We start from the raw sequence: 72,089 nt of genomic DNA on the forward strand, positions 1-72,089 counted from the left end.
GGAGGATGGCTTTAATCCAGGCTTAAAGGTTTCTTCTGTCTATTAAAGCAAGACTTGGCAAGATCTTGGACGACACACCAGACCCTTTCCACGTGGTGACAGGAGAGGATACAGACCCTTCAGAAAGCCTTGCAGCCTAGAGGCTATCTGAAAATCAGGAGATACCCTGGAGAGGCTGGATGATCTACTCCAGTCCATGGTCAGTCAACAGGCTCACCCCAGGTCTGGCCAGCCTCCTGAGCCCAGAGAGCCCTTTAGCAGGTGAATGAATTTTGAGGTACCTTGAAAGTCAAAGTCACTGAAAGAGACCCAAGTGGACATTTCAGAGCCTTCTAAGTATACATGAAAGTCCTAATAATCTAGGACTCAACTAACCCACTTCTTGGGTCCTCTAAACCAGAGGATCCAAGATGGCAGCCCACTGTACCTGCTCATGGCTCTTTTATCCATCCCCTATAATATTAAAAACAAACTAAACTTAAAATCCTTGCAAACATAGAACAATCAGGAGATTTCACACAAAAACTTGGGTCCCAGCTTCTCTTCAGGAAAAAAAAAAAGTCTGAAAATACTGAAAATGCCAGGCCCTACATGGGACTTTACAGGTGACCCCCAAGTCTTCAGAAGCTGACCCTCAACATTTCTGAATGTGTCCTCCTTGTTTAAAACCACAGCCCCTCCTCTCCAGTCTGGGTTTACCAGGTGACCAAGTGAGCACATTCTTTGAAGACAAATGAGTTCCACCAACAAACTCTCTCCTGCTAATTACTCCGTGCTAGTGTTTGGTTCGGTGTGGAAGGTATCTTGGAAAAGAGAGACACAACAGGTACCACACAAAGGGGAAGACAGAGAACAGGGCAGTGTCAGGTGAGGAGTGGGGGGAGACAGAGCACTCCTGAGAATCAGAATTCTTTTTAATACTTACCCAGTTCTTTCAAGGCTGCAAGGCTTCAAGGCTTGAAGGAGCTGGGTAAGTATGAAAAGGGAAAGACATGAAAGGGGGAGGGGCAGGACAGAGGGGAGGAGCTAGAATGGAATGAACATCTTGGCAGGACCTGTGAGAGGGGTAAGGAGAGATTCCTCTCCTTTTCAAGGCTCATGGATAAATGTTTAAAAGAAAAACATTAATAGCCATGCACTTCTAAGTTTTATTGCTAATTAGAATGTCACATGCTTGGAAGTATTGAATGAGGTGTTAAGTGCAAAGTATGCTACCTTGGGCAGGGGTGAGCTTTTTCTAGCTCAAAACTAATGCCCCTACAAAAAAAATTAGGGCTAATGGAATGCTTCACCCAGATGGTTTGGCTCTTTGATATCTACAAACATTTTGAAAACACTTAAAATATTTGTGAACTTTTCTGTGCAGTTGCATTAGGTGATGACTGTTGGCTTACTTATTTCCTGTTTAGTTTTTCCTTTGCTCTCTCTCCAAACAACTTTTGGTTTGGAAGACTAGTCAGTTCACAAAATTGGACTTGTGGCATAAAAAAGTTCTGTAATAATGGAGACACATGAGTGCCAACAGGTGGCTTCATAATCTAAGGCCTTGTGGTAAGTTCTGTTACCCTGCTGCTTGGCACGAATTCTGAGCTTGATAATGGATATTTTGAGGTGTGCACATTAACCACATCAAGATGAGGCTCTCACTCCGCTAGGATGGGGTTTCACTGGGGCTCTGGCAGAGCCCCAAGGCTGTGCATGATTCCTGCACAAATGTAACCAGCTGGTTGGCCAAAAGCTGATAGAACAGTTAGACGAACATTTTAGTTTCTGGTGGAGTACAAAAAGGCCAGAAAAATCTGCCTTCTAGGGCTACCCTCGCTTTGCCCTTTACAATAAAAGAAACCTCCCTCCTCTAAAGGTCTTGATCACCAAGCACTGCCCTCAAGGACACACAAGCAGAAGCTGGTAGAGGTGAGTGCCAGGTCAAAGTATGCCCACCCCACTGCTGGGTACATGAGCGCTTTGTTTTCAGTTTTATGAAATCTAGCAGCATTCTCAAAAGAAATAATCATTTTGTCCTCTCAAGAGTTCAGCTGTCTGGTAAAAGTAACAGTGACTTACAGACACTTGAAAGTTTGACTCCTCATCACCCTGATAAGAGCTATAACCCAAGACTTTAACCTTGGAAGCTGTTGATGGTATAAAAACCTTTGATTTTCTTTATTTAGTTTAGCAACTCATTTCACATAACTATGCTTATTAATCCAAAGCTCTAACCCGAGATTTTCTCCTCTCACAAGCCCCTGCTATTTTATCCCACAATCGGGAGACTGTGGTGGGCAGGCCAGTAGATTTATTTAAAAATTTCAGCTAATACTGACTGACCACCTACTGTGTGTCAGATACTTCTCAAGGCATTTGGAAGATGACATGAATGAAAGAGATTGGATTTTAATAAAAGACCACAGGAACTGTCACTTTTGATTTTGTAATTCAAATCTGATCGTAGGTACACCACATCACCTGAAATTACTATATACACAGGAATCTTTCTAGCAATTTCACTTGGTTGTACAGCACACAGCTCACCACTGAGCACCCAGAGCATGCTACTTCCCCAGAGCAGAACTATGTTAAATGGACCTTTAATGGGATTATTAAAACTTCCTCCAAAGTGTTTCAACTTGTGCCTCCAAAAAGGCATATCTATCATGAAAGATCTATCAAGTGATCACTTGAAAAAAATCAGGTTGGGCTGTCAAGAAATACGTAAAAAAATTTTTCTTTTTGAGCTTGATTAACAAAATATATTTAAACTCGGAGAGGGGAGTGCTATTATCCCTTCAAAACAGATTTGCAAAGGGCAGTGTGTTCTGGAGTATCACAAGGAACTGTGCTGTGTGGAAAGACGGACATCCTTGAAAAAGGAAACAGTGTGTATTTCCATTTTCAGCCACAGGTATTTCCCTTCTTTGCTTTTATCAGAATTGCTCCTTATTTTTTTTCTTTCAATAAAAAGTCACTGAATTATTTCCAGCCCATGTTCAAAGCTGTAATATCATTTGCTTCCTTTTGTAGTTAGGACAGTCTAGAAATATCCAACTCATTGCTACTTCTGGAGGATTTAACAGAGGTGGTTATCAATAGACCATTTCTCTCACATAAAAGATAAAGCACATTTACTTTTAGTGCATTCATCAGCTAGGTAGTTAGGCTTAAGATTAAGCCCTATACACATCTGCTTTTTAAAAATAACTATTCTAAATAGGAAAGTCAAAGAATCGAGTCTCAGTCTGCAATTCTTACATAACAAATATTCTACCTGTACTTTATTACCTAACGTCTAGATTTCGTCAAGAAGCAACAATCAATAATGACATAATGCTCTACAGTTAAAAATGTTTACACACACCACCTTATAATTGAAAAAACTATAAAACATTGTCCAGTGGATATGATTACATGGGTGAGACAGTAGTTTGGCTGAGGTACTGGGTCTAATTATCTCTACTTAACAGATATGTAACCAGAGGCTTGACTACCTCAAGATAAAACATTTGTGAGGAGGCACAGAGGGGCCTCAAGAGGCCACTATGTAATTTTCTATGAGTTATAAAGGATTTTCGTACAAATGCATAGTGAGCCTGTGGCAAAGATTTACTTAACTCATGAATGAGGGGACGAGCAGAAGGACAAAGTTGGTTCAGAGAAAGACATGAGGAACTAACACACACACACACACACACACACACACACAGTGGAAAAAAGAATGCTGTAGGAAGACTGCAGAGATAAACATCAAACAGGAAAATGCCCTACAAGGCAAGAAACCATAACTCTCAGAGTTACCTTTCCTACCGCAAAGAAAACCTCTGCAACTTAACAAGCTTTTTGAAGTTACTTAACATCTAACTTTAGAAGGACTGGGTCCAGGTCAATAATAAGTACCAAGTCAAAGTTACCTCCCCTAGAGCATGGGTCAGCAAACTTTTTCTGTATAAGGCGAGACAGCAGATATGTTAGGCATTATGAGCCATTTGGTCTCCGTCACAACTACTCAACTCTGCTGTTGTCAAATGAAAGCAACCATAAGCAATAAGCTTGAGGTGGGCATGGCTGCAATTCCAATCAGGCTTATTGACATAAAACAGGTGGCGGGCTTGATCTGACCCATAGGACATAGTTTGCTAATGCCTCTATCTTAGAACATCAGGTGATCCTTGGGTGCCCAGGTAGACAGTCCTCTAAGTACCACCTCAAAGTGACCTGCAGGAATCTTTTTGCTTTATTTCCAAGTTTTAGATAATTTTTAAAACAGTACCCAGGTCTTCGAACACTAAGTCCCATGCTTTTCCCTCACTATCTTGCTATCTCTCTGAGGCTTACTCAGTCTTTGGAGTTCAGTTAAGAAACAAAAGACTCTACTAAAGAAAGGACATTAAAACAAAATTACCAATCCTTCTCAGTCTTTTGGTTTGCTTCGTTTCACTGCCCTGAGGAATTCTCCTTAGGACCAGTCAGAAGTCTAACGCTGATGAAAAATCACTGAAGCCTGCAGAAATACATGATGGCCGACACTTCCAAGATGGAGGAGCACCCATTTGGAGGCTTGGTCATGACAGTGTCATGTGACTCACGGGGCCAGAGACCATCTATCACCTTCAGGACCTCAGCACTATGTATTTGAAGAACAAAGACCGGCAGAGGGACCTAACTTCGGCTCATTCAAAAGCTGTTTCATTCAAGGTATGTTTAAAAAAGATGACAAGTTGAACACGGTCCTCTTTAATAGAGTAGAAATTATCGGATATCTTAGGAAAACAGTCCTGTGTGTCCTTATTTCTGTTAAGTTGGAGTTAGGAGGTAGGCTCAATACATGGGCTTATCCTGGGCTCATGCAGTCTCATCTGTAACAGACTACCACAGAGCAAGATGCTAGAAGCATATTTCTTATACGACCAGGTTTTGATTAACTCAGGTTTTATTGTATACTTATTGTGGGTAAATACCATGATAGACACTGCACTTACAAAGTTGAACACAACCCAGTACTGATTCTTAAAAAGCATAGTCTGTTAGGGAAGAAATGTAGTCAGTGCTCCATGTGATAAGCACTATATAAATGCTATAAAGGGCGGTCCGGGGCAAAGTACTTGGGCAGATGAGGGAGGGATGGAGACTACTGGGTAAATCAAGCTGAGCAGTCACGATTTTGTTAACGGCTAGCAGACGAAGTGGACCAGAAAGTCACAGAGGCTATGATTAATTTTATAACATCAAATCAAGTCTAAAAATTAAGGCAACTAATATTCCAGGTAGTAAGACAACAAGCAAATGGGAGTCATAAGGAAAGAGGAATAAAGGCATTGGTTAGAGAATGTATTACTGCCAGTTTCTGCAGAAGTAACACCTCTCACTACAGACATGTTTTCCGTCCACTTCTCTCCTCGATGGCCTCCAGTAGATTTCAATTATCTTATAACTCCTTGTTTCTGTTCTGAAATAGGAACTTTGTGTCTGCAAGTGGTCATGTCTTCCCCTTGCCAGCTGGTTTTCTAATTGTTAAGTTTCTAGAAACTTATAAACAAAAGAAAATCTGATAAAAACAACTTGATATCATGTGATGTGTTGACACATAAAAGGAATCCTGTTGTTGCTTAACCAAGACCATCTTTCTATTCTTAAATATTTCTCTAATGGGAAACAAAGTATGTGTGTAATGTTTGAATACCTTTGGATAGTTTACACTTAGAATAAAGTTTCATATACTATTTTTAGAAATATACATACAACACATTATTTCTATTTTTTAATTTATAGGGTGATAAGTTATCCTATAAATAAGAAATCCATCTAATAAATTCTGATCCATAATATGGTTTAACACAAAATTTCAGGGAGTTTAAGGGCAGGAAAAGCAATTACCAGAGTTGTAAAAAAAAAAAAAAAAAAAAAAAAAAAAAAAAGAAGAAGAAAAAGATGGGAAAATAAATAATGAATCTAAGTTCCCCTTAGAAAACATTTTTTTCAAGCAAAACGCAATTGCTCTAATGCTACATGACTATGATAGAAACCACACGGATCACCATGTGATACTTAAATATTATAAGGAAAATAAGAAAACTGTCCTTTAAGACAAAAATTAGACAATATTTTCACAATGAAAGTTAGGCAAAAGGTTCTCAAAATTCTTAGAATCGGTCACTTGAAAAACTAATTCAGCAGTTTTGAGTTACTTACATAATTATAGGTTGGTTTTATTTGTGAAAAGCAAATACAATATTAAGTATTAGCATGTACCCAACAATTACATAGACTATTATACCAAAGCAAGCTGCCTTTCTTGATGGAAAAATGCAGAAAAATGTAAACTAAAATTATACAACATTGAAAAAGAACCCACCATTATTCCCTCTGATTTTAACCGAATGTCAAGAAGAAAACTGTGGGAGTTATAGAATAAAACCAATGAACCATCATAAAAAAGAAGACACAAGAATCTTTCAAAATGCAATATAAGAACGAATCCAGCCCTTCTCAAAAAAGTTTGGAACACTGTTGGTTAAAGAGACAATTTTCATAGGCAATAATGTGCCTGCCAGTAAGCTAACCTGAAAATAATGGTTATTGTAGTGGCTTTAAGGCATGTCTGCAAATTCTCTGACACCCCTCTCTTCAAGCGATGGGCCTGACTTAGTGCCTCATTTCTAATGAAGAGAACAGGCAGAAATGATGCTGAGTGACTTCCATAACTGGGTCACTGAAAGGATACAGCATCTACCTGGCACAGGAGCTCACTCTTACAGCGCAGGCTCTCAGAAACCAGCACCGTGCTGTGAGGAAGTCCAGATACTTTTCAATGAATCAAAATTCTGAAGTATCATTTAGAAGGCAATAACTAGTTATCTTTGAAATGAAGCAGTTTACGGACTGCTTAGTTTTGTCCACTTAATTACTGATATAAACAAGATATTCATAACTTCTCTAGTTTCAATCTGAACATATATGTTGGGTAAGAAGATGTGGGTTCTAGTACATACCTTCTAATTTGGTCCATGGCCCTAGATAAGCCATCTAGGGGCTCTGTCTTTACCCACATCTAACAGGGAAAATATCTTTTTTTAACCTAACTTACAGGTAATTAAGGATAAAATTTATGTGAAAACATGTTGCTAAAGTTGCTAAACAAACCTAAGGTAAAATATGTAAGGTTTTATAATATTAACTATTTTTCTAATATTTGATTTGCTTTTTATAATTTAACCAAAATAAGGATTGCATACCTTTAGAACTACAAAATGCAGTAGTTATGTAAGGTCAATTAAAGTAGTAAAGCTAATCATCATAATAAACCCCTTCACCCATGTTCTCATTTCATTACATTAAGAAATAATAACTATAAAAATAGGTAGAATTTTGTGAAAATATTCCAATTTATTCTAGCTTAGGAGTTCTTGCCCACATCAATGGATTGCCTGGCATCGGCCACCACGTCAGGTACTCGAACGGTCATATTGTCCATAGACTTTGTCAAACAGATTTGGCAGCCCAACCGAGATCTGTGTAAGAGAGGGAGAGATGTGGTTTAGGGTCAAGTATAGATTATTCACAAGGCAGTGCAGCTGGTTGGATATTTTCTTACCCAAAGCAGTTAGAGATTCACTTACCTCTTAAATTCCCATTGCATCAAAAAGACATACCCAACCCTTTCAAAGCTAGAGGGTATAGAGGGTAGAACATAGGAGAAATGAAAAGCGAGGTGTTGCCAAAGCACTTTAATCTTCAGTTTCTGTCATCTACTACAACCACTGGTTTATGCTGAGAGGGCTGGCAAGCAGTGAAATGATCAGAAGGCACAACATTGGAGGAAAGAATAGAAGTTTCAGCAACACCAAGAGAACGACTGATCAATCCCCCGACAGTTAAAACCATATAGACTATAAAAGAAATGTACACTTTTTTTTAATGTTTAGTTATGCTTGAGAGAGAGAGAAAGAGAGAGAGACAGAGCATGAGCAGGGGAGGGGCAGAGAGAGCCGGGGGACACAGAATCCAAAGGAGGCTCAAGGCTCTGAGCTGTCAGCACAGAGACTGCTGCGGGGCTCGAACCCACGAACCGTTGAGATCATGACCTGAGCAGAAGTCAGACGCTTAAACGACTGAGCCACACAGGCACCCCAAAGCTATACTTTTTAAAACAAGAAATTTGAGATAATGCGTAGACTTAAGTCATCAATTATGAGATGCATATTTTTTGCCACATTTTTGACATCCCTGAAATTGAGATGCATCTTACCATCATAGCTGTGCCAGGAGCTGTGTCACATCACAGCTATGAACTCAGCGACGATGTTTTATAGGTGTCTCTTCAACTGAGTTGTGGGAAAGATGGTAATACTACATGTGTGAATTTAATTACCACTCAAAATGAGTTCAAATGGATTATAAAAGTTAAGAATACAGAAACATACACAGCAGGACATAAATTTGATATTAGTAAAGCAGATATGTGTCATCAGAAGAAGAACGGTAATTCCATTTTTTTTATTTTTTTTTTAACGTTTATTTATTTTTGAGACAGAGAGAGACAGAGCATGAATGGGGGAGGGTCAGAGAGAGGGAGACACAGAATCTGAAACAGGCTCCAGGCTCCGAGCTGTCAGCACAGAGCCCGATGTGGGGCTTGAACTCACGGACCGTGAGATCATGACCTGAGCCGAAGTCGGCCACTTAACCGACTGAGCCACCCAGGCGCCCCCGATAATTCCATTTTTTTTCAGGATTACTACCAATTTTATTTTATTTACATCTTACTTTTTTAACAGTGATGTACAAATCTATGCTTAGACAAATCTATGTCTAGCTCTTTTGAGATGCACAAAATGCTGTGATAACTGTGTACCGTATTTTAATCGGCAGTGCTTTTTGCTTTCTTAGAGGCACATAAAAATATTAGTCTTGCAGTCAGATTGTCTACAATTTGGTGGAATGTGGCATGCAGGTCTTTGTTTGGTTAACGCAGCCATCGAGCACTTAGTGAGCATCTGAAGGCACAGCACTAAATGTCAGTGAGTAAGCACAGAATAGCAACTCACTTCAATCTGTGTTGGACACTTTTACGTCCTAGGTACCAGGGCCGCAGTACAGAGGCAGCAGTGGGGTTAGAGCCAACCAACCAGTGGTCCAGGATCCAGCACTGAACGTGGCATGTTCACAGGCAACTTTCTTAACCCTGCCAGACATTAATTTCCTAGCCTAACCCTAAAGATGAATAATAAATGAGCTCCTCACAGGGCTGGTGTGGAAATGATTTACCAATACCAGTATTGAGGAATGTACTCTCAATCAAATAGAAGAGAGGAGACGCATTTGCAGATCATGAACATGGGAGATTGTGACCAATACCACAGAGAGAGAAAGCCAAAAATTCTGAGAAGGAAGCACTTACTTCTGGCCAGGGGAGACGGTGTTTAGAACAGGCTTTAAGGATGGGGAGGAGGTAACGTTTAATAAAAGATAAAGGAGAAAGGCATTTGAGGCAAAGGTAACCAGGATTCAAGGCACATCTGAAGTGATACGGGTTCTTAGCTTGGCTCGGCTGCTATGCAAGGAGGGAGATGGGTTGGAACGGCCACTAGGCCACAGACAGCTCTGAACACCAACAGAAGAGCTTAGGTTTTAACCAGTGAGCAATGAGGGACCACTGGGAAGTTTTTGAGTAAGGGAGTAAATATAACCACAGGAAATCTTGATTTCTGATAGAAAAAAAAATCCCCTTCTACCAATAATTCCTATTTGTTGACTGCAGACAGCCTTCGCGGTACTCAATTATGCATTTAGCTCTGTCTGCAAGAGAGAAAACGTGGCAAGCCATCTTAGACCAATTCCTCAGGGCTGTGGAGAGTCCTACCTAGAGAGACTGCTGGTGATTTCCCGCTGTTCATATAAAGAGAAGCTAATGTCAGTCTCCGGAGGCACTTTTAATTTAGTAAGAGAAACAGAGATGGAAAGAGCGGTCAGTGAAAAGGGGCAGAATACAGTAAGTGCCGTGGAAGTGCAGGAACAGGAAGTGTGTGTTACGGGAACCCAGAGAGGGTTGGCCCTGGAAGACCGGGCAGTGGGGGCCTGTGGCTGTTTTCTCACTCCCTCCTTTCTCTACCCCCTTGTTCTAGGTCTCCCCAGCCTAGAAAGTGTCTGGTACCTGCAGACAAGGACAGATAGCGAGGCAGCCTTGATTTCACTATTAGTTGCATAAAATTCTGACACTGTGCCAACCCTGAAGGTATTTTCTCCAGACACCTTTGCCATTTTTACCTGACAGTGCAAATACACTGGGGTATTGTATTTACTTTCCTCCTAAGGTTTGGTTTTCAATTCAGAGACGCAGCTTGAAACGGTGCAAGATCAAGGGCTTTGGGGCCCAACATAACGGATTCAAATCAAGGCTGTGTTATTCTCTAGCTGCGGGGCCTTAGGAAAATCTCTGATAATTAATTAAACCTTGTTTTCCCCTATGAAATGGTGACGATACTGTCTAACCCTGAAGGTTAGAAATCGCCTCTGTAAAGTACCGAGGCATTATAGTAAGTATCTGGCATATAAATTGGTATTTTTATCATTACAGTGCTAAAAGCTATTTAATGAATGCTTTCCCCCCAGACCCTGTTCTGAAAAGTTCACAAACAACCCTACCAGGTGGGTACTAATATTATCCCCATCTCACAATTACAGAAACTGAGGCCACTAGGCAAATTATCCCTGGAAATTGGTGGCAGCGAGCAATGACTATCATCAAATACAGATTCACAGATAATTCCTGAATTTCTCCTTCTATCGACCACTAATTCCACAAAGAGCTGGTGAGGCCCTATTGTGAATCGGACACTGGAGACACAGTGAAGAAACAGACACGGCACCAGCTCTCACACGAAAAGAGAGACAGGTAACCACTACAGTAAGGGCCAAATGAGCCCATGTGTCACCAGTGGGTCAATAATCGTGGGTAAGGACACCCTACAATAAACATTAAAACAGTGGTGTTTTAGCTTAAAAATTTAAGACATTTACAGAGCACTTAACTTTAAAATACATGTATGAACCAAAAGGCTGAATTTCCTTGTTCCTCTGTTTTGGAATCCTTTGTATATGGTACCCTAGAAACAGTTTCTGTCTATGGTACTAGGTTTGAACAAAATTATTTTCGTTCCAGATGTGTCCAAGTGTTTTATCACTGCTACCTGTGAGAAGCATCATACTCTTTCCCCACAACAGTCATTGAGTGTACTCTATGTGTCACTCTTCGTGGGGGAGAAAAAAGGTGTTGACAGAGAATATGGCGCCTGAAGGTGTGAAGGGGGACAGGACGATGGCAGCCACAGCCCGCTCTGCTGTGAAGTCTACAGAGATACTGCTTTCCCGGCTTCTCCCGCCGGGTATCCGTCTCACTGCCACCACGGGAGAAATGAACCACAAATGGAATAAGGTGATTCTTCACCTCTAAATAAATACTAACGAGCTAAGCAATTTTGTGAGTATTAAGTAAGATGATCTGCGTTAAGGAATTAACACAATTATGGTTATATAATACACAAATCAAGCTATTATGATTACTATTACTTCTAATTTTTTAAACAACTGTTTTTCATTAGGGTCGCCAAGTTATGGTTAGACACCAAAGCCAACCTGAATTAAGCCAGCCCTCATTATGTTGTCCTTTGAAACAGTAACTCAACTAGCTACCTCCTCTAACTCCAACCAAAAGACGAGGTAATTTTTTTAAATAGATATTTTTTAAAAATATCACTTGGTATCACCTGTTACTATAAATCTGACTACCTTTGAGAGGAATTCCACCCGTTAATTAATTAACAAGAATAAGCTCTGAATAAACTACTATCAGGTACACTTAGAAACAGGACTATTCATTTTAATATAGTTGTTATTATACATTAAGTTTCTTTTAAAATTCTGTTCTTTGAAGTAGGTAAAACTTCCCATAATAATTTCACCCAATTTTCAAATCTGTCCTTCAAGAACACGTAAAAAGCATTAAATTGAATCCCAACTCATTAAATTGTGAAAAATATTAATCCCTGGAAAAAAAAACAGACTAAAGTAGATTTATCAGAATCTAGAACTTGTATCTCCAATACCTTCAGTTGTTTTTTTTTTTTAATTTTTTTTATTTTAGCAAAATGGAAAGTTTCACAAGGGTGAAAACTGTAGAATAGTGAAAACAAAAAGAAATGTCACATATTTGATATTCAAAGTTCGTGTCTGTCATCTATCTATGCCAGGAGATCACTATTACATGCATGAGGCTGGTCTGAGGTAGATATGAACTACTAAAACCTTTATCTTCCCAGATTATCAGTACAGTTGAAGTCATCCTAAAATCTTACCTATCCGTTAGCCCGTATGCCAGATCGAGCATGTCATTCTCCTCATCGGTGACAGCATCTAACTTCTCAAATATGTGGTCTTCAAAGATGAGGTGACACGTAGAGCAGGCCAAGGTTCCTTCACATGCACCTATAAAGGCAACAGACATTGAAGACACTCTCCCCTCCATTACACAGAATTCAAATCTAGTTTTAATTAAAGTTAATTATTTCTAAATCTTAGAATCAACATTAGTATACAGACTTTGTTTCTGAATAATAATGAGGATTAGGGACTACCCTCCCCAACCCCTCTACCTCCCAATCCCCCTTGTCCCTCTCTCTCCTCCCCCCCAATATAAAATCACTTTCACATATTGTTTCAAAAAGGTTCTGGGTTACATGCCGTGAAGAGAAACACAAAAATACATGATCCTGATATCAAAGAGCTTACAAGTTAATAAACTCAGGCATGCATGCATATACCAATATACATTTTTAAACTTACATGGTAATAATTTTTATGATAGCTATATAAGTTATTTACCTTTATTCTGGAGAGCTCAACACAATTTATGATGCCTTGTGGTATATGAGAAGATTTAGAAAGCAACCAAACATATGCCTATATCAAATTAAATACTCTTCTCTATCTCTCCCCGTAATTGAGAGAGAATCAAACAAGTCATTTTAAGAGCCATTCGTTTTTAAATAATAAGAATATTTCTCTTGTTCCATTTCTTTTAATTTTTTTTTGTTTTTTTAATGTTTATTTTTGAGAGGCAGAGACAGAGCACATGTGGGGGAGGAGGCACAGAGAGAGAGGGAGACACAGAATCTGAAGCAGGCTCCAGGCTCTGAGCTGTCAGCACAGAGCCCAACACGGGGCTTGAACCCACAAACCACGAGATCATGACCTGAGCCAAAGTCTGATGTCCAACCAACTGAGCCACCCAGGCGCCCCTTTTTAAAATAATTTTTAAAGCCTTTACACAACTTTAAAGATTATAGAGTCCTAGGAGTAACTTACTTGGATTTAGATTTGGTTTTGGTCAATAAACAGTACATTAATACAGAACTATTACCAATAACTAGTAACCTTCTTAATTTTCCTTGAATGAATTAATCATTTTAATAAGAGTTATTCCCTTATAATTTAAACATTTGTTAATCACACTTTATTATCTAAAAAATTTAACAGAGGAATGAGAAACTTCCTTAAGTGTTCATTTTTACTAAATCTAATTCAAAGCAGTAACGGGATTAAGAGAAGAGAGAGCACAAATTATGGAAAGAGCCTAAATGTCCATCAGCTGATGAATGGATAAGTTGTGGTTTATATATACAATGGAATACTACTTGGCAATGAGAAAGAATGAAATCTGGCCATTTGCAGCAACATGGATGGAACTGGAAGGTATTATGCTAAATGAATTAAGTCAGGCAGAGAAAGACAGATACCATATGTTTTCCCTGTTATGTGGATCCTGAGAAACTTAACAGAAGACCATGGGGGAGGGGGAGGGGAAGAGGGAAAAAAAAAGAGAGGGAGGGAGGCAAACCATAAGAGACTTAAAAAGTGAGAATAAACTAAGGGTTGATGGGAGATGGGAGGGAAGGAAAAGTGGGTGATGGGCACTGAGGACGGCACCTGTTGGGATGAGCACTGGGTGTTGTATGGAAACCAATGTGACAATAAATTTCATATTAAAAAAAAAAAAAAGAGAAGAGAGAGCATTCAGTGGAGCATAGGAGTTACAGGTGAGTTCTGGAGCCAGACTGTCAGACTTCAATCCTACCTACACTTTGTACTAATGGCATCACCTTGAGCTACTTTAACAGCCCCCGTGCCTCAGTTTCCTCAGCAGTAACTATACCAACCTCACTCGGTAGTTGCAAGAATTACATGAGTGTTTACTTAACATGTGTATTTGTAACCATGACTGGTAGGTAGTAAGCCCGATACAATTGCATTATTGTTGTTGTTATTATTATCCACATATTAACATTATTATGTATTAATACTCTTATTTGGAAGTTACAAAGAATCGTAAAGTAATTCTACTTTCTTTTTAAATACAACAGGAAATAAACCCAAGAAATTAAATCAATAGCCTAGAGGTCATATTGCTAGTTAAGAGAGAGTCAACGGCTTCAGCTGAGTTTCCCAATGTCGAAGATAACTAGTTCCTACCACTCCATAATTTAAGTCACCTTACCTAAATATTAAATATACATAAATATATTTATATACAAATGTATATATATAGATATATATATAAATATATATACATACACACACACACACACAAGTATATACACACAGCAATCAGTTATTTGAACAATAGCTTCCTATTCTATTTTTGTGTAAATTTGAAACATTTCACACAAAAAAGTAAATGGATATATTTTACTTAAAAGGGAGGGGGGCTTCATATATACATCTCAAGTTCAAAAAGTCCTGTGTTAAAAGGAAAATTGCTGTAATGGGACCCTGAAGACTTAAGCACACTGTCTCCTGTGTCCCAGGCAAGTCTCACAAGGGCCTCAGTTTTTTTCTCATCTGTAATGATTGAGGTAGATGATCTCTAAGGGCCTTGTGCCTCCAATATTTTATGACTCCACAGAGAAGAATTACAATTCTTTTTTTTTTTTAATTTTTTTTCATGTTTTTTAAAGTTATTTTTGAAGGAGAGAGACAGAGCATGAGCGGGAGAGGAGCAGAGAGAGAGGGACACACAGAATCTGTAGCAGGCTCCAGGCTCTGAGCTGTCAGCACAGAGCCCGATGCGGGGCTTGAACCCACAAACTGTGAGATCACGGCCTGGGTCAAAGTCGGACGCTTAACCGACCGAGCCACCCAGCCGCCCCGAGAAGAATTATAATTCTTTTTTTTTTTTTTTAATTTTTTTAACCTTTATTTATTTTTGAGACAGAGAGAGACAGAGCATGAATGGGGGAGGGGCAGAGAGAGAGGGAGACACAGAATCGGAAGCAGGCTCCAGGCTCTGAGCCGCCAGCCCAGAGCCCGATGCGGGGCTTGAACCCACAAACTGTGAGATCACGGCCTGGGTCAAAGTCGGACGCTTAACCGACTGAGCCACCCAGGCGCCCCGAGAAGAATTATAATTCTTAATGGGCTTGTTCACTAGTATCCAATAAACATACACTAAATCTTGATCCCTATTTTCATCTCATCAATACCCCATCCAAACTCGAAACTAAAATGGCACATCCCTCCAGAGATACTGTAGGACAAAAATCGGGAAAGCCGGCCTCCTTGGGTCTTTAAAATGTACATCAAACAACCCTTACAAAGTATTTCAAACAACTCTCTTAATTTAAAGAGCTTATACTTGCCTTCAGAGTTTTGCTATTGAGAAAACCGAATCCTGAGAACTGTGGGCCGTGTGTGACAGAAGACGCGAGGAAGAGAACCCTCGCTTCCAGGCAGGATGGGGTGTGCGGGGGCTGCACAAGCAGGGGACCAAGCGTGGAGGGTCTCCCATGCTCTTCTCAGGAGCAGAACTTGTTCCATAGGCCCATTATTTTCTACCTTGTTTCCAGACATGCTGGGTGGGTGACTCACACACGCAGGCAAACAACCATCTCTCAGGTTGGGCTGCCACAGTGATGGGAGTGGCTGGGGGGGTGGGTACGGACACCCATCACTCCTCCTCTCCTTTCCCAGATCCAGCCCCTGCAGAGGTGGCGGTCCCAGGCCTCTGCTGTAGGCTACAGGAAGCAGCTGAAGGATTTTGAGCAGGACGTGATATGGCATGTTTTACCTTGGACAGATCTCACTGGTGGTTGTGTGGAGAGGATGGATTCGAGGTGAGTAAGACAGAAGCAAAACCCAGGAGATTTCTCCAGGGGGAAGGGTAAAATGATGGAAGGAAGCAGAGACAGCCAAGGAGAGACCCCCTCCGAGAAAGACAGTCAAAATAAGAATGTCCCCAATGGTAGAGAGCGAACCAGAAAAGTGCAATACGAGAAAAGCCCAGGGAAGAGGACGGTGCGTACAATATGGTCTCAATCATCTTGGAATGGAGACAAAAGGTCGTCACATGCCCAATAAATCCCTCTGGAAAAATTTAGGACAGTCTTTTTTGCACCCCCTGGTCAGATGAAATGAAGAGTTACCATCCATGTTCCAGCTCTCCATGTGCTTTCACCTCCCTTCCCTAGGAAACCTCAATTCTTTCAACCTTCTCTTGAAGGTTTTATTTTCATTCTCTACTCTAATTTCCATTGTCTTCCCAGGAAACCTGCCAACTGTTTCCACATCTTGCTTACGTTGCCAAGCTCAGAGATGAAGAGGATTCTAATAGGGATTTGACAAACGTCAAGTATAATATACAGAAGGTTAACTTTTGGTCCGTACAAGTTAAGCTCCTATTATACATTCTAGTCCCGTATTTACTCTGGAAACGGATGTACTACATTCAGGATCACCCTTTATTTTATGGTCCCTTTCAAACTTTGTCTGCCATAAGATGTCAAAAGGTATGCTTTTCTTATTCTTTGTAATAGGAAGAATTCAAATACAATAGAATGTCTCAGAATGAGATCAATTCAGCCTGTGTAAGATGGCTAACATTATACCAGAAAAACATAATAGTCATATTTTGGTACCAGTGTCACTTTAGAAAAAAATCTGCAACAAAGATTTCTAAGACCTCATGAATCACACTTATTAGAAGAAACTGTCTTACAAACCCCCCAAGATAATAAGACGATTTGAGTGGTACTTTTTTTTTGAGATTTAACCTAAAATTTTTCTAAAAATTTTTTCTAAAAAAAAAAAATCAGGAAGGCTTTTAGAAAATAGTGAAGACAGGTCTCTGAAAAGAGTACTTAGGAGGAAAAAATACATTTTTTCAACGAGCCTAAAACTGTGAGAAGAACAAGAAGCTATTTCAGAAAAAAAGTTACTCCTTTTTTTCGTTTTTCATCTCATAAAACATTATTTCATGATGGCTATTTCCTCCTGGTCTTATAGTTCAAGATTGCCCCCCAATTAGCAAGCACCTGACTGGATGCAGTTCTGTGTATTTTAACACCTGTATACGTTTGTGCGACCACCACCACAATCAATACAGAATAATTTCATCACCCCCAAAATTCCCTTGGGCTGTTTCTTTGGAGTCACACCCTCCCCCATCCCTAACCCCCGGCAACCATGGATCTGGTCTCCATCCTATAGTGTAGTCATTTAAGAACGTCACATAAATATAACCATACCATACGCAACCTTTTGAAACAGGCTTCTTTCACTCAGCAGAATGCCTACAAGATTCATCCAAGTTGTCATGTGCAGATGTCCACAATTCATTCCTATTAACTGCGGACAAATATTCCACTGTGTGGATGAAGTAGTTTGTTTCCAGCAGGTATGTTGTGGTATTGCATTGTGGTTTTCAGTTGCATTTTCTCCAAAAATTGAAGATGTTGGATATCTGGGGGTTTGTTTGGGGGTGATGGGGTGGATTTCCATCACTTTTTCCAAAGCCATGTGGGAGAATGGCATCATTTTGTCTCTTATACCACTAAGAGAAAGCTTCAAACAGCCCAGAGTTGTATGTATGTGCAAGTTCAAGTCCAGATGCCCATGAATATATTTTTATGTGCTTATTTGTCATCTCTATATTCTCTTTGGTGAAGTGCCTGTTCCTATCTGTTACCATTTTTTAATTGGGTTGTTTGCTCTTTAGTGTTGAGTTTTGAGAGTTCCCTACATATTAGCGATACTAGACCTTAACTGGACATGTGATTTGCAAGTATTTTCTCATACTCTAGCTTGTCTTTTCATTCTCTTGACTGTGTCATTGGCAGAGTAAGAGTTTTTAATTTTGATGAATTCCAATTCATATATTTTTTTCTTTAGATTGTGCTTTTAGCATCCTATGTAAGAACTCTTTGCCTACTCTAGGTCCCAAAGATTTTCTCTGATGCTTTCTTTTAGGAGTGTCATAGTTTAACTTTTACATTTAGATCTCAATCAATTTTAAGTTGATTTTTGTATAAAGTGTGCAGTTTAGGTCAAGATTCCTTTTTATTTTCCATATGGATGTCCAATTGTTCCAACATTATACCCTTTGTTGAAAAGAGTAAGTATCCTTCCTTCATTAGTTGCCTTTGTACCTTGGCTATAACCAAGAAGTTAAAATAATCCAAATATCCACGAAGGGACGAAACTGTAAACAAAATGTAGTATATCCATAAAATGGAATATTATTTGGCCATAAAAATGAAGTACTGATATATGCTACAACATATATCAACCTTAAAAATATACTAAATGGGGGGCACCTGGGTGGTGCACTCAGTTGAACGTCCGACTTTGGCTCCGGTCTTGATCTCGTGGTCTGCTGGTTCAAGACACATGTTGGGCTCTGTGCTGACAACTCGGAGCCTGGAGCCTGCTTTGGATTCTGTGTCTCCCTCTCTCTCTGTCCTTCCCTGGCTTGCACGTGCACTTTCTCTCTCAAAAATAAATAAACATTACAATTTGTTTAATATACTAAACGGAAGAAGTCAGTTACAAAAGACGACTTATAATATGATTCCATTTACATGTAGTATCCAGAATAGGCAAATCTACAGATATAAAAAGTAAATACATAATTGTACAGGGGGAGGGAAATGTGGGGTTGGGGAGTGATAGCTAAACGGTATAGAATTTCCATTTGGAGTAATGGAAGTGTTTTAAAATTAACTGTGGTGAGGGAGTGACATCAGCAAGATGGACAATAAAGACGTGTCCCTATCATATCCCAGCTTCACAGCGATAACTTGGCACCCACCCACAACGTGGTGAGAGCTGTGGGATACAGGCAGGAGGCTGAAACTTTGGTGTGGCCCAAGAATGAGGAGAGCCATTTTGAGAAAATGCTGCCAAACAGGCCTACTTCCCTCTTGCCTCATCCAGAGTACTGAGTTTGAGCTGAACAAATAGGTGTCAGTGAGTGGCTAGTAGACAGCAGCCAGGGCTCACAATATATCAAAGAGACGTGAGTCTTACTAACCATGTCATGTGCTCTAGTAGAAGGCCCTCCCATGAGCACTGGGAATGCCTCACCCACAGATTCAGCCAGCCAGCCCAAAGATACCCCAAGCACTCCACACATCTCACCCATACATCCCTCTTCTGAGCCGGTGACCAACTCCCCATGCACACTCCCAAGGGAAGCAATGCTGAGCTTATGTAGATGACTAGTAAGAATGTGCACCAACCTATGGGCCTGGGAGAGACTGCCCTTGGAAAAGTAAAAGGAAGGTTGTCAGTACACAACCTGGCTCTGCAGAATACAGAGAAGACACATAAGCTTCAGAACCTGCCACAAGAGGAAGCAAGAGTACAACAGGTGAATCCACTGAAGGCCAGAGAAAGCCTCAGAATCCCTAGCAGGGCTGACAAAAAGTATTTCCCTCCCCAAATCAGTCAGTGGAGACTGGAGGAGATGACTGCTACTACAAATGTGAAAACAGCATCATGAGACTTCAAGGCACATGAAAAATGAAGGAAACATGACACCACTGAGAGAACACAATAATCTTCCAGTAACCGACACCAAAGACATGAAGATCTGCTGTTTACCTGATAAAGAATTCCAAATAGGGCTTTTAAGGAAACTCAATGAGCTCCAAAAAAAGAAAAAAAGAAAAAAAAAAAAACACAGAAAGATAATTCAACGAAATCAGGAGGAAAAATGCATGAACAAAATGGTAAGTTTAACAAAGAGTTTTGAAATCATAAAAGAGAACCAAATAGAACTTTTGGAGCTGAATAATGCAATGAATGAAATGGAAAATGTAAGCAAGACCATCAACAACAGAATGGACCAGGCAGAAGAAAGAATCTGTGAATCAGAAGATAGGATCTTTGAAACTATTCAGTCAGAGAAAAAGAAAAAAGAATGGAAAAGAGTAAGAAAGCCTATGTGATCTACTGGTGTTTTGACGATCAAAACAAACAATCCATGAATTACTGGAGTGCCAGACAGAGAAGAGAGGGAGAAGACACCAAAAAGCTTATTTAAAGAAATAAGAAAGGGGCGCCTGGGTGGCTCAGTCGGTTGAGCGTCCGACTTCGGCTCAGGTCATGATCTCACAGTCCATGAGTTCAAGCCCCGTGTCGGGCTCTCTGCTGACAGCTCAGAGCCTGGAGCCTGTTTCAGATTCTGTGTCTCCCTCTCTCTCTGGCCCTCCCCTGTTCATGCTCTGTCTCTCTCTGTCTCAAAAATAAATAAACATTTAAAAAAAAAAAAAAGAAAGAAATAAGAAAGGCTGAGAATTTCCAAAATCTGGGAGAGATTTAGACATGCAAATTCATGAAGTTCATAGGTCCCCAAACAAACTCAACTTGAAAAGATGTTCTTCGAGACACATTACAATAAAACTGCCAAAGATCAAAGACAGAGAAGGAATCTTAAAAGCAGCAAGAAAAAAGCAGCTTGTAATTTACAAGGGAATCCCCATAAAGCTATCACTGCATTTCTCAGCAGAAACCTTAGAGGCCAGGAGACACTGAAATTACGTACAAAACATGCTGACAGGAAAAACACCAACAAAAAAAACTCTGACAAAGTTGTCCTTCAGAAATGAAAGAGACACAAAGACTTTCCCAGACAAATGAAAGGTGAGGAAGTTATTCACCACTAGACCTGCTTTATAAGAAGTGATAAAAAGGATTCTTGAAGTTAAAATGAAAAGAAGTGGGACACCTGGCTGGCTCAGTAAGAAGAGCATGTGACTCTTGATATCAGGGTCATGAGTTCAAGCCCCACAATGGGGTGTAGACAGTACTAAATAAAATAAAATAAAATAAAATAAAATAAAATAAAATAAAATGAATGGATGTTAATTAGTAACATGGAAATGTACAACACACTGGTAAAAGTAAGAATGCAGTCACATTTAGAATATTCTAATACTGTAATATGGTGGGGTATTCACCACTTAACTCCAGTATAAAGATTAAAGGACAAAAGTATAAAAATAACTATAGCTACAACAATTTGTTAATAAATATATAATATAAAGTGATTAATCAAAAACTGAAAGGGGGAAGTAAAAAGGTAGTTTTGTGGCATGTGATCAAAGTTAAGTTGTTATCAGAATAAAACAGACAGTAATTATCTATAGATGTTTTATATAAGTTTCATGGTAGCCACAAAGCAAAAACCTCAGCAGATACACAAAGGATTAAGGGAATCAAAGATACCACTATATAAAATCATCAATTTACAGAGGAATACAGCAAGAAAGGAATACAAGAATATGGGAGCTACAAAACAGCCAGAAAATAATGAATAAGATGGCACTGGTAAGTCCTTACCTATCATAATTACACTAAATGTAAATAGATTATATTCTCCATTCAAAAGGAATAGAGTGGCTGAATGGATAAAAAACAAGACCCAACTATATGCCACCTACAAGAGACTCACTGCAGCTTCAAGGACACAAAAGTTCAAAGTGAAAGGTTAGAAAAAGATACCGCATGCAAGTGGAAACCAAAACAGAGTTCGATATCAGACTTAATTCATATCAGACTTAATTCAAAAGCTGTAATAAGAGAAAAAGAAGGCACTTATGATAATGATAAAGGAGTCAACTCATCAGGAAGATGTAACAAATTTAAAAATATATTCACCCAACATGGGAACACCCAAATATATTAGGTAAAGACTAACAAATCTAAAGGGAAAAACAATAGTAGGGGACTTCAATACCCCAATTTCAACAGTGGATAGATCATCCAGGCAGAAAACCAACTGGGAAATATTAGGCTTTAACTATGCTTTGGATCAAATGGACCTAATAGACATTCCACCCAACAGCACCAGAATATATAATCTTCTCAAATGCACACAAAATATTCTCCAAGATAGGTCCTATATTAGGCCATAAAACAAGTCTTAAAAATTCAAGAAGACTGAAATCATACCAAGTATCTCTTCCAACCACAACAATATGAAACTAGAAACCAATAACAGGAGAGAAACTATAAAGTTCACAAATATGTGGAAACTAATAATACACTCCTGAACAACCAACTGTCCAAAGAAGAAATCAAAAGATAAAAATAGTAATAACAATAATCATGAAACAAACAAAAATGGAAACACGACAACTCAAAATTTATGGACTACAACAAAAGCAGTTCTAAGAAGGAAGTATATAATGATAAATGGCTACATTAAGAAAAAAGAGAGATCTCAAACTTTAAACCTCAAGAAACTAGAAAAAGAAGAAAAAACTAAGCCCAAGGTTAGCAAAAGGAAGGAAATAACAATGAACAGAACATAAATGAAAGAGACCAGAAAATAATAAAAAAGATGAATGAAACTAAGAGTTGTTTTTTTGAAAACATAAAACTAACAAAAACCTTCTGCTAGACTAATAAAGAAGACTCAAAAATATATGTATCAGATTAAAGAAGAGATATTACAACAGCCACCACTCAAGTACAAAGGATCATAAGAGACTACTATGAAACAATTATATACCAACAAATTGGACAACCTAAGATAAATGGACAAATTCCTAGAAACATACAACCTACCAAGACTGAATCATGAAGAAAGAGAAAATCTGAGCAGACCAATATGAGTAAAACGATTAAATGAGAAATCAAAACCTCCCAACAAAGAAAAGTCCAGGACCAAATGGTTTGGTAAATTCTACCAAACATTTAAAAAAGAATTAATGCCAATTCTTCTCAAACTCTTCTGAAAAACTAAAGAGAAAGGAATATTCCCAAACTTATTTTATGAGGCCAAAATTAACCTGATACCAAAGCCAGATAAGGACACTACCAGAGAAGTTAACAACAAGCCAATATCTTTGATGAAAATAGATGTAAAAATTCTCAACAAAATATTAGCAAAATATTCAACAGCACATTAAAAGGATCATACACCATGATGAAGTGGAATTTATTCCTGGGATGTAAGGATGGTTCAACATATGCAAATAAACCAATGTGATACACCACATTAATAGAGAGAAAGTTAAAAATCATATGATCAACACAACAGATGCAGAAAAAGAATGACAAACTTCAACACCCATTTCTGATAAAAACTCTCAACAAGTTTACAATATAGAGGAACATACCTCAACATAGTAAAGGCTACATATGACAAGCCCACAACTAATTGTTAAACGTTGAAAGCTTTTCCTCTAGTATCAGGAACAAGATAATAAATCAATGAGAAGAACTGACATCTTTACTACGTTAAGTCTTCCAATCCACAAACAAAGTAAGCTTCTCCACTACTTTGGTCTTTCTTTCCTCAGAGTATTATAATTTTCAAAAGATAGATCCTATACATATTTTGTTAGATTTAAACCTCAAAATGACAATTTGGGTGGGAATGCAAGCTGGTGCAGCCGCTCTGGAAAACAGGATGGAGGTTCCTCAAAAAACTAAAAATAGAACTACCCTACAACCCAGCAATTGCACTATTAGGCATTTATCCATGGGATACAAGTGTGCGGTTTCGAAGGGACACGTGGGCCCCTCTCATGTTTATAGCAGCACTATCAACAAGAGCCAAAGTATGGAAAGAGCCCAAATGTCCATCGATGGATGAATGGGTAAAGAAGATGTGGTACATATATACAATGGAGTATTACTCGGCAATCAAAAAGAATGAAATCTTGCCATTTGCAGCTACGTGGATGGAACTGGAGGGTATTATGCTAAGTGAAATAACTCAGAGAAAGACAAATATCATATGAATTCACTCATATGAGGACTTTAAGAGACAAAACAGATGAACATAAGGGAAGGGAAACAAAAATAATATAAAAACAGGGAGAGGGACAAAACAGAAGAGACTCATAAATATGGAGAACAAACTGAGGGCTACTGGAGGGGCTGTGGGAGGGGAGATGGGCTAAATGGGTAAGAGGCATTAAGGAATCTACTACTGAAATCATTGTTTCACTATATGCTAATTTGGATATAAATTTTAAAAAATAAAAAATAAAATTTAAAAAATGTCAATTTGGGGACCTATTGTAAATGTTCTTTAAAAAAATTTTCAGTTTCCAGGTGTTCATTGCTACTATATAGAAATACAATGGATTTTTGTGTGTTCATCTTGTATCCAGGGACTTTGCTAAATAAACTCACTTATTAGTTCTAAGATTTTTTTGTACATTCCTTGTGATTTTTTTAATGTAAACAACAATCATTGTCAAAACCAGACAGTTTTATTTCTTCCTTTTCAATCCATATGCCTTTTTAATTTTTCTTTTTTTTTTTTCCACCTTAATACACAGGCTAAGACTTCCGGCATGACATTAAACAGGAATGGTGAGGCTAGTCACCTTTGCCTTTTTCCTGATCTTAGGGGACAGGCATTCCATCTTTCACCATTACACAGGATGTTACTTGTAGGTTTTTTTGTCGATGCCCTTTATCAGCACCTGATTTTGCACAACCAGAGCCTACTTGTTTTCAGTTAAAACATGGAAGCTACTCACATCCTTAATGAAGATTCCCGTAGCTCCCAACTCCACTAGAGTCACAACCCAAACTGCCAAAGGCTATGGGCAGGAACAAAGTAGATGACAATCCTATTGGGCCTCATCTTCTAACTCCTCTTTAAGCATCATGGCATTCCCAGGCTCCATTCCTCCATGAAATCATCTGTATTGAAAATCAGCTGTGCGTGTGTTCCCACTACCAGAATGGGGTACAAAGTGGAGAAAGGAGTCTCTAAAGTGAATGTGTGTGGTATGGTGTATATGTGTGTGTGTGTGTGTGTGTGTGTGTGTGTGTAGTAGATAGATCCAGGGAGTTAAGTATGTTTTCTTGATCCAGAGTTAGAAATTGCAATGCATAATTTTCTCATAGAAACCAGGCTGTAAATGGTGATTAAGTTAGTTATGAAGAAACAGGTTCTGTGGGTTGGCTTGGAAATTGAGCCACCATGTATATTATTTTCATGGAAAAACAGATCCTAAATGCGAAGCAGTTAACCTGAAAATGGATCTGGGGAACAAAACACTATTCATAAAATGGGGAACAACTATCACGTTTTAATCTTATCACACACACGGGGACCAAGTCTACAAAACAAAGGCTGGAAGGCAACCTATAAAAGGATAAAGGATACAAAAGTAACAACAACTACAGCACCTTCAATCTAAAAGTGATAGCTGATGAGAATATGGGTGCACTAATATAATGACACATGGAAAGAGATGGGACTGAAAGGGCAAAAGTTATGTGACACGCTCATATACAACCCCACAGTAATATCAATGGCTGTCAGCTTTTAGTGTCTTTATAAGTGGTTGGTTATATAAATTAATGGAGGAAATGTGTGTATGTGTGTGCATATAAATATGTATGTATATGTTATCTGTATTTTTTCTTTTTTTCTTTTAGAGAGAAAATGCAGGGGAGAGAGGGAGAGAGAGTGAGAGAGGGAGGGAGGGAGGGAGACAGAGAGAGAGACAGAGAGAGAGAGAGGGAATGAATCTCAAGAGAGAATGAATGCTCAGCATGGAGCCCAACGCGGGGCTCAATCTCATAACCCTGGGATCATGACCTAAGCCAAAATTAAGAGTCAGACGCTCAACAAACAGGGCCACCCAGGTACCCCATCTATACTCTTATATAGATATAGATATAGATTAGATATAGATATAGATATATACACACATATACATGTAAGCATAAAATGATCACACTTTATGAGGGACATATTCTCAAAGGTTTTGGAAATTGTTGGTCTCATAATTCAAGAGTTATTTTCCTGATGAACCAAAAGGTAAAATAGGGAGATGGGTTCTAATTGTTCATAAATCTATAATATTCTTATCACATTTTTGTGTTAAAATATACTTAGGTAGAACAAACATATTTGAAATAAGATTTTTTTACATTCCTATGTCCACCTTTCAAATAATCAAAAGTACTTAGTGGAGACAATAATTGGACTTAGAGACACATTACAGCCACACCATATCCATCGTTCTTGCCTGGTTATGCAATAATTTTCCTGAAGTTAAAGGTATGTATGCTTTAGTGCTGCTTTTATTTTGTCAGCTCTCTAACAATTAAGAATTCTCCTAAATTAGGCGCCTGGGTGGCGCAGTCGGTTAAGCGTCCGACTTCAGCCAGGTCACGATCTCGCGGTCCGTGAGTTCGAGCCCCGCGTCAGGCTCCGGGCTGATGGCTCGGAGCCTGGAGCCTGTTTCCGATTCTGTGTCTCCCTCTCTCTCTGCCCCTCCCCCGTTCATGCTCTGTCTCTCTCTGTCCCAAAAATAAAATAAAAAACGTTGAAAAAAAAAAAAATTAAAAAAAAAAAAAAAAAGAATTCTCCTAAATTAAAAGTAATATGTATCACAACAGATTTTTGCTTTCTTCATAGCTTTTTGTCACTTCTAACCTCTATTCCCAAATAACTGATTTTCAGATGCATTTTTCGGCATTAGCACTTAATGAATGCTTGGCTGGAAACTGTTACAGGCTTTAAAAATAGTAAATTATAACCAGGGTTGAAAATATCAGCACTATAATCAACAAAATCATACAGACATTCAGATGTCTGTAAATAGCAGTTGACATGATGGTGACAAAGGATGGCACGTGTCTGTTTGCCACTTAACGTGACATCGCTTTAGCCGATGTAACAAATGTAAAGTTGACAGTTTATACAGCCTGTCAGCTTGTAACTATGGGATTCTTGACCAAAGTTTCTTGACCACATACTTCTGATTTTGCTAGAGTAAAGCATTTCAAATTTTCAGAACTGAAAAATTACCTTAAGAGTAAGTATGGTTATTGGCTAATCTCAAGGCTGGTAATAAATAAAACATCTCCAGGCTGAGTTTTTGGGGGTTTTTTTTGTTTGTTTGTTTGTTTTTTAAACAAGGCTAATGATATTAAGTTCGGGGGAAATGCTCAGAAATCCTTGCCATAAATTCCCAGGAAAGGATAGAGATCTACAGACTGTTGCTCCTTTCCTTTCATGTAATTTGAGTGTTTGCCAACAGGAAAAAGATCATTTTGCACACCTGTGCGCCTGTATCTTATATTAAGATTTTGTTGGGGCGCCTGGGTGGCTCTGTCAGTTAGGCATCTGATTCTTGATTTCAGGTCAGGCCATGATCTCAGGGTTCACAGGTTCCAGCCCCGTGTCAGGCTCCGTGCTGCCTGCACTTGTGATTCTCTCTCACCCTCTCTCTCAAAATAAACAAGTTAACTTAAAAAAATCATTTTGTAGAGATATTATGATGCTGACAAGACAGATTGCCCACCCTGACCTAATGCCTTTCCCCCCAAAATCCAGAGGATAACAGTATTAAAATATTATATATTAAAAATGTGAAACTATATATAAATATAAAATTTAATTTTCTGAAGTTTCTGATGTAGCATAGCCTGTAATACAGTATACCAACAAAGAACCAATACACATGACAGGAATACATATAGATTTATGTGAACATGATCAGGATCTCCCAATTTGAATACTTTTCCTCAAAAGAGACATATGAAGGAAGTAGATGATACAGCAGAAAAAAAACCAAGGTCTGAGGTAATAAACTAGGTAAACTTGATCAGAGAGGTAGAACTGCCCCCTAGTGATGAAATATTACAATGCACTCTGAAAACTTAAAAGATCCTCCGAAAGATCTAGATCTTATAAACGTTGGAAATAAGCAAGCTTATAAATAAATGTGCTCCTTCCAAAATTTACCCATTTTCCTTTTTACTCAGTTATTCACTCATTACTTCATATTTAATGAGGAATAAAACAGGAGGAAGTTGTTATAAAGAAATATATAATGAATGAATCATGATGCATGCTATGAAAGAAACAAATAGGACAATAGGGTGCCGTGATGGAGAATGATGGGTTCGGGGCAGCAGGAGGAATCCTACTGGGTGGTTGGGCAAAGCCTCACTGAGGAAGTAACATAGAAACTGAGACTAGATGGATGAAAATCCCGTGTACAGGAGAAAGGAGAGAGGGAGGTGTCCCAGGCAGAGAAAAATGTAAAGTGTGTATGGAGTCTCAAAGTAAAGATTCTGGGTGAGTTCCACTCTTGAGAGAAGGCCAGTGTGGTCAAAATGAGAGAGAGGATGATGAGAAATTCTGGAGAAGAAGAAGGGCATTGGGGCCTTTTAGGCTCAGGGTAAGGAAGGTGGATTTTGTCCTAAGTGAAATGGGAAGTTATTCATGGTTTTAATCCGGGCACATGGCTGACGTGCATTAGGACAAATCACCCCAAGTTCCGGGCTCAAGAGCAGAGGCAGGTAAGCACAGTTCCTAGTACACCGTGGCTGGCCAGCCCCAAGCAGTGCCTGCAGGGACGTGGGGAACAGGACACACTGGAGACATATTTTGGAGGCATACGTGACAGGAGCTCCTGATGGGACTGGAGTTAGGGACTGGGGGAGAAGGCAGAATAAAAGACACTCTCCGGCTTCAGGCTTGAGCAGCTGGGCGATGCTCACTGACAACAGGAAAGGCCCTAGGAAGAACAAGTTTCAGTGGGGGGAAGAAAATCAAAAGCTGTTTAGTTATGTTGACTTTAAAACATCTGTGCAATTTCCAAGAAGGGACATGAAGCAGAAAGTTGGATGTTTAAGTCCAGGGCTCAGAGGAGAAGTGAGTTAAAAATGGAAATGTAACAATTTATGGGCATCTACATGGGATTTAAAGTCACAGAAGGGATGAGATCACCTTGGGAGAAGTTGTTAAGAAATGTGTCTACTTGGTCAGGCTCATTTGAGTAGGACTTATAATAAGAGCTATATTTAAAGGGTCTCAACTTTAGGAGTTAATGAAATAGCTGCCCACATAAAGCTGTTATAATGAGTTCTTCTTTATAAAGATAACATTTTTTCAGTTTATTTCATTTAAGTTTAAGGTTTTTAAGCTTATTTATTTATTTTTGAGAGAGAGAGAGAGAGAGAGAGAGAGAGCAAGTGGGGGGTAGGGGCAGAGAGAGAGGGAGAGAGAATTCCAAGCAGGCTCCACACTGTCAGCAAGGAGCCCACCCCAGAGCTTGAACCCACAAACCGTGAGATCATGACCTGAGCTGAAATCAAGAATTGGCCCAAATGACTCAGCAGCCCAGGTGTCCTAACATTTCAGACTTCTTGACCTCATTGCTTTCATCTTTATTCTACAAAGTGGCTTAGGCTTAACTCTTATCTTTTGTGAACCTAGTTTAGGTAGGTTATATTTACATGCCAAAATTTCTGGACATGTTAGATCGTTAATCTTTAAAGCTTCTCTTCCGAGACTGCATAAGTGGACGCATAATTCTCATCAAATGACTAAAACTTGTGTGGGCATTAAATTTTTATATTCCTAGGGTATTAAGGAGAAAAAAAGATTCTTCTAGTGATTATCTTGGTGGGATGAGATTATGGGAAACAGTTTTTAATGTATTTAAAATTTTTCTATGATGAAAAATGAGCCTGTATTAATCACTATGTTAACAATAATAGCTGATGTTTACTTTAAGCAGTTGCTTAGATTAATTCATTTCATCGTCACAGCAGCTTCATAAGGTAGACACATTATTCCCATTTTACCCTCAAAAAGACAGGGTGTGAAGGAGGTGAGGTACCTAACCCAAGGTCACGAAGCTGGAAAAGTGGTAGATCTGAGACTCAAACCTTCACAGGAAGACTCCATTCTTAACCATTCTAACTAAAGCCTTTCCAAAAAAACCCTTTTTAAAATTGTGACTCACAGTATGAATTCTATTCTACACCATGACCCAGGGCACATATACTTTATAAAAAAGCTAAACAAATAGTTCATGAAATAATACCCGTGCAAAAGATGGTGTGCTTTTATATATTCTGTTCTTTCTGATTTCCTGAAAATCTTGCTGGGAGCTACCCAATTGGTTTCACAATCCACTAACGGTTGGAATCTGCAGTTTGAAAAACACTTTAGTACAATACATAGTCATTAATGATGAAATATTTTAAAAATTTTCAAAAGATACTTTGATCACAATAAGTATGTGCAGTAAGACCATAATACTTAGGCTTTAATTTAGAAAGAATTAGTGGAAAGCAACTCATGAAAATCATCGACAGCAAATAGAGTATTCACAATGCTTTCAGAAAAACGTGGCTTCAAGTAAGAGGCTGAAAGTCATTTAACTAAATGTTTAAAATTAGTTTTCATTTTTATGATTTTTTTTTTGGTCAAATAGCACATTTAGAGAGATTTTGCTAACCAAGAAAATAAACAATACCTCATCAGAAAAACAGGCAAATAATTTGAGCAAACAACTTATAAAACAAACTTTACCAGGTAATTCTATCCCTAGTAATTTATTGCAAGGAGATTATAAACCACATACATAAAAAAGTATTTCTGAGGATGTTCGCCTTTAAGTTATTTAGAATAATTGATAACTGGAAGCCACCTAAATGTCCAAAGAAATGGACTAAATAAATCATGGTATATCTATATGAAAGAAAACTATACAGACATTTTAAATGATGTTTACAAAAGTATATTTAATGTCCGATATTGTCTCCTGGTATGTTCAATGGGGGGGACAAAACGCACTTAAAACCAACGATCTTTTTTTTTTTTTTATCCCAGGGACACTAGTCCCAAAATTCTCACGTAATTCAAAACCCAAGTCTAGACTAATTTTGTCAAGGGAATAAAGGCAGAAAGGGGCGGGGCGGGAGCGCGGGCCACCTCCGCATTTCCGGCCCCACCCGCCTAGACAGGAAGCGGGCCTGCCTGCTAAGGTCCAGGACACATGGCACCCACCTGCTTCTCCAGCACCCGTCTGGATTTCCCGGAGATTTTTGTGAGCTTAAAAATATTTTTGCTTTTAAAATCCTATTTTCTAAGCACCTATAGCGTATCCACTCCTAAATTAACAGCACACATTGTCAGGGGGATCGTTCAACCCTCAGGGCATCAGGTCACATTTAACTTCCATCCCAAAGTTACTGGTTTGGGGAAGGGCGGTTATTTCAGCACTACACCATCACCTGATGAGTCAGTGCATGGTCCACCTGCTCTGGTCAGAGATTAGGAAACACTTTTTTAAGTAGGCTTGGCGCCCAGCATGGAGCCCAATGTGAGGCTTGAACCCAAGACCCTGAGATCAACGCTTGAGCTGAGATCAAGAGTCATGGGCTTAAGCGACTGAGCCGCCCAGGGCCCCAGGAAACATTTCTATCTATCTATCTGCTAATGTAGCTCCCCCATAATGGCATTAGCACGAACATAGTCTACAATTCACCATGACTGTCAGCTTCAAAATTAAGTGAATCTCTTCACATTTTAAAAATGTGGGCACCTGGGTAGGTCAGTCGGTTAAGGGTCTGACTCTTGATTTTAGCACAGGTCACCATCTCAGTTTTTGGGAATTTGAGCCCCGCATCAGGCTCTATGCTGACCAAGCCTACTTGAGATTGCACCTCTCTCTCTGCCCCTCCCTTGCTGGCGCTCTCTCGGTCCCTCTCAAAATAAATAAACTTAACAACAACAACAACAACAACAAATGTGGATAGATTCACACAATTTCAAACATGATACAGAATATGCAACTTTAATATTTTCCTATCACCCTTATTTCATGTCATTCATGTTTGCATAAAATGTCACCACAAGATGGGTTTTAAAAAGCACAGAAATGTGGGCACCTGGGTGGCTCAGTCCGGTAGGCTTACGACTCTATTTTGGCTCAGGTCATGATCTCACAGTTCATGAGTTTGAGCCCCACATGGGCTTCTTTCTCCCTCTCTCTCTGCTCCTCCCCCCCCCAAATAAACAAACTAAACTAAAAAGAAAAAAGCATGGAAAGTTATTAGTGGTTATGGAGAGTAAAATAATGGATGAATTTTATTTTACATGCTTATTAAAATTTCCAAAGTTTTCTACGATGAATAACATGCACTGATGTTTTTAATCAGGAAAAATATTACTTTCTGTATTTATACAGATTTTATTTTTACCCCAATTTTTTACTTGTAGTAAAAAATACATACCATAAAATCTACCATCACTAGCCACTTTTAAGTATACGATTCAGTGGCATTAAGTACAATCATTATGTTGTACAACCATCCACCACTGTCTATTTCCAGAAGACACTCAACATCCCAAACAGGTTCTTCCCTTCCGTTAGTCTCCGGGAACCTCTGGTCTACTTTGTCTCTATGAATATCCCTGTTCTAGGTACCTCACGTGCGAAGAATCAGAGAGTATTTGTCCTTCTGTGTCTGGCTTATTTCACTTACACAATGTTTTCCAGGTTCCTCTACACTGCAACGTGTCAGAATCTCATTTCTTTTAAATAATACTCCATTATATGTATATACCTCATCTTGTTCCTCCATCCATCTGTTGATGGACAGTTGAGTAGATTTCTACCTCTGGGGTACTGGGAATGATGCTGCTACGAGCAATGGGGTACAACATGTCTGAGTCTCTGCTTTCAGTTCTTTTGAGGCTCTACCTAGGAATGCAACTGCGGGACCACATGGTAATTCTGTGTTTATTAGCGGCCCTGCCAAACTGTTCTCCACGGCGGCTGCACCATGGTACATTCCCACCAGCCATGCATCTGGCCTCCAATTTCTCCTCATCCCTGTCAACACTTGTCATTCTCTCATTTTTCTGACAATAGTCATCCTCGTGGATGTGAACCAGTGTCTCAACATGTATACGGGTTTTTATACAATAAAATAGACTAATGCAAACATTCCTAACACTTTTTTCATGTCAGATATTATTCCGAAGACACACATTAACTTTTCTTTCAATATATGAAATTTATTGTCAAATTGGTTTCCATACAACACCCAGTGCTCATGCCACTGAAACATATGGTGAAAACATATGGTATCTGTCTTTCTCTGTATGGCTTATTTCACTTAGCACCACACTCTCCAGTTCCATCCACGTTGCTACAAAGGGCCATATTTCATTCTTTCTCATTGCCACGTAGTACTCCATTGTGTATATAAACCACAATTTTTTTATCCATTCATCAGTTGATGGACATTTAGGTGCTTTCCATAATTTGGCTATTGTTGAGAGTGCTGCTATAAACATTAGGGTACAAGTGCCCCTATGCATCAGTACTCCTGTATCTCTTGGGTAAATACCTAAGAGTGCTATTACTGGGTCATAGGGTAGGTCTATTTTTAATTTTTTGAGGAACCTCCACACTGTTTTCCAGAGCGGCTGCGCCAGTTTGCATTCCCACCAACAGTGCAAGAGGGTTCCCGTTTCTCCACATCCTCTCCAGCATCTATAGTCTCCTGATGTGTTCATTGTGGCCACTCTGACTGGCGTGAGGTGATATCTGAGTGTGGTTTTGATTTGTACTTCCCTGATGAGGAGCGACGTTGAGCATCTTTTCATGTGCCTGTTGGCCATCCGAATGTCTTCTTTAGAGAAGTGTCTATTCATGTTTTCTGCCCATTTCTTCCCTGGGTTATTTGTTTGTTGGGTGTGGAGTTTGGTGAGCTCTTTATAGATTTTGGATACTAGCCCTTTGTCCGACATGTCATTTGCAAATATCTTTTTCCATTCCGTTGGTTGCCTTTTAGTTTTGTTGGTTGTTTCCTTTGCAGTGCAGAAGCTTTTTATCTTCATAAGGTCCCAGTAGTTCATTTTTGCTTTTAATTCCCTTGCCTTTTGGGATGAAGACACATATTAACTTAACCATTATAAAAGTCCTATGAAGTGAGTATTATTATTATCCCCACTTGACAGATAATGAAAGTGAGGCACAGGGAAGTAAGTTGCTACAGGAAAAGTTACAATACAGGGAAAAGTGGAATGAAAATGAAAAACTCACAATCAGATCAAGAAGAGACAACCAGCACTGAACGCCTTCTAAGACTGTTTTCAGTACATTCTGAAAAATCAAAAGCAACTAAATACATTTGTCTTTTTCACTTATAAACATCTACCTGTGTTATTATAAATACATTGTAAATGTTATTTGTAACGGACACATACTGTAATTTAGAAATGCCATCCTGGACTTAAACAATTCCCATTATGAGACATTTAGGTTGTCTCCTCTAATTTTTTTCTTAGATACATTTTTCAAATAGGTGACGAGCCAACAGCCTCTTCTGTGCTGTCCTGCCGGCTGCTTCCCTTATCCTGTATTCAATAAACTTGTATCTCCTTTAAAAACGAATTGATTAAATAAAAATAAAATAGGTAACGCATTCACACCATCCAAAACTCAAGAAAGTATAAAAAGTGTTATAATGAAAATCTCCCTCCTACCAACATGTAACCACTGATCTTTGTTTTTAAGACTCCTTCCAGAGACTTTTGCTAACACGGCCATATAATATCCCACTGTGTAACTACACACCAGCCCTCCACTGATGGGCATTCGGTTGTTTCAGACTTTTTGCTGTTACGAGTATCTCTGCAGTGAAGAGCCCAATACACATGCCTCGTATATACAACTGCCTCTGTGGAGACATGTAGAAAAATAGATGCATGGGTCGCAGCCTCCACGTCAGCTTTCTCAGAACTCAAAAGATCAACTTTCTCAAGGGCACGAACAGTGTTCGTTATTTCATCTAAGTATCCTCGCTTAGACCGGTAATGGCCTCCACAGTCAGCCATAAAGATGACAAAGACACAGTTCTGTCACGTAAGTTTCCTTCGGCACTGTGAACTTGTATACTAGCTGATGCAACGTCTTTGCCTTCTGAGTCCAATACCTGAGCCTCCTTGGGGCAGTTTCTATAGACTGTTTTTGTTCCTGAGTACGAGCCACACTTTCCCATTTCTCTGGATGTCTTGAATTTTTTTTCATTGCAGGTGGACACTGTGCCTAATAAAATGTGGCGACCGGGGAAATCAGGATTCCAACCCTGTGCCTGTTGTTATTTGTTTCTCCAGTGACTTTCCTGTTCTAATGCTCCAAAGTCTGTTTCCCCCGTCGTGTGTGGCCTCTGAAGTCTCTGCTCGGTTAGCTCAGCGGTCAGCCAGATGACTGGACAGGGTTTCCTTCAATGCATTGAATCACTAACTCTTCCACCTTTTGCTGACGAGCTTCGTGTGTGATTCAGTGCCCCTTCAACGTTCAGTCCCCGCACGGGACTCCAGGTTAGCCAGGGATGAGAGGCCAGGGCCCTGACACATCTTTCCTGCAGGGTCGCATGTCGGGCATGGCCGTCTAGATCCCCAGAGCAGTTCAAAGCCCACTACAGACATCTCATTCCCCAGATCTTCCTTTTAAATTTTTGGCCAAGCTCCAGTTTGCCCAACTGGTATCACAGCCTCAGCAGTTGTGTTAAACAACCGCACGTGACTGTTTTAGACTGAAGTCCTAGGGGTAGATCTTTTTCCACGGAGCAATCTCTGAGGCAGGTCAGGTAGCTCCCTGGGCCGGAGCTTTCCTGGAAAGCTGTGAGACAAGTGACCGCGGTCTAGAGATTGGACGTTCTGAGGGATTCAAGCCCCACGTGTCCCTCCAGTGGTCGCAAGCCCGCTGGGTTTCACAGCTACCGTAGTTCTGAAGCTGCCAAGTGTTAAGGCTACTGCAGAACTGGGGATGAGAGGATGAGAGAAGGCCAAGTTTAAATGCCACGAGTCCTGCCATGCTTACCAGGGTCAGTACTGTGCTAAGCACTTCATTTCCAATATCCCGTTTCACCTCTAACAACCCGATGAGGTTAGAACTATTATAATCCTAGTTTATAGAAGAGGAAACTGAGACATGCAGACTTTCAAGTGGATTGCTCCCGGTCTCACAGCTAGTAAGAGATAGGAACCATAATCGGTCTGATTCCAGAGTCTTATTCTCAATGACTGTGCTTGTACTACTTTTCATCTGTGAGAGAATAATCCAGAGAAACTAGGTTTAGTTAAAAGTGTAGCTGGAAACAAAACAAAACAAAACAAAAGGGGGTGCCTGGGTGGCTCAGTCGGTTGGGCATCCGACTTCGGCTCAGGTCATAATCTTGCGGTCCGTGAGTTCGAGCCCCGCGTCGGGCTCTGTGCTGACAGCTCAGAGCCTGGAGCCTGCTTCAGATTCTGTCTCCCGCTCTCTCTCCCCCTCCCCTGCTTGTGCTTTCTCTCTCTCTCTAAATAAACATTAAAAAAAAAAATTTAAGGAGCGCCTGGGTGGCTCAGTTGGTTGAGCATCCAACTTCGGCTCAGGTCATGATCTCGCAATTTGTGAGTTAGACCCTCGCGTGAGGCTCTGACGGCTCAGAGCCTGGAGCCTGCTTCGGATTCCATCTCCTTCTCTCTCTGCCCCTCCCCGACTTGTGCTCTATCTCTATCAAAAAAAAATTTTTTTTAAGTGTAGCTGAATATGAATGCATGAGGAAGATCAATTACAGATAAATTTTGTAGAATATGTATTATACTTAAATTTTCTTTTAAGTATTTTCATTTCTTTTAAATGAATTCTTTCCCTAAATTAGTCATTCTTAACTATGGTGTGGATCTGAACCATGTGGAACTTTGTAAAAATATACCTACACAACTCCCCTCTCTCTCTGTACTATTTATGATGGAACGCAGATGTCTGCACTTTTAAAAGTTCTGTAGAGATTCTGAAACTCAATCCCAGCCAAGAATCACTGCACGAGACTCAAAAACTCCTTAAAATTAGAACCGTATCAACTATTTCACCACCTAATTTCTGTGACAGGTGTTCACACAGGAAAGATGCTTCTTAGGGGAAATGGCATAAAGGAAAAAGCAGACCTTTGGGAGTTAAGAGACTTGAGTTTGAGTGTTGGACCTCTCACTTGCTCCTTGTACGACCCAGGGAAAATTAACTTCTCTGAACCTTAGTTTCTTCATCTATAAGATGGAAGTTTAAAAAACAAGTCTACAAGAACAGGTAACAAAGGCTGGAATGTACTATGCGTGCAAACGGTCGTTGTCATGATTAACCCTGACTTAGATTTAGAAATTCAGCAAATGTTTTTCACTATCAGCTCGGGACAAAACCAACTCTGTGAGGTCCCTGAGTAAGAGCTCACAATCTAACACACGAGTACGGGAGAGGGGCATTCTCCCTAAAAAGGCAAACTGTGATGAGCATTGACACAGATATATTTATTATATGATGGGAAAACAGTGGAAGAGAAATAGTTCTGTGCTGGAAAAGGCCCCTAAAAGTGTAATGTGAACCATGCCTAGAACGAATCAGTCAGACAGGCACAATCACAGTCTGCCTTGCTGCAAACCAGGGGTTCTCTAACATACAGCAAAGTCACACGAGGACTTGTGAAAACACACACTCCTGGGTGCTACCGCAAACACTCTGATTCAGCAGATCTGGAGTGGGGTTTGAGGATCTGCATCTCCCAAGTGACACGGATGCTAACACTGAGAACCACCACTCCAGACAGAGAGAGTACTTGAGCAAAAGTAACAGCTGACAGAACGGGTATCCCTGACCTAGAAGATGGCAGTTTCTGGGACACAGGCTTCGTGTGAGTGGTTAGAGAATATGGTCAGAAATCTAGAAATAAAAACTTTCTAAATAAAACACTTCCTTCTCTAACAAGAGGGAGATAAACTGCACATCCGAGGAAGGGGAACGGACATTCGAGACTCTGTGTGGTGACAGAGGTTAAGTGGACATGTGGCGGTGGCCATCTGTCAATATATACAAATATCAAATCAATATGTTGTACACCTAAAAGCAATATGTTAAATGGCAATTATAGCTCAATAAAACAAAATAGAAGAGTACGTAAAATAAAACTCACTTAAAAGATGCATAAGCTCAATCGATACAAGAAAACACCAGTCAAACCCAAATTGAGGGAAATTTTATAAAACAACATACCACTACTTGTCAAAAGTGTCAAGGCTGTGAAAAACGAAAAAGAAGAGTAAGGAAATGTCACAGACTGAAAGAGTTTACGGACGTATGATAACTATATGCAATGAAGTCTCCTGGATTGAATCCCAAAACAGAAAGACATTCATGGGAAAACTAGGAAAATTTCATGAAGTCTATAGTTTTTTAGTTATTGCACCGACATTACTTTCTGGGTTTTGATTATTACACCATAGTTCTGTAAACTGTTAACAGTAGAAGAAGGTGAGTGAAGATTGTATCGGAAAGTTCTGTACCGTTTTTGCAACCTTTCTGTACATCTAAGGTATGTGCAAATACAAAGTTAAAAAAAAAAAAAAAAACTAAGTCAAAACTAACTACTCCTCTGTGATAGGACATTTAACATCTGTAACCTGGTACCTTTCAACTCCACTTGCTACTCCCAGCTTTGCGTCACACAGGTCATCAGTAAGGTAATGAGGCAAGAAAGTTTGGGGTAAAGGGTTAATTAAATGTACAAAGGAAAGAAACACAGTGTCACTCATTCTTTATAAAAGAGAATGTAACACTAACACATCCTGAATTTTAAGATTTATCTTAGTATGCTAGACATTAAAATTCTGCAAAAAAAAAAAATTTGAAACCTATTGAATGGTTTCATTTACAAATTTTAACGAATGTTTCATACTCACCAAAGCCATCAATATCTAGGTTATTCTCAACCACAACATCTAGTAGAGAGTCACCGACTTTCCCTTTGGCTGTCAACGTCTCCCCATCACGGTTTACAAAGTGGACTGTTATTTTATCTTCTGAGCTGGAAAAGGAAGTAGTCCTTTATTATTTTTAGTAATTTTAAAAGATACTTTAAAGGAATTGTTTTAGGAACTTGTAAGGTCAAAAACATAGGGGGTGTGTGTAAGCATGCATGCAAATATGCTTTTTATAGTATTCTTTCCTTTCTACAGTTTAGAGAAGGCATCACAAATCAGAGGCATGTCTATCTACCCATTTACCAGAAAGGAAGCTCTACAGCCCTATAGGAAAGGGCAACTACATTACCGTCAAGGCCACCCATTGTGTCCCCCCAGGGGTTACAGCCATCGATTGAGTCCTGTGACAACACGTAGCAACCATCCTTAGTCATGAAGTCCATTTTACTCTTACACGGCTCCCTGAAAAACGTCATCTGTATGTAGCTTCCCTAGAAGACGACACCGTGAGATCATTCTGCTATCGGTAGGGTAACAGCTGTGCGGGTGTCTGAGAGGCAGCAGTCTGTTTTCGGAGCATTTACACATCTCATTTTGGTCCACATCATGTACTCAAAACTCAAAGAGGCTACGATAGGTTTTTGTTTGTTTGAATCAATGGGAAGATAAATATGATGCCTCCTTGTGTGTTTTATTATAGGATATTATATTACCCAATAGAGTCAGCGGACTTAAATTCCTTTCCCTTCTCATAAACATCACTCCAAAATCTGGGAAAAGAAATGATATTAGCAACGAGATGCCTGTCATCCACCATTGGTCATTTTAATTTTGACCTCACATTTGAAAAGATGTACTTTAGCTTAAATTAATTACTTGCAATTTTCACTACTGCCAATAGAGGGTAATAATCCATCAAAGAAAACTTTAGGTAAAACTAGAATTATATAATTTCAGAGCTGTAAATATATTGCAAATTATCAGGTCGAATTATTTTAGAAATGAGGCAACTAAAGCCCCTTTCAGATAATGGCCTCCTTGATAATTCAATGCTGAAAAAAGGAGAATTCTATGAATTAAAAAGTATCGCTTGTGTGTGTGTGTGTGTGTGTGTGAGAGAGAGAGAGAGAGAGAGAGAGAACAGCTCTCCAGAAGGGCCTGTGCTCTCCAACTTCTTTTCAAAGCAAAAAACAAAAACAAAAAAACAAAAAAAAAAAAAAAAAACTTTAGAAGCTCACAGTACTGAAATGTCTTTTACATCAAACTCCTCTTCCATAAAATCAGGATAACATTTATGTTCTAGTTTTGATTATGTACGCAAAATACCTAGAGCTCAACAAACACCGATTAATAACTTTTATTTAAAACTTCAGTCATTTTTAAATTTTTTTTAATGTTTATTTATTTTTGAGAAAGAGAAAGAGAGACAGAGCCTGACATGGGGCTTGAACCCACCAAGCTAAGCGGAAGCCGATGCTTAACCAACTTACCCACCCACCCAGGCGCCCCAGCTTCAGTCCTTTTGTTGCTAAGAAGCAACTGCTATGAATTAGAGGTGTACAGTCCCAGAAAAAAATACTGCACAGTAAGAGAAATAATAGGTTTGTCAAAGGAGCGGAGAGGAAGCAGAAATGAGAGAGGAAAGGTAATCCTGCAGCTGAAAGCGTATGGAATGTGAGAATCAGAAGATGTACATTCTAGCTCTGGGTCTGACATACACACATTAGATGACCAGGGGAAGCCACTGCCTTATGGGTAAGATGGGGACTGTGACTTCACCAAGCTGGTGAAGGAGAATCAAAGGTACATTAGTGGAAACACTTTGTTTCTTACAGCATTATATGCATGTACTTTACCCAAATAACTTTATCCATTTGCTATTAATAATTGGTATTGGTGGGTTTTAGGTTTCCCCCCCCATTCCAGGAACTAGCAACAAGCTTTTAGCTGTTCCCAAGGATAAGATTTCACGCACTGAGAAATAAACACAATCCTTCTAAATCTTCTACCAACATCAATTCATCAGCGCAACCAACTATTTTCTTCACTTGTTACCTTTTACTACTGCCATTTCTTCTGCTCAACCACAGCAGGTATTTTAACAAAGCTGTCTGGGGTTGCGGTGGTACAGTTCCTAACAGACTTCTCATAGGGAGGGAAGTTATTATAGCTGCTGATGCCTACCTTTTCACCATATAGGGAGGGTGGCCTGAGGCTGTTGGTCCAAGAAAAGGGTCTGGCCCATTCTGGGGCTCCCTACTTCCATAGCCTCCTTAACTCTTCCTAATGACCCTGTGGCCTAAAGAATTGTCAACCCTCATGGTGCTCAAGGAAACAAATTAAAACTGCTTGACTTCTGTTCCTAGTTTGCCAGCTACTTAATATATTTTTATTTCCCACCTCACCTACCTCCCAGGATTTTCTTAAGCGTGAAGTGCAGCAATTGTTGTGAAAGCCCTTTGAAGCCTAAATCACTACAAAAATAGGAAGTATTATGTTGGAGTATTTTGGAGCAAAAGCCTTTTTTCTCGCCCCCCAACTCTCAATTACTGATAACTTAGCCATACAGTTTCTAGGCTGTTCTGTCCCGTGCAACTCTGTGCACTAAGAGATGTTCTACACCTGCAATGTCCAATAGAGTAGCCACTGGCCACACGTGGCTGTTGAGTACTTGAAATGCAGCCAGCACAACTGGGATACCGACTCTTTTAAATGTATTTAACTGATGTTATCTTAAACTTAAACAGCCACAATGTGGTTGGTTGTAACCATAGTGGAAAACACAAGTCTGAGAGAGTAAGAGGTGAAAGATCTAGTTGTTAGTTCCAACGTGTGTGATACAAAACACAAGGCCATCAACTGAAACTGTGCCAATGAGGAGGAAAGCAGGATTAGGAGGGAATAGAACAGATGTGCTTCCTTTTAAGACAACCTGATATATCCAAGTTCAGGCTTGATAAATGCAGGGGAGATAACTGCCATTTACAAAAGCATTCACGTTGCCTTGAAATACTAGGTTCGTGAATAAGTTCAATATATGTTGTCCCAATGTATACACAGTTTTGTTTTTTTTTTTTTCCCAGAAAGCATCCATTGTACAGAAACATCCATGTAGAGGGGTAGAGGCAGGGAGTGTCAAAGAAACAGGGACAAATAAATCCAGCTTGCCTTCTCCGTTATCTCCCTCACACTTCATGCAACAAAAATTTATTGAGCATGCGCTACATAATAGTATTAATGGGGAAAAGATAATTAAGTCTTAGACCCCATTCTCAGGGACCTTATCAAGAAGAAACTAGAAAAGACAGCATACAAATCCAAAACTGTCTCCCTCCAGGTCTTGCTTCCTACTACATGACACCAAGGAGTCAGAGAACTGTCCAGAGATCTGCATTACGTAAGGCTCCACCGCACTCTGAAATTATGAGCAAATTTTATTCCCATTATATCTAAAGGGATCGTGTCTTTGAAAAACAAATATACCCAAGAATACAAATCTTCAAAATATTTTGGGGAAAAATTTTTTTACATCACTTTTAACATTTAATACAAAACACAACACTGTGGGCCTTAGCAGCTGCTGCCAACAGGTGGCACCTACTGAGCCCTCACCATTTGCCAGACACAAGACCACCTCTATTATCTGTACTATCGTATTCTTCAAATAACCCTATGAGGCCTATGCTTGACTTATGCTCCATTTATAAATTGGGAAAACTGAGGTTTATACTGATGGAGGAAGTGAGGCATTAAGTGCCCAAGCCTAGTTTAAAACACGGCCTTGCCAGTGCGAGGCAAGGAGTTTTAGCCCCGCATCGGCTACAAGAGAGCATACAGGCAATAAGGGGATAGTGTGTGTGTATCCTAAACAGACATTCCCAGCCACAGAACTGGAGCCGGAACGTCCTAAAAGAGCAGGGGAAAGGCCCAGAACCAAAGCGCTGGCCGGGACATTAACGGAGAGCGTTTTATGAAGGTCAGTGCAGGCTCCGGGCAAAGCAAAGGTCAGCGCCGAGCCAAAGCACTGCAGAATCGACGGTGGCAGAGCGCGCGGCTTCCGGAGGGCCCCGGGCGGAAGGGAGAGCGGGGTCCAGGGGGTCCCGGGTCTCCGTTCCCCGTAGGCGTCCGGACTGGGAAGGGAAACCGCGGCGTGAATGGAGGCAGACAGGGCCCCGAGTTGCGCCACGGCCCAGGCGGGGCGAGAGGCGAACGACCCCGGACAGCGGCCTGGCCGCAGGCGTCCAAGAAGGGGCAGGGAAACCAGCATCCGCGCGGCGCCGGGGACCCCCGCCCGCATGCGCACGCCGGCCCGCGTCTCACCTGCTCCGCGCCGGCGCCGACACGCTCAGCGTCCGGGGCGCCAGCGCGCCGCCGCCCCGGCCCGGCCCCCCCGGCCCCCCTGGCCCCCCGAGCCCCGCGAGGCAGCCGGCTCCCGCGCGGGGTCTGGCGTGGAGCAGCCAACGATAGGCCGCGCCGCCCAGGGCCACGGAGGCGGCGCGCAGGAGCCGGGCGCCCCCCGCGGCGGCCATGGCCGGCGGTCGGGTAACTACCGGAAGCGACGCTGAGGCCGCACGGCAGCCGCCGCGAGAGGCTCGGCGAGCGCGGGCGAGCCTAGACGCCGGGGGGCCGCGGGGAGGAGCACGGCGATTGCAGTCCAGGCGAGGGCCTGCTCCGAGCTGCGGCCGTGGGCTGCGCTCCTTCCGGGTGACCTATAAACCCTGCGGCTCCCCAAGTGCGGCCCGTCCCCCCACCCCCGCCCGTTCCCCCTCCTCCCGGGCGGGTGTGGCCTTTAGGGGGCGGGGCCGGGCGCTGGGTCTGCCCCCGAGGACCGCCTTTGTCTTCACCTGGCTGCTCGGTCCCCGGTGTCAGGACCGGGAATTTTAAAGAATAGCTGAACGTTCGACGGAAAGATAAGGTAAAACACCCCCAGGTAACGAAACCGCTTTCTCCTGTTCCGCACTTCCTTTCTCCTCCTCCCTGTTAAAATAAAAAGCAACGCGGGGAGATTGTCATCCTGGAGTTCCAAATAGGCTGAAAGGGAATTCTGGACATTGTCAGACAAGGGCAGTAGGAGATTTCACAGTGCCAACCAACGTGATACACAGAGGAACAACTTTGACTATGACGTTATAAATAATCGCAGCGATCAAGAAACTAGGGGCTACTGGGGAAAGCATGTGTAATAATCCACGGCAAGCAAATGCGCGTCCAGTACATGAAATCCAAGAGTTTGGAAACTTTTGGATGAACTGAGATTTTACTAAAGACTTCCACGAAAATGAAGACAGATAAATTAAAAAATACACGTTCTCAAGATGAATACGTTGCCGTGGAAAGAGCATGGGGCTTTGAGGTCATAAATAGCAATGTTCAAATCCAAGGTTTGCCACTCTTGAACTCTCTGAGACCTTGGATAAATTATCCTCCCCAAGGATCAGAGTGTAACACTTTAACACTGATAAGATGTTCCGCTGTCCAGGGCCATTCTGAGGGTTACAGAAAAATACACACAGCGGTACAGTGCGTCACAAGCTTTGACCCCCTTCCCTAAGGCCACCTTTCAAAAAAAGGTCAATATTTCAAAAAAGGTGGATATTGTAGCTGTGTTAAATGCGATAAAAGATATTTTAAGGAATATTCAGAACAAGAAAAGCTAGACCTGACCAGAGTTTCTCGAGACAACCTTTGGGGGGTATTAAACCCGGAGGCAGGGAGACAGCAGTCGTGTGGCTCCCAAATTGCTTAAATTTTCCCGTAAAAAAGACTTCTAGACTTCTAGGCTGTAAAGGACACGACAAGCCCTGACAATCGGAAAGAGAAGGTTGTAAAAAAAAAAAAAAAAAAAAAAAAAGTTAATTTTCTTTTTTTATAAGCTCAAATCTTCAAAGTGCGATTAATTTTAATTGTAGGAAGGAAACAGGGATGGCCTGGGAGTGCACACATTCCCTCTCAGCAAATCTAGCTTCAACTGGGTTTTAGCCCTTCCAGCTTTCTGCTTTGTGGGGTAGTTGTTCATCTTAGTAGACCCCATACTAGCAGCTCTAGGGCTTTGAGCACATCAAGTGTTGAGTAAATAGTCGTGAATAAGTTAATGTCCTGTAACTTCCTTTAGTAACCATGACAGTTCATGAAGCCTGTAGGTGAAAATGAAAGATGGAAAAAACATGTTTTCCGGATCTTCAAAGATGGATCAGAGTTGATTGCAAAGGTTACAAATATCAATTCAGCAGTATTCCATATGGGATTTATAAACATGTGGGCCCTAATACATGTACAAAGTAATACAGAATTAGAAAGAGCTTTTGCTTATGTATTTCTTTTCTTCTAAAGCTCCCACCCCTCCATCCTTCACTTCTGTTGAAATCCATCCATATTTGGGAGCTCTTTTCAAATTCTTTCCCTTAAAGTGGTGCCTACTTACCCCAACAGATCATCCCTCCCACTGCTGAATGCCTGACACCTTTGTCCTTTCTCGTAAAACTTGTACCTCTTCAAATAGAATACTGTTCACAAGAATGCTTTGTAAACTGAAAAGTGTCATAAAAATTCAGATTTAGTGTTTCTTGAGCACCTACTCTTGAGCTTCATGGTACTGTGAGTTCCATCACACATACTTTACATAGCTTTTGTAGATGGAAGCTTCCAAGATAAGGATGCAGTCTTACTCGTCTTCATGTTCCCAGCACCTGGCATAGGGCCTGGCACGATGCAGCCATTTTATAACGTCTCTTAAGAATTGTATCAGGGGCGCCTGGGGGGCTCAGTTGGTTAAGCTTCCGACCCTTGGTTTCAGCTCAGATCATGATCTCAGGGTTTATGGGTTCGAGACCCACATGGGGCTCCGTGCTGGCAGTGTGCAGCCTGCTTGGGATTCTCTCTCCTTCTCTCTCTGCCCCTCCCCTGCGTGCTCCCTCTCTCTCAAATAAATAAAAAGTTGTGTTAGGAGCTTCCACAATTTTTATCTCATTTCATTATCACAGCAACTCTGTCTTTAATCCATAAATGTCTTTAATCCATAAATATTTATTGACATAAGCAGTATGTAAATCACCATGCTGGTGCTAGAGAGACAGCAGTGAGCAAAACAGCCCCTGCCCGCTTACTTTGCACGTGAGGAAAGTGAGGTGTAGGATGGTTGTGCCTTCCTTAGACTCACACTGCTGGTGAGCTATAGATCCAGACTGTAAATCTGGGTCTTCCTGGTCCCAAGTCCAAGGTATGAACATAAGAAACGATATTCTTATTATTTTTATTATATTTTATTATATATTCACATATGTCATCCATGTAAACTTTTTATGTATTTTTTCGGTGCCAAATAGCTTTTTATATTATTAATGCGTATTTTATATGTCATGTTTTCCAACTCTACATTCAGTAATAAATGCTAAAGATTCTATACAGCCTGTGTAATTTAGGGATAAGGTCAGAAATTATCTAAATTTTGTTTGGGTTTTTTGTTTGTTTGTTTTTAGAAATTAAGTATTTTAAAAGGAGTACAAAATTAGACCTAAGTATGTTTCATCTCAAGAAATTACTCACTCCACCCCGACCTGATTTATTTTTTAATTTTAAGTGTAATCTTTTTTAACTAGGCTTCACGCCCAGTGTAGAGCCCAAAACGGGGCTTGAACTCACAACCCTGAGGTCAAGACCTGAGCTGAGATCCAGAGTCAGACACTTAACCTACTGAGCCTCCCAGGTGCCCCCCCCACCCAGGTGATTTATTAATATGGCTAATATTGGTGTGTTTCCTAAATTTTAAGGTATAATTGATATTTAAGGAAGTTGCCGTCTCTGTCTCTTTTTTTTTTTTTAAGTTTATTTATTTAAGTAATCTCTGCATTCAACATGGAGCTCAAACTCACAACCCTGAGATCAAGAGTCACACACTCTTCCGACTGAGCCAGCCAGGCGCCCCTAAATTAATGGTTTTGTCTTAATTGGTCTTCCTGCCTGTGGTCTTATCAGAATTGCTCTGAGACATCCTCCATACTGCCAGCAGGCTGATCCTATTAAAATACATGATGGAAAAATCCTTGAATGACATTTCATCATCATTTATTAATAGAATAAAACAAACCGTTCAGCTGGACGCACAATAGCCCTCAAGCTCTGCCCTCCCCTGCCCATCAGTCCTGCATCGTGTCTTTCTCCTCTGCAGGGTATGTTGGCCGCCTGCTGCTGGCTCACTTCTAGCCGGCCTCCGGCGCTCCTTTCAGTCCTTGGGGGAACCGCACTTTGACCCAGGCAACTGTTGGGAACCGTGCACACGGTAAATCCTTCTGCCACAGCTTACACTTAACTCGTTATATGCAAATGAGAGCTTGGATCAAGTAACTTGCAGTTTCAGGTCCCAGTTCTTGTTAAGATTACTTTTTATGTTCTTTTAAACTTTTTAATATGCCCCCCAAATGTTAACAGCTCGTTATCTTTTTTTGTCGTGTTAGTCACCCCTGATGAACGATTTGCTTGGGGTTGCAAAATGCGGGTGTTCTAATTTTATCATTCCTTCTTCATTGATCATCTAGACTACTTCTATAAAGGCAGACTTGGGGTGTCTGGGGGGCTCAGTCAGTTAAGCATCCGACTCTTGATTTCAGCTCAGGTCACGATCTCACAGTCATGGGATTGAGCCCTGTGTCGGACTCTGCACTGATAGTGCGGAGCCTGCTTGGGATTCTCTCTCTCTCTCTCTCTCTCTCTCTCTCTCTCTCCCTCTCCCTCTCCCTCTCCCTCTCCCTCTCCCTCTCCCTCTCTCCCTCTCTTTCTCCCTCTCTCCCTCTCTCTCTCTCTCTTTCTCTCTTTCTCTCTCTCGCTCAAAATAAGTAAATATTTAAAAGAAAAAAAGTCAGACTTGTCCTCAACTTCTGTTCAGATCTCCCCAAAGAGAACCGGTATGGAAAAGGCAGGATAAATGCTTGATAGTTTATCTGCTACAGTTGCAGGTTTATTCACATTCTCTCTTTATTCAAAAGCTACTCTGAAAAGTTATAATTTTCTAACAAATAGTACATTTCACCTAAATTTTCCAAATCTATTGGCATAAGTTTTTTCCCAGTATTTACTTATCTTTTTAAAAAAAAATCTCTGCTAGATCTATAACTAATATTGCATTTCATATTTCTCATATTATTTTCTGGATCTCCTTTCTTTTTTCTTTGAATAACCTTGGCAAAAGTTTGTTTTATTGGTCTTTTCAGATAACAGCTTTGGACAGTGATCTGTGCTTTATCTTTGTTTTCTAATCTTACTCATTTACCTTTATAATTTCTTTCTTTCTTTCTGGGTTCTTGGGATTTATTACTTTGTTCTTTTTCTAACTTCTTGATGTAGATACTTAGTTCATTAGTTTTCAGTCTCGTTTTTAAAATAGGTATTTAATTTCTCGAAGTACTTAAATTTCCTCTAAGTAGTGTGTTTAGCTGTGTCACGAGTTTGAAATGTGGTATTTTCTGTATTGTTCAGTTAATTTTTAATGTCTCTTTATTTTTGAGAGAGACAGAGAGCAAGCAGGGGAGGGGCAGAGAGAGAGAGAGAGAGAGGGAGACAGAATCCCAAGCAGGCTCTGTGCCATCAGCAGAGAGCCCAGAGCGATGCAGGGCTTGAGCCCACAAACTGTGAGATCATGACCTGAGCCGAAATCAAGAGTCAGACACTTAACCAACTGAGTCATCCAGGTGCCCCTGTATTGTTCAGTTTAAATATTATCAGATTTCCACTCTGTTTATCCTCTGATGGTGAGCCATTTGGAAGTGTCTTAAATGTCTAAATATTCAAAGGTTAGAAGTTAGTAACATTGCAGAAGCAAAGGTCAGTGAACCTGTAAACACAGCAATAGAGTTTCCAGAGTGACATCCACAGTGAAAAAAGTCTAGAAAAATGTAAGAACATAGCATCATTGGCCTATGAACAATATCACATGGTCTAACATACTGCTATTTGGAGTTGCAGAAGGAAGGAAAATGAGACTGAAATGAAGTCATTTTTAAACCAACAAAAAGTAATAGACCTGTTGCTCTCAGATTCACTGAAAGAACTTACAAAGACTGTGTCTACAGTAGGCAGCTTCTGACATGGCTCCCAGTGATCCCCGCCTGCTGGATTCACACCTAAGTGTAATCTCCTCCTCCTGAGGGCGGGCTGGACCTAGTGATTTGTTCCTAAAAATTGAAAACAGAAAAAGGGCGATGGGGTGTCACTTCTGCATTACGTTATAAAAGACTGCGAACTCTGTCTTGCTGGCTTTCTTCCTCTGTTGCCCTCCTGGCTTACATTCTGTGATGAAGAATCTGCCAGGTCAGAGAGGCTCGAATCGCAAAGAACCAAGAACAGCCAGCAAGGAACTGAGACGTTAGTCCAGTTATCCACTCGCGAGTAACAATCCTGTCAACAACCATCTCAGTGAGCTGGGAAGCAGAGACTTCCTTAGTCGAGCCTGGGGGGACGACCACATCTCCAGCTGACCCATGACTGTGGCCCAGGAGAGACCCTGAAGCAGCGGGCCCAGTGATGCCACACTACGTCGAGAAACAGATAATAAATGTTGTTTCAGTTCATTATGCTTCGGAACCATTTGTTAGGCAGTGATAGATAGCCAATATAATGTTCTTCAAGAATAGTGAAATTGAACCCAAAAGGAAGGGGTAAGAGGCAAAAAGAAATGATACAGCAAAATATTAGCAACCATATGGGTAAATCTAAATAAAAACTGATTGTAAAACAGTAATAACAACTATGATCTCGTGAGAAGATAAAAATAAAAGCAAAAGAGAATTCCATGACTGAGCCGATATATCATATAAAACAGGAAATTAGTAATCAGGGTGAAAGTGTTATTGAGAAGATCCTCTCCCTTTCTTCTTTTTGGTAACAGAGTATCTTGAACTTTAGCGGAGCACATGGCTTTCCAGCTAGAGACCACATTTCCCAGCTTCTTGCAGGTGAGCATGTCCCTGTAACAGCTCTTGCCAAAGCCACGCAAGTGCAACCAGATAACCCTTTTTAAAGGAAGCTATTTGTTTTCCTTTCTATTTTCCTTTCCCAGTTTCCTAGAAAATGGCAACAACCAGGGTGGTCACGGGAGATGCAAAAATGGAAGGTAAAGATTGAAGATGAGAGACTGTCAGAGCCTGTATGACATCACGTAGCAGAGCCACCTAGCAGTGTCCCCAGCCCACGGCTGCAGTGTTCCATGAGGAACAAGTTAACATTTATGCTACTTAAGGTATGTATTTTAAAGACTTTGTTACCACAGCTTAGCCTCTGTCTTGACAAATATATAATTTAAGCTCCAAAAGAATAAAAGAAGGGAAAAAAACATTTAAAAGCACATATTTTAAAAGAATAAAGTGAAATCTTGAAAATAAGTCCCAATATATCAAAAGTAAATGGATTAAATATACCAATGAAAAGGCAGACTTTGTTTTCTAAAAATTTTTTTTAATGTTTGTTTATTTTTGAGAGAAAAAGAGACAGAACACGAGTGGGGAAGGGGCAGAGAGAGAGGAAGCCACAGAATCGGAAGTAGACTCTAGGCTCTGAGCTGTCAGCACAGAGCCCAGTGCGGGGCTCGAACTCACAAACTGCAAGATCTTGGCCTGAGCTGAAGTCGGACGCTTAACCGACTGAGCCACCAAGGCGCCCCATTTAAAATGCAAAAATTCTGACTCTACCACATTTAGATGAGGTATATCAAAATTGTAAAAGGTATAAAAGGATAGAAAAATACAAGGTAAGTACCTTGGTGTATTGCTGTCCAATTAAGGGGACTTTATTTAAATCCAGTTAAATGGGCCAGGAAAAAATGCATTTTAAAGGATAAACAGGGTCACTAAAAAAACGTTAAGCATTAAATTAATTTGGAATATCTAGCAACTCTAAACTTACAAGTATCTAAGAACATAGCATATATGTATGTTATATATTATATATAAAACAATTTCATGGCAAAATGGGCAAATATGCAATCACATTGGGAGATTGTTAGCATACTTTTGGAAATTAATGCATCAAACATTCAGTAAGACTCTAGTAAATTTGACAGGTGTAGTAACCTGTACTTAGTTGAATAATCTAAATTTCCAATTAAGTACAGAGGGAACACTGATAAAAATTGACAGTGTACTGAGTGATAAAGTATCAGTAAATCTTAACAATTTTTTACAGAGAACACCTTGTAATTGAAAATAAAAATAAGGATTAGTTACTTTGTTCTAAAATTTAAGTACTTCACAAGGTAAATTGAAGCTTTCTAAACGGATTTATGTTTATGTTAACTACCCCCTGGAGATGTTTTTAGAATTCTGATATTTCAGTGTTGGCATATTTTGCTTTCAGGACCATACTGCGGTAGCATACATTAATAGCTCTTGATTCGCACTATCATTATCAAAATCCACAAAGACATAAGATTTCAAAGACAGTCAAAATGAGGTGTATATGTCATCCTAAAGAGGGTAGGGGGTCTAGAACTTCAAAGGTAACGAAAGCAATTCACAGGAAGATGAAAAAGACTAAATATTTGGTGAACATGTTTTTCTGCACTCTTCAAAAACAGTGGGATTTTGATCAAGGAGGCCTTGCTGGGCTTCTCCCCATCTACTATACCTACTTCCTAGTGTGATGTAGGTATCTGGTGCTGACTCTCCTCCTGGAGCAGGTCCTGTGTCTAAATTCTTTGAGGCAGTAAGAGGGAAGGTCACAGTTTCTTCCTGAGTCTTTTTGGGAAGAAGGCTTGAGATAATCTGGATGTCAGAATGGCACATTTTGGCGTGAGCTGCCCTTGGTTCCTACCCAGGCCAGACCAGCATGAAAAACAACAGTAAAAAAAAACTCGAGTTAATGGTGTTGTGCGATAGCTTAAGACCAGTCTCCAGGAGGGTGGCAGTTGGTTTCTTTGGATTAAGAATGAGTAACTAGAGAGCACTTGCCAAATCTCCTTGGACTTAGTTGACACCAAGCTTTGGGTTACAAAAAATGTTTTTCTGTTCTAATGTTAGTTGTTACTTACAGGAGTTTCTGAATACTATTCTGTTGCATAGCCTCAGATTTGAGGTCTGCTTTGAAGAATCCAGTTTTATCAAAACTTACCTTAATTTTGACCAGCGTTTCAACTTCCCAACTCTTTTTGATTCTTTTTTTTTTTTTTAATGTTTATTTATTTTGAGAGAGAGAGAGAGAGAGCAGGCATAAGCAGGGGAGGAGCAGAGGGAGAGGGAGACAAAGACTCCCAAGCAGGCTCCACGCTGCCAGCCCTGTGTGTACAGCTGTATAATATGAACTGATATGTGTATAGTGTTATTTATTTGCATCACTGTCTGTATTAGCAAAATATTGATAATGTGCTTCAGGGGCGCCTGGGTGGCTCGGCCCGTTGAGCACCCGATTCAACTCAGGTCATGATCTCATAGTTTGTGGGTTTGAGCCCCCTGTCAGGCTCATGCTGACAGCTCAGATTCTGGAGTCTGATTTGGGTTCTGTGTCTCCCTCTCTCTCTGCTGCTCCCTACTCGTGCTCTGTCTCCTCTCAAAAATAAATAAACATTAAAAAAAAAAGAAAAACTTTTAAATGCCCTCAAAGTGTCCTTCATCTGGAGGTTAAATGAACTCTGGTACTACCCTGCAATGGAATAATGCGCAGCTGAAAAATAAAGTAAATGAGGTTCTTTGTGTACTGACACATGGTGACTTATAAGATATATTATTAAGTGAAAAATTGAAGTGAATATAATGTATCATCCTTGGTGTAAGAAAGAGGAGAAAATAAGTATTTATAATCATATGGCTTGAACTTGTGTAGTAAGCCCTGAAAGGATAAATGAAAAAGAAATAGAACAGTAGGGTAGGGTAGACAGGTGCAGGGCAGGGAGCGAGGCTCCCCAGTGTGTACGTCGTGATAGGGCTTTAACTTTTGGACAGTGCAGATGTGTTACCTATTCAAAACAAAATAAAGTAAGCAAAGCTTTGGAAAGAAACAATATTCCTCTTTCCACGGTTTATAGGTTTTGGGGTTTTGTTTTTTTTTTTTTGAGCATGTTATACTTTTTGATAATCTTGTACGGGAACTCAAGGCATTGAGAAGCCAGAACAAGAACAAGAAAGGAAAACGCAGCACAGTCTCCTGTGAGAAAAAAACTTAGAGTCAGCATATGAGAGAAAGCTGGATCCAGGAGAGCATAAAATGGCAAAACAGCATAACTGTCTACACAAAAAGACCTAAATGATACTGAAACCTTTGTATACATTGAGAAAACGTAGGTCCCACATGTTAAGTGACTTGCCACCATCACTCAGCTTATTTGTGGAGAAATCAGGACGAGATTCCCAGGACCCCTAATAAACAATCTCCATGTTTGTGTCTGTATTTGTGACTATATTGTGTCTATATGTCTCTGTTCATTAATCATACCCCGTTACTACGCTGGCTGCACGGGCCCTGTGCCTCAGCATCTTTTCTCTGCCATTCCCTCTGCCTGAAATGCTTTTCCCCCCCAGAAAGCTACGTGCCTCACTCCCTCACTTTCTTTACATGTCTTTTCAAATGTCACTTTTTTTAGTGAGGCCTTTGCAAATCGTAAAATAGCAGCTGCCTACCCCCTATTCTCTGTCTCCTCTTCCATGCTTCCTATGTTGTGCAGCATTTGTCAGCCGTCTCACACACTTTATACTTATTTATTGTCTCTCTCCATATCCACCCTTCCCCCACCTCCTGGCATACACTCTTCAGGAGGGTAACAACTTTAATGTACTCCCGATAAGAGTATAGTAAATCCTCTTAGTTAGATAAATCAGTGTTGGGGCACCTGGGTGGCTCAGTCGGTTAAGCGTCCGACTTAACTCAGGTCATGATCTTGAGGTTCATGAGTTCGAGCCCCGCATCATGCTCTGTGCTGGAGCCTGCTTCGAATTCTGTGTCTCCCTCTCTCTCTGACTCAGTCTCTCTCTCTCTCTCTCTCTCTCTCTCTCTCTCTCTCAAAAAAAAAAAAATTAGAAAAAATTAAGAGCAGCTGTGTCTTTTAAAAAAATAAAATAAAAATAAATAAATGTTTTGCCCCATAGTAAGCATTTAATAAACATTAAAGAGTTAATGAACTGAAACTACCCCTGAGCTTGAGAGTAGAAATGAAGTGAAACGGTCACAAAAGCAATTCCAAGTGTTCGAAATATGTGGACAACCTGGTGGGCCAGGTTTCTCTAGGATAAAGAGGCCAAAAGGACTGGAAAGCTGCATAAGCCTTGTGTTAGACCAGGTCAGCCCCTGGGACTCTCATAGTGGTAACAGTTATCAGTGGAAGGTCTTCCAGAAAAGTGACTTTTGCAAACTGAAAATAGTTAGTTGAGGACCAGTGAAAATCCTTAAACAACAAAAATTCAACTTAGTAGGTTGAAAGATAAAATTGGCTTTATCAAACTATTCATGAAAGGGGCAGCAGCCCATGTAGCAAATTGAAAGGCGCTCCTTTGAGCTGCAGAAAAGGAAAGGTTTTTAAATCAGAAAGGGAGCAAAAAAGAGGAAATTATTACCAAAGAAGGCATTGTTTCAGGCAAGGTCGCCCTCCTAAGGAGAGCAGGAGGGTCTATTGGTAAATTTCCTAGTACTAACCAGGAAATTCACTTTGACCAGTCCCAAGCTACACGCCTGGGGGTTGAAAGTGCAGGCAGGTTAGGCAAAATAAGTCTTGGCTTACTTGCATGGAACTCTTGGCATAAGTGACTCTGTTTTTTTTAAGATTTTATTTTTAAGTAATCTCTACACCCAGTGTGGGGCTTGAACTCATGACCCTGAGATCAAGAGTCACATGCTCTACCAATCGAGCCATCCAGGCGCCCCAGAGTGACTCCACTTTAGACGGTGGTTTTTCATTTAAACAAAACAAATGGAAGGCTCTGGCTTCTGTAAGCCCACAGTAGCCAAAGTAATTAATTACTATTATGAGACACTGAAACTTTCCTGCAAGAAAGAAAATGTGCTCAGAAGGAATGATCAAAATCCCTTTAAACTCCTTCTATCCAGACATAGAGCTTGGCAGAGTGAAAATTAAGTCTAAAGTTAAGGGAAAGTGTATTCAGTCTCCACTTAATTTGAAGATTGCAAACAAAGCCATTATGGAGAAATTTAGGTAGCACTGGTCATTTTCATTCAATAGATGGAGCCAGAGTAGAAAAGAAACAGTCTGGCAGATTGTGAAACTGCACAAAGAGGGATTCAAAACTGGGAATCCACTGTGGATTCCAGCCCCTAAGAGTCCATTAGGCGTCTACCCAACCCACCCAGGGCTTTCGCCAGTTGCCAGTCGGTTGCGGGTGGGGGGTTGGGGTGAGGGGGGCTCTCGCTAAGCGGTGATCTAATTGCCTCTGCCTTAAACTGCTCTTGGCTCCGCTTGGCTCATTCTCTTCCTCAGGCTGCAGTGAAGCCTTCCTCCGCTTTGCTAGCAGAGAGATCCTCCCTGCTCTTCCCGGCCCCACATCCTATTTAGTTACTTAGGGGCTAATCAGCATTTGTAATTGCATTTTGTGTATATGTTAATTATCTGCTCCCCCCTTCCCCGCCCCAGAATGTAAGCTCCATAAAGGCACATTGCCCACAGCATGCTCAGCACCCAGCAGACAGTTCAGTTTGGAGCGCAGCGAATGTTCAGTAAATATTTGTTGAATGTATGAATTGGCAGAATGTATGAATTCTGGATTGTTTGAATTGCTGGGCACTATACCAAGGCTTTTACATGCATTTTTCTCTATCTCTCATGAGATAAACATTGACTGTGGAAAAGCTGAAGCTTAAAGAGGTTGTATAATTTGTCCAAGGTCACATAGCAAAGCTGAGAATTAAAACCAAGTCTTTCTGATTCTAAAATCTCTGCTGTCAGCTCACAGAACTTTCATAAACAAGCAAGTGGTAGTGTATTAGGGTAAAGTTTTCACAAGAAAGCCAAGGGGAAAAAGTAGGAGATGCCAGAAAATTGGCTGTGGCACTCAGTTTTGTCACTGCCCCCAACATTTGCTCCTGTGCCAGCCATTCTGTATAGTTCAAAATTAAATATGCTTTCTGGTCCTGGATTCAGATTTCAAAGGAGAAGACCCAAGATCTCTTCACACCTCCTCCTCTTTCTTTGTCCACCGCTCATGCGTCCTTCCGACTGTCACTCTCTGGGCACACTCAAAGGCAAAACATTAGACCGTGTTACTGTGTCACTGCAAGAAGGCAGATCTGGTGCCGGGCAAGTGTAAGACAATCCTACTGAGACAAAGAGGGACGCTTAGAAGGTTTGAAAAGTAACAAAAGAGAACACACAAGCATCGAGAGGGCCCGTAAAGAGAGATCTAGGATCCAGACATGAACGTGTATGTGAATGGGAGACAGGGCATTCAGGAGTGGAAGGGAGCAAGACCAAGCAATCAGGACCCACGTGTGAAATCGAGAAGCAGCACATTACATTAGATTAGTGCTTGGAGGGAAATGTGACTCAAATTCTGTCATTCTCTTTTCATAATAGAAATGTCACAATTAAGACTAAAAGAAACGAGGGAATACAAATAAAAGACCCAGCTTGAAATCCCAAGTTTTCAGAAAGAATATCCTGTCTGCATCCCCTAGCGCTCCTGCAAAACATGACTCAAACCCACAAGGTCCAGAAAGGAGCTAAATTGCAATGCTTTCACCTGAAACAATCTCCCTGGCGTACTCTAAATTTTCATTAAGTGAAAAGAAGGTTGCGACGGAAAATTCTATTCACAGCCTGCACCGAAGCCCCAGGAAGGCCATTGGCAAACTGCCACAGGGCGTATCAGAAATGGGGTATAAATGTGGACATCTTGTACTTGTTCATGTTCAGGTTGAGGACCAGCCAGACCTGCGGCCCCTGGGAAGTATGACCGGAGACCTAGCCTGCTTGGTCTTCTACTCCTCACCGTACGCACTGCAGGGACAGGTTCGCAGGCCCCAAAGTGTGTTGTTCCCTGCAGGCTGGGAGGTGAGAGGGAAGGTGAGGGTGTCCTTCCTTACACGCACCTGTCCCACTGATACGTGTCTGTCACGTAATGCCAGTGCCTAGACAATTCCATCCCGCTGCCCGAGGCTGGGGTGTTCTCATCAGACGAGAAGTGATTCTAGGGAAGGGCCTTTCTGTTCTCCATGCATACTCTCCAGAATCCAAAGTGAGCAAAGGCGGTTTCTTTGAGATTAAATCTATTTACCTCTTTTAAAAAAAAAAATGTTTGTTAACGTTTATTTATTTTTGAGACAGAGAGAGACAGAGCATGAACGGGGGAGGGTCAGAGAGAGGGAGACACAGAATCTGAAACAGGCTCCAGGCTCTGAGCTGTCAGCACAGAGCCCGACGCAGGGCTCGAACTCACGGACCATGAGATCATGACCTGAGCCAAAGTCGGCCGCCCAACAGACTGAGCCACCCAGGCGCCCCTGTTTACTTCTTTTTAAAAATAGTTTTGTATTTACCACAGGACAATAAAACGTGTTCTAATTTTTTTTCTCTTAAGAGGAAGTCACCTTTGTTTCTTCTGTATGGGGGAAATACAGATATTTAACAACTAGTGTTTCAGAGAATGGGGAAGCTCCATTACTAAAAATTCCAACTGGATCAAAGATTTAAATGTGTAAAAGGAAATCTAAAGGTACTAGAAGAAAACATAGAAAGGACTCCCATGAAACATGGTACATTGACCATATGCCTTTATCTTCTCTCCTTGTGGTGGGCAACATAATGGCTCCCAGGGTCTGTCCACATCGTAATCCCCAGAACCTATGAATGTTACCTGATTGGACAGAGACTTTGCAGATGTGATTAAGTTAAGCCCCTTGAAATATGGACATTATCCTGGATTATCTGAGGGGGCCCTAAAAGTAACAACTAGTATCTTTTTGGAGAAACAGAGGGAAGAGATGTGATCACAGAGGCAGAGATTGGAGGGACGTGGCCACAAGACAAGGAAGCTGGAGGAAGCCAGGAAAAGATTTTCTCGTAGAGCCTATGTCTCTACGGGAGTATGGCCCTGCCGATGTCTTCATTTCAGCCCAGGGAAAGTGATTGCAGATTTCTGGCCTCCGGAAATGTGAGAGAATAAATTTCTTTGGTTTTAAGCCACCAAGTTTGTGGTAATTTGTCATAGCAGCCCCAGGAAATTAGCATACTTCTAGATCCATCCAAACTCCACTAGAATAAGCTACAGGTGAGAAAATGATACAGCTCATAAAGATAAGGAGAATGGCAGAAAAGGACTTCAGTAAGTGTTTGGAAGATGGAAAAGAATGAACAAGTGAAGGGGTGAATCAATGAATGATTGAGAGAGACTATCAGAGTTGGGAACAATGCAGGCTGAACCCCCTGGAAAGGAAGATGTCATCAAGGCAGAAGACACTTCTGCCAGAGAGGTCAGACTCAGGGTCTGCAAGCACCAAGCAGGCACAGGGGTGAGGAGCAGGACATTAGAGACAGTGGAAGTAGGAACACGAGCCTTGGTTCCCTTGCCCCACTCCCTTCTCTAATACTGGTTGCCAGGAGCCAGGTATATCCCTGTTTCTCACCTCCCTCACCCCAGTCCAGTCCCTTGATCCACCATCACATAAGCGGACGCGGATGTTCTGTTCCTGTTCCTTGTGTTGGAGAGAACTGTTGCTTCCTGGATGTGAGGGGGTAGGAGATGCTGTGCAGGGCTGGGCACGGTCTTCTCCTTGTCCACTCTGCCCGTGGAAAGAAGACAAGCTTTCTGGTGGCTACCACACTCTCCAAGGCACATCATCGTAAAATTTCAGTAAACTGGGAACAAAGAGAAGACCAGGGCTTCCAGAATGAAAAACCAGGCCACATAAGATGCTAAGGATCAGCAATCTGACTGGCATCAGACTTTTCAACAATAGTTCAAAATACTGGAAGATGATAGAGCAACACCTCAAAACTCTGAGATAAAATATCACTGAAAAAGTTTGTATCCAACCAAACTTCTAACAAGTGTAAGGGGAAAATAAGGGTATTTTCAGACATGCAAAGTCTCAAATTATTTGCCAACCATGTATCATCTAGGTGGAAGCTCCCAAAGGGTACAGTTCCATCGTAATGTGGAGTGAACAAGAGAGGCAACATGGGATCCAGAAAAAAAACTAGAGGATGTACCCAGGAAAGTGGCAGAGGGGAAATCCTAGGATGATGGGTATTTATCACACCTTCGGAGAACAGGGGCCTGTGTTAAGTGCCAAAGGGAGACATCTAAGGAGAGGAATTCAGAACTGACAGGTTATTTCAGGTGTTGAGAATGTAGGGGGATATTATTACTGAGAGTTTTCTAAGTCTGTTGGATCGTTTGTGGGGAAGAAGGGTGATAATCTGTAGAAAAGGAAGCAGTTTGGCCAGGGCTATGGGGGTTCGCAATTACTAATGACAGGAAGCGGGAAGTTATGCAAGAAGAAGATACAAGTATATATACTGCTTGGTTCAGCATGAATAATATTTGAGTTTTATATAAACACTGACTTTTGACTAAACTAGAGATTTTGATATCACTGTGTTGGGAAAAGGCAGGGAGTGAAGTGGGGAAAGTTAGAGTTGGATAAGAAATCAAAAGCCTCAACAATTTCCTTTCTGGGATTGTAGATATATGTTTTTAAATAATCTCTTCACCTAACATGGGGCTGGAACTCACAACCCCAAGATCAGGAATCACATGTTCTACCAACTGAGCCATCCAGGCACCCCTCAATCTAGGTATTTTGATACATGTACAAAGAAGGTCACCATATCATTGAACAAAAGATAGCAAAAACAGAGACTACTTGCGTACCTGTCTTTGGAACTGGTTGAATAGATCACGGTTAAATGGGGTATCATGCAACCATTAAAAAAAAAAAACAAAAACAGTCATCCCAGTATATGCCAACACGAACTACCTCCAGATAGTGAATACAAAAAAAGCCCACACAAACAAAATCAAGATGGAGAATAGTGGGTCCAATATACAGTATCACTATTTAGGAGGAAAATAAATATACGTATGCAAACATGCACAAACATTGAGTCTGTGTATGTACAATCTCTGGAAGGATACACAAGAAACAATTCTATGGACAAACTAGTCAGGTGGGCAGGGATAGATAAGAGCCCTACTTTTCACTACATACCATTTTGTTACTTAAAATTTTATGCTAGCAAATATATTACCTAGTCAAATGTTGGAGGTTTTTTTACATAATTTTTTTTTCAGGAATAGATTTTAGTGATTCATCACTTACATTCAACACCCAGTGCTCATCCCAACAAGTGCCCTCCTTAATGCCCATTGCGCATTTAGCCCATCCCCCCCCAATCCAATATCCCTCCAGCAATCCTCAGTTTGTTCTTTGTATTTAAAAGTCTCTTATGGTTTGTCTCCCTCTCTGTTTTTATCTTCATTTTCCTTCCCTTCCCCATGTTCATCTGTTTTGCATCTTAAATTCCACATATGAGTGAAGTCATATGATATTTGTCTTTCTCTGGCTGACTTATTTCGCCTGGCATACTACACTCTAGTTCTGTCCACATTGTTGCAAATGGCAAGATTTCATTATTTTTGATCACCAAATAATACTCCATTGTATATACATACCACATCCTTTATCCATTCATCAGTCAATGGACATTTCTTTGGCTGTTGTCAATAATGCTGCTATAAACACTGGGGTGCATGTGCCCCTTCAAAACAGCACACCTGTATCCCTTGGATAAATACCTAGTAGTGCAATTGCTGGGTCATTGGGTTATCCTATTTTTGATTTTTTGAGGAACCTCCATACCGTTTTCCAGAGTGGCTGCGCCAGTTTGCATTCCCACCAGCAGTGCAAAAAGGTTCCTCTTTTTTCTGCATCCTTGCCAACATCTGTTGTTGCCTGAGTTTTTAATTTTAGCCATTCTGACAGGTGTGAAATGATATTGTGGTTTTTATTTGTATTTCTCTGGTGATGAGTGATGTTGAGCATCTTTTCATGTATCTGTTAGCCATCTGGATGTCTTCTTTGGAAAAGTATCTTTGCATGTCTTTTGCCCATTTCTTCACTGGATTGTTTGTTTTTTGGGTGTTGAGTTTGATAAGTTTTTTTATAGATTTTGGATACTAACAAATGACATGTGATATGTCATTTGCAAATATCTTCTCCCATTCTGTCAGTGGCTTTTTAGTTTTGTTGATTATTTCCTTCACTGTGCAGAAGCTTTTTATCTTGATGAGGTTCCGATAGTTCATTTTTGCTTTCGTTTCCCTTGCCTCCAGAGATGTGTCAAGAAGTTGCTGCAGCCGAGGTCAGAGAGATTGTGGCCTGTTTTCTCCTTTAGGATTTTGATGGCTTCCTGTCTTACGTTTAGGTCTTTCATCCATTTTGAGTTTATTTTTGTGAATGGTGTAAGAAAGTGGTCGAGGTTCATTTTTCTGCACGTTGCTGTCCAGTGTTCCCAGCACCATTTGCTGAAGAGCCTGTCTTTTTTCCATTGGATGTTCTTTCCAGCTTTGTCAAAGCTTAGTTGACCATACGTTTGTGGGTCCATTTCCAGGTTCTCTATTCTGTTCCATGGATCTTTGTGTCTGTTTTTGTGCCAGTACCATACTGTCTTGATGATTACAGCTTTGTAGTATAGCTTGAAGTCTGGGACTGTGATGCTTCCTGCTTTGGTTTTCTTTTTCAAGATCGCTTTGGCTATTTGTGGCCTTTTGTGGTTCCAATCACATTCTAGGATTGTTTTTTCTAGCTCTGTGAAGAATGCTGGTGTTATTTTGATACGAATTGCCAAATGCTTTCTTAAAGGGAGGGGGAAAAATACCTGGCAAGAGGAAAGAAACTTTAAAAAAACAAAACGAAACAAAATTCTATCTCAGCTTTACTCCTTTGTATCTCAGCTTAACTCCTCAGTCATCATCTTCAAATGTCATTTCAATACTTTTAGAATTTTTCCTTTAGGTGGCAGCATCCACATTTTGGGAGTACAGTCCATCTACCGAGCCTTGAGGATCATTTAGCAATAGTGTTTGGAGGTCCTATTTTTCCTTTTCATAAGAAAAAACTTCATAAAATGCTTATTATATTTATAAAATGTATGACCTGGAAACGTTCCTGAGTATTGTATCCGAAAAGAAAATAGAAATGAAAAGCAGGTTACCAGTTTGAGGGGATGTACAACAGACTGGGAAGATAATCACCAAAATGTTGACAGTGATTTATCTCTGGGTAATAGAGCAGGAAATAGGTGATTTTTTTTTTTCTTTTTGTGCCTTTCCAAATTTCCTACAATGAGCACGGTATTTTTAAAAACATTGTTTATCCTTCTGTCCATGCCTTGCCATCAGCCTCCTTGGGCCCTTGGAGAACTGAAGAGAGTTATCCGGTACCCAAATATTTCCAGTGTCAGAAAGCTCTAATTTTTTAACTGTGGAATGAAAATAATGACAGAAACTTGAAACGTATAATAGGACTAATTGAAGGAGAGATTGAGGGGTAAAGGATCTTTTTAATACTCCCCACGCCCAGAAGTCAACTTACTGTGAAGCTAGTAAAGCTTATGCTTCAGGGCCTCCCCCTCCCTTACGCTGATCCCTTTCAAAATATTGTATCCCATTTGAATTCATGATTTTGGATGACAAGGCCCATAAATTATCCTGCGGCAGAACCTACCAAACCCAGATCCACCATTGCCAAAGCACACTGAAATGGTCTCTGACAAGTTTGTCCCTGTCCTTGTATGAGGCAGGTTAGTTCTAACTATGCTTTGAGCAGGTGGTGGGGGGGGGAATGCCTGTAAACTCCCCATTGAACTGGGAGGCCAAGCCTCATACACCCTGTACACTTGTTGCCTACCTAGCCCATGTCTGGCACATTTCAGGTAATCAGAAACCATTTGTAGCCCTGTTAAATGGCAGTGAATTTTCATGGAGAAGTAAGAGTTCCTAATTCATGGAGTAGTTGACGAGTAGTATTAGTAGAGCTGTTGCTCGTGGCTCTCAGAGAGGGTGCTCCTCCTGTCTTAAATAAACAGCGCCACAGAGAGGACACCTCATCCCCAGAGGAGCCCTTGGGACTGGTGAGCAGATCCCGCCAGGTAAGTCATCACCTGGTACAGCTTAGCAAGAGACTCTGGCTCCCCTCTTTGAAAAGCTGCATCTGGGGGCATTTGGGTGGCTCAGTCGGCTGGGCGATCAACTCCAGCTCAGGTCATGATCTCAAGGTTTGTGAGTTCGAGCCCCGCATCGGGCTCTGTGCTGACAGCTCGGAGCCTGGAGCCAGCTTCTGATTCTGTGTCTCCCTCTCTCTCTGTCCCTCCCCTGCTCGTGCTCTGTCTCTGTCTCAGAAATAAATAAACATTAAAAAAAAATTAGAAAAGCTGCATCAGCATACTTGGGATACAAAGAAAAAAACAAATCTGGTGTGTGACATAAATCTCTCAAACACAAGAGTGCAAACTGACATGGGATACCAAATGAGAAGAATGAACAAAAAAAGCTGCTGCCATATGACCCAGCACCTCCCCTCTGGGTACACACCCAAAGGGAATGAAAGCAGGGACTTGGGCAGAACGTACACCACGTTCATAGCAGCATTTTTCATAATAGCCTAAAAGTGGGAGTAACCAGTGTTCATCAACAGATAAACAGATAAGCAAAACGTGGTCTCTACATATGATGGAAAAGGAATGAAATTCACACATGCTACACTGAACGTTGAGGACATTTTACTAAGTGAAATAAGCCTGTCACAAAAGGACAAATATTGTGGGATTCCCTTGATATGGAATATCCACAGCAATCAGAGTCACAGAGACAGAAAGCAGATGGTAGTTTCCAAGGATTAGGGGAGATGGGGAGTTGTTGTCTGATGGGTACAGAGATTCAGTTCTGCAAGATGTGACTGTACTTACGCCACTGAACTGTGCACTTAAAAATGGTAAATTTTGGGGCGCCTGGGTGGCGCAGTCGGTTAAGCCTCCGACTTCAGCCAGGTCACGATCTCGCGGTCCGTGAGTTCGAGCCCCGCGTCAGGCTCTGGGCTGATGGCTCGGAGCCTGGAGCCTGTTTCCGATTCTGTGTCTCCCTCTCTCTCTGCCCCTCCCCCGTTCATGCTCTGTCTCTCTCTGTCCCAAAAATAAAAAAAAAAAAAAATGGTAAATTTTATATTTATTTTATTTTTTTATATTTATTATTTATTTATATTATTTATATTATATTATTTATATTTTACTGCAATAAAAAAAACGTGCCAAAAGACCAAGCAGATGGAACAAGGAAATAAATATTTTCCTATATTTTATCAGTCTCTTCACAAGAAGGGATCGATGGTCTATTACAGAACTGTTCTGTAATGTAGATGTGAATTATTTGTGAATGTTAACTACTAACCTCTAATGACGCCCTTACTATGTGTTCAGAACCATGCTAAGGGAATTAACACATTCTCTTAACTCTCAAAATCAGCCTGTGTAGGTGTAGGTACTATTATTATGGTCATTTTCAAATTCAGAAAATAAGGCTTAGAAAGTTTTAAGTCATTTGCCCATAGGGCAGAGTTAGGGCACTGTGGAGCCCAGATTTGGCCATGTTGCTCATTTCAGAGTTTGGGTTCAGTTTTGGGGGTTTTTAGTGCATTTTTCTTTTTCTTTTATTTTAGAAGGGAAGAGAGAGAGAGAGAGAGAGAGAGAGAGAATATCTTAAACAGCCTCCACACTTAGCACCGAGCCCAAAATCAAGAGTTGGATTCTAAACCAACTGAGCCACGTAGATGCCCCTTAATAAAAACTTTTTGTTGTTCGTAAGTTAAACACTTGTTTAAGGAATTTCTCAGGAAAGGAATTGGAATCAGGAGAATGCAAATGACATTGATATGCCCCGAGGATCTAAGAGCTGAACAGTGCTCCTTTCAGAATTATGCCTAAAACAGTGCCTCGGCCAGCGGCCCATGTACTTGCTGTGGAGTGGGGGGACTCCAGCCTTGATCCATGGGTAAGGGAACTGGAAAAGCAACAATGACCAGATAGTTCATTTGAGGTACAAATAATTTTAGAAAATAAAATGTCACTTTAAAACTTTTTTTTTTATTTTCAGACTTTATAATTCCTGACACATTGTTCAGTATGAAATATTCTAAATAAGCATAAACTGGGCAAAACAGTAGAACCAAGTAAAGAATTGAGAGATTGATTCTGTCAATTTACAGGACTTCATCTTCGCCGCAAAGGATTAACTGGATGTGTTATTGTATCTTTTCAAATGCACATCTGTTTTGTGTGTGTGTGTGTGTGTGTGTGTGTGTGTGTACACACAGTGGTAGATTAAGCACATGCATTTGCCTCTCCTGTCTCCCGTATTCCCATCAAAGTAACAAAAAAGATCTTGTAGAGAGAATGTGAGAAAAAGCGTCATCAGCTGGCCAAAAGTGCTGAGACATTTCTGAAAGAGAAAAACAGACAGATGACCTGAAGAGAAAGCGCAGAGAAAACTGTAAGCCAGGGCACAAGAAATGAGCATGTGTCTTCCCAAGGTGCCCTCCCCACCCCCAAGGGAGCTCACACTCAGTCATAAATAAGATGATGGGCTGTGGGGCCACCTCCAGTGGCCTCATTAAAGAGCCAGATGCAGTGCCTAGAGACAGCTGGGCCCCTTCCCTCCACATGTGTAAACACAGCTTGGCAGCTGGGACTTTTGCCCTCCGGCTAAAAGCCAACGTGCTGCCCTCTAGAAAGCCAGCTCTCGGCTCAGAGAGCGTTCTTGCTGAGGATGTTGTGGCCAAGAGGAGATACTGAAGAAATTCTGAATGTCTATGATAAACTCAGACTGGAAATCATCAGACTTCAGATGCACCCCCACCTGGAAACCTCTGGGTTCCCAGATCCCCTTGTTTGCGCTTTGCCCACAGGAAACCCTGCAGGGAGGCCTTCCCGCCTCCAGACTCCACCTGCTTCTACAACCACCGCGGTCATCATTGTATTCCAGTGAAAAAGCGTAGAGAGACTAACGCAAAACCCCCCGAAGAGGAAACCCACACAAGCTACCAGATACTAAATTAAGGTGTTGGTATAGAAGGACAGCAGGGAGCCTCAGACTTGTGAGAACAAACAATACAAAAAGGGAGAGCCTTAGAAAAATAAATAACTGAAGCTGAAGAAAAAAGACAACCTAAGCAGTTAGCATATTAAACAAACAAACAAAAAAAAAACACCTAGTGATGCACACACAGAGCACTCACATCATTAACACCTATATTAGCCAATCAATACAATTAATATTTAAAACAATTTTTAAATTGTGCTGAGTGCTTTATATGGATTAACTCTTTTAATCTTCAGAAGGCTTACTTATAATCACAGAGCCAAATGTAAGAGCAATAAAAATGCTAATTCATATCAGGAGAATTTATAACCTGCATTCTTTTAAGACAATTGTAGTTTGTGATGAAAAGTAACCTTCAGGGGTGCCTGGGTGGCTCATTTGGTTAAGCAACTGACTTCAGCTCAGGTCATGATCTGACGGTTCGTGGGTTCGAGCCTTGTGTCGGGCTCTGTGCTGACAGCTCAGAGCCTGGAGCCTGCTTCAGATTCTATGTGTGTCTCTCTCTCTGTTCCTCCCCTGCTCATTCTCTGTCTCTCTCTGTCTCACAAAAATAAATAGATGTTAAAAAAGAAAAGAAAAGAAAACCGTCAGACAACATGAAAGAGTTGTTGGAAAGTAAAAATAAAAATGTCCAATGGAATTGCTAAATAATAATATAAATACGATGGGAGATCGAGTTGGTTACCTGGAAGATAAAGGAAGTGAAATGACGTAGAATATGAGAAAAAATTAAGATGTGGAAGGTAGCTCAAAGAAATCTAATACTTCTCTAAAGGCGATTCTAGAAGGCATAGGGGTTGACCATGGAGAAAAATAGTCAAGAAAGTGGTGAAATAAATTTCCTTACACTAAATAGAGTTTTTAGGTTGACAAAACCCACCAATTACAGGGCAGGGAAAGCAAACAAAAGTACATCTAGACACCCTGGTGAAATTGTAGAATTCTAAGAACAAAACAAAAATCCTAATATATATACACAGAGTGTATACTCTGTGCTCAAAACTTTTCTAGGTCCTTGTGATAGATCGATGAACCAAACAGACCAAACCCTGCCCTGGCGCATCGTTAGCAGAATGTATTCCAAGTTACTGAGGGGGGAAAATCGATCTTAGAATTTTAAACTTGGCCAAACTGTTAATCAAATTTGAGGACTTAAAAACAATTTTAGACACTCAAGGCTCGGAAAGCTTACTTCCCATACAAAACAAAACCAAAGTTCCAAGGAGTAATCCAACAAGTTGTAATCCAAGAAAGACAACAAGAAGCTGTGGTATGACCCAAAGGAAGTGACGGAAGCAAGGAAAGGAGGAAAGGAATGGAGGGAGGAGTGAGACTCCATTAGTTATTCAAGTTTAGAAGAATCTCATTTAAGCCACAGAAGTTCAGTGAAATAACATTACATTTCCTTCTCAATGGAGGTTCATCTATACTACTCAGTTGTGAATCATAGCTGGCCGTTACAGAGGACCTATGTGCCTGGCACTGTGCTGAGTGCTTTATATGAATTAACTCTTTTAATCTTCAGAAGACTTACTTATAATCACAGAGCCAAATATAAATACAGTAAACCATAACCATGTATATATTCCATGTGTATATATCTGTATCCATATATACTTATGTATATGTGTAAATCTATCCATAAAAGAAAAACTTAGAAGTAGAGCCTATCACATGACTGGGAATCAAGAGTGCCTTATCTAAATAAATAATTCCAGATGTAGAAGTTTGAGTATTATTTAAAGCTACAAAGAGGGGCGCCTGGGTGGCGCAGTCGGTTAAGCGTCCGACTTCAGCCAGGTCACGATCTCGCGGTCCGTGAGTTCGAGCCCCGCGTCGGGCTCTGGGCTGATGGCTCGGAGCCTGGAGCCTGTTTCCGATTCTGTGTCTCCCTCTCTCTCTGCCCCTCCCCCGTTCATGCTCTGTCTCTCTCTGTCCCAAAAATAAATAAAAAACGTTGAAAAAAAATTAAAAAATAAATAAATAAATAAATAAAGCTACAAAGAATATTTTAAAATATAGTTTTCAGAAAAATGAGAAATACTAACTACTGAAGTGAATTACAAATAATGGAGCTAACACACATTAGGAGATACAAAAGTTGAGGGAAAGTATAAATATTCTTCCTTATCTTTCATAGATGGAAGTCGGTAGACACTTTCCAAAGCTGATGAATTGAGAAACAACTGTAAGCGTATTATTTTCAATTACAATAGTAAGTACGACGTGACAGGAGTAGCTGTTAACAGTGCTTGTGTTGGGAGTGTCAGCCTGGGCAGGAATGGTATAGAGATCACGTTCATTTTATACTCTTCTGTACTGATACACATTTTTTCTTATTATATGCATGTAAAACTGCTATAAAATAACAGTGACCTACTTCAGCAATAGTAAGTACGTTAATTTTTTTTAAAGAGTGAAAAGCTAAAGGAGCCTTTTCTAGGGGCACCTGGGTAGCTCAGTCGGTTTAGCATCCGACTCTTGATTTCAGCTCAAGTCCTGATCTCATGGTTTGTGAGATCGAGCCCCGTGTCAAGCTCTGTGCTGACAGCATGGAGCCTGCTTGGGATTCTTTCTCTCCCTCCCTCTCTGCCCCTCCCCTGCTCGCACATGTTCGCCCTCAAAATAAATAAATAAACATTTTAAAAAATTAATGAATCTTTTCCAGAAACGAGGCAATAGTATTTAAGTATATGTACTTGAAAGAGAACTTGCTTAGTCATTGTTGCTAAATGTCTTCAAAGGCTCATGATTGTTTTAGGAAAAGTGTCTTAGGTCAAAGACAGCTTAACAGGGTTACCTGGGTGGCTCAGTCAGTTAAGCGTCTGACTTTTGATTTCAGCTCAGGTCATGGTCCCAGGGTCATGGGATCGAGCCCTGTGTTGATTCCCACGTCAAGCACCACGTTAAGATTCTCTCACTCTTCCTCTGTCCCTCTTCCCAGCTTGCATGGTCTCTCTCACTCTCTAAAAATAAGTAAAAAATAAAAAATAAAAAGTTACAAAAAAAAGAGCCTCACATATTATCTGCTTGTCTTTTTTAAGTTGAAAAGAGAAAGTTAAATCCACTCTCCAGCTTTTGTCATTTTGAATTGGGAGAAAGTTGCAAGTATCATGTGTCCTATCCTTGTCGATCCTACAAATGGCTCAAAAACTGATGAACTAAATACTTTGAACTTTCCAAAAAGGAACTCATCACTGAGGATTACTCCTCTGTCCAACTAGAATAAGATGCAGTTTGTATTAAACAACATTCTCTAACAGTTAATATTTATTTACTGAGCCAGGGAATGCGGTGGCATAGGGGACAGAGCAGGGGGCAGAAAGTCTGTCTTTCTCAGCTGTGTCCCCAACTATGTAGTGACCTGACCACCACTTCATCTGTAGCTCCTTCATCCGTAGACAGCAGATAAAACCACTCTCCTCGCCCCTTCATATTGTCCCTGTGAGCATCAGAAAGGACCAAAGGTAAATCCTTTGAAATACTGAAATAGTGCCCTGAGTTTACTATGTAGTATCATTTGGATGATAGAACATCACAAGTGAAAAGAAGTTAGAAATTATCTTCTTTAATTCACAGTTTCGGTCTCTCATCTATTACTTGCTTAGAGCCCCTCCACATATTATTAATACTCAACAACAGAATTTCACTTAGAATTATAGCCTTCTGGATTGCATCCTCTTCTAAAGTTACAAGGAATCGTAGGCTATTCATGCTGCAAGGGACTGCTGCCCTAAGATAAACACAGGACAGTGACCCCCCCAAGCCTTGGGTTAAAGCCTGTTCCCCAGACTTCCAGTCCACAGCCCCTTCCCATGGCCATTTATGGATAATTACAGTCAATAAAGTTCTATACTGCCCTGACAAGAGTATGCTAATTGTTTTCTGTTTTTGTGATGTTCAAAAGATGTACCCTTCCTTAAAAAGCAATTATGTGACAAAATAAACTGAACAAAAGAAAACATAAAGAAGAAGGGAAAAAATTTAAAAAGTAACTATGCTTGAAAAAAAATATAAATACACAGATGCAAATCTATTCTCTAAAACTAAGATTGAAATATCAGAACAATTAGGCAGTTAGTAGTCAAATTAATTACCAACATTCCAGGAAAACTGGACATCATTTAGTCCTTCACACAAACCCATGGAAGAGAGGCAGAAGATGTAAATGGTTAACATCACCAGATTTTAAATCAAGACATGAGTTTGAATTCCAGTGCTGCCATTTACGAGATTTGTAAATTTTATGTAAATTTTGAAAATGTTCTCAACCTCCCTAAGCCTCAGTTTCCTCATTTATATTATGGGAGTAGAAATAATTACTTCTTAGGGTTGTTGTAAAGATTAAAAATTCACATAGTTCAATAAATGGGACCACTTATTATCACTTGAGATTTTTAAAAATTTCTTTAAAGTTTTATTTTTACTTATTTGACAGAGAGAAGGAGAGAGAATCCCAAGCAGGCTCCACACTGTGTGCGCAGAGCCCAATGCAGGGCTCAAACTCACCAACTGTGCGATCATGACCTGAGCTGAAGTCAGACGTTTACCGACCCACCCAGGCACCCCTGTCACCAGGGATTTTTGCAGGTGAAGAAACTAGAGCTCACAGCTGTCGTTTGCTCAGCTAATAAGGGGTGGAGACAAAACCGAAATCCCAGTCGTCCAACTCCGTTCTTCCCACCTCCCTGCGCAGTCTCTCTAGCCAACACTTTGTGAACCTCACGGGAAATATCCCCCTGTGACCCCACCCCCCCAGTGCTCTGCTTTTCCACACCCAAATGGGAGGTTTCCGTCCTAAGTAGGACAGCTCTTTCGGCCAATTTCAGATGACATGGCCTTCAAGCGGACGCATCTCTTTTGGCCTGCCAAAGGGAGTCACTTGATTCTTTCAAGTTCGCAGCCCTCGTGTGCTGGAGAGGAGGTGGGGTGGGGGGTGGCTGCCCATCTGTGTCACACAACCCTCTATTGTACTCTTATCCCTCCTCACTGCCCCTGACCTTGTGTCCCTCCCGTGAGGAGGCACGTGCCTTCAGTCTCCCTCCCTCCCCCCCCCCCCCCCCCCCCCCCAGTCTCAGGCATCTCCAGCCAGGATTGGGAAGGCCCTCTCCTTCTTCAGCCTGGTGTCTGGGTGCTGGCTCTTCAGCACTCAGATCCTCCCTCAGTACCCTAGACAAGTCTCTGAGGGGCCCCATGCAAATTTGACTTCCCCCATCCTACACATTCTGGTTGTCCCTGTCTTTTGTGTTTTTATTTTTGTGGCTTTCAGAGCCCAGTGGGAGCTGGCATGTCATTAGCACTCCATAAATGTCTGCTAGGAAAAGTGGGAAGGAAGAAGGAGGAGAGGGAGGAGTCAGTGCTCTTGTCACTAGAGATTCTGGACAAGGTGTCACAGTGAGGTCACCTTCCTAGGTCCAAAAGCATAACAATATTTATACATTTTTAAAATCTATTTACTTATCTATATCTGGAAATACTGATAATAGAGATATCACTTTAATTTTAGTCTCAGACCTCACACTTAAAATTTCGGAGAGAGTGTGTGTGTGTGTGTATGTGTCTGTGTGTGTAAATCAGAGTTGGACTTTAGACTGTGTGAGTTGAATTGCAAATACGAGTGGAGTCCAAGAGCCCTATCTTCTTGTGCCTCCAAGCTGCTGTGTAAACCTGGCTGAGCCACACTTTCAAAACTATTAAGAGGCACCTGGGTGACCCATTTGGTTAAGCGTCTGGCTCTTGATTTCAGCTCAGGTCACGATCTCATAGTTTGTGAGTTTGAGTCCCGCATTGGGCTCTGCACTGACAGCATAGAGCCTGCTTGGGATTCTCTCTCCCTCTCCCCCTCCCTCTTTCTCTGCCTTTTCTCTCTCTCTTTCGAGCAAATAAACATTAAAAAAAAATTTTTTTAACCATTAAAATGGAAGCAATTTTAACAGATGCCACCATTACAGGATTGTCATGAGGAATAATGATGATGCATTCTAAATGGTCAATTATTAATAAACCCATGAAAAATAATTATTGCACTATCCACATTTTCACAACGCTTGTTGGTGTTTATGGGCCGTGTTCTACCATTTGAGTTTTTTTCTGCTTGTCCATCCTCCCTGGCTCAGTGAATACCTCTAGGATTCATGCCACCTGTCCCCGCTAATTTTGCT

General features: G+C 40.7%; 1 protein-coding gene and 1 long non-coding RNA gene across 3 annotated transcripts; one reads left to right on the forward strand and one right to left on the reverse strand.

The window, feature by feature from the left end:
• Positions 1-7,357: 7,357 nt before the first annotated feature.
• Positions 7,358-43,499, reverse strand: FDX1 (ferredoxin 1). 2 transcript variants are annotated; one of them, XM_049613830.1, is made up of 4 exons: positions 43,178-43,499; positions 38,837-38,961; positions 12,345-12,474; positions 7,358-7,502 (listed from the first exon to the last, which is right to left on the reverse strand). In XM_049613830.1, the coding sequence occupies exons 1-4, from the start codon at positions 43,384-43,386 to the stop codon at positions 7,388-7,390; spliced, it is 579 nt and encodes a 192-aa protein (XP_049469787.1). In that variant the 5' UTR covers positions 43,387-43,499; the 3' UTR covers positions 7,358-7,387. The 2 variants fall into 2 exon arrangements, with proteins under 2 accessions (XP_049469787.1, XP_049469796.1); XM_049613839.1 differs by lacking the exon at positions 7,358-7,502 and adding an exon at positions 18,636-18,805 and having other exon boundaries at positions 12,382-12,474.
• Positions 43,500-43,684: 185 nt separating this feature from the next.
• Positions 43,685-57,959, forward strand: LOC125910137 (uncharacterized). The gene is made up of 3 exons (XR_007453865.1): positions 43,685-43,787; positions 49,734-50,084; positions 57,749-57,959. It is a non-coding gene; the product is annotated as an uncharacterized LOC125910137 (long non-coding RNA).
• Positions 57,960-72,089: the final 14,130 nt, after the last annotated feature.

This window comes from Panthera uncia, chromosome D1, assembly GCF_023721935.1.
Source record: "Panthera uncia isolate 11264 chromosome D1, Puncia_PCG_1.0, whole genome shotgun sequence".
Classification (NCBI taxonomy): domain Eukaryota; kingdom Metazoa; phylum Chordata; class Mammalia; order Carnivora; family Felidae; genus Panthera; species Panthera uncia.

Bases quoted from the DNA above. Each gene is read 5' to 3' on its own strand.
- FDX1 (XM_049613830.1), bottom strand. From the start codon at position 43,386: ATGGCCGCCGCGGGGGGCGCCCGGCTCCTGCGCGCCGCCTCCGTGGCC. The intron at 12,475-38,836 runs GTGAGTATGAAA...TTGCCTTTATAG, and splicing joins CCTAGATATTGATGGCTTTG to GTGCATGTGAAGGAACCTTG. The intron at 7,503-12,344 runs GTAAGATTTTAG...TCTCTTACACAG, and splicing joins GCATACGGGCTAACGGATAG to ATCTCGGTTGGGCTGCCAAA.